The sequence below is a fragment of the Papaver somniferum genome, chromosome 7, assembly GCF_003573695.1.
Source record: "Papaver somniferum cultivar HN1 chromosome 7, ASM357369v1, whole genome shotgun sequence".
NCBI classification, from domain to species: Eukaryota; Viridiplantae; Streptophyta; class Magnoliopsida; order Ranunculales; family Papaveraceae; genus Papaver; species Papaver somniferum.
The window spans coordinates 147,395,678-147,467,766 of NC_039364.1; the positions used below are offsets into that span (position 1 = coordinate 147,395,678).

Here is a 72,089-nt window from a genome sequence, read left to right on the forward strand (position 1 = left end):
CAGGCGTACAAGTTTGCCACCAAACTTATGGCAAATTTTGGTCGCAATGCCAAATTCCATGGTTTATGCAAAAACCCCTAACTTGGCCGCGCCTAAAAAATACGCGAGCATGTTGGCCATGCCGCCATGCCACAGCTACTAGCACGTCGCTATGCCACGGCTACTGGCATGACACCATGCCACGGCTATTGGCATGTCGCTATGCCACGGCTAATGGCATGCCACCATGCCACAACTACTAGCACGCAGCTATGTCAAGGCTACTGGCATGCCACCATGCTACAGCTGCTAGCACGTCGTTATGCGGTAACTGGCATGCCACCATGCCACAACTACTAGCACGGCGCTATGCCACAGCTACTGGCACGCCACCATGACACGGCTACTAGCACGTCGTTATGCCATGGCCACTGGCATGCCACCATGCCACAAGTAGCAACCTGCTACACGTTTTCCACGAAAACATCCGAGACATCAAAACATGTCACAAACTGGGGGATACTCATTAGGGTATTGGTCTGGCGGTTTACAGCGTGCGGCGTGAAATACGCCCGTTACAAGAAAGTGTCATAAGAGTGAGGCGGTTAGTAAATACAAGAAGTAATGGTGAAAAGTTTTCTTCATTATGGAAACATCAATTCCAGGCGTTACCCGTTACCGCTTTCTTCCACTACTCAACCATTTCCACTTCTTACGAGGCCAGGGTACGTTTCGTTGCGACTTGTATAAATAGGTCTCACCTATTTCTACCAAAAAATAAGTTTTGGTCAGGAGAACAATACAGATCCAGAAATCACTTGGTATCTTTCCATTCAGCTCGCCAGTTCAACTTTCGGATACAAGTCGCAAAACACCCACACTTCCAGAATCAACTATTCTGGCCTCAACACCTTCTTCGCTTACCTCCGTAAGACCAACCCTTCTCCTTCACTTTGTGAACAGAGCAAGTCTGGAACGGCCATTTCTTGGTTTAAGACATGATTGTACAGATTGATCTCTCGAATCAAAAGTACTCCCGTGCAGTACATTTTTTTGGGTTTAGATTTGTTTCTCACCCACACTCACACAAAATTACCGAAATCAGCAGAAACGGTTTTCACCCACAAACAATTGGCGACCACAGTGGGAAATTAATCTCTCGGTTACAATATCAGTGTCCAATTCTCGATTTCATTCTTCAATCCAGATTCTAAGATGGTGAAAGCAAACGATCCACTCGGGGATCAATGGATCGGTCACCAAACGGCTCAATTACCAGTTATCACACGACAAGGGGTGACTGGGGACTTCTAAGATGGTGAAAGCAAACGATCCGATCGGGGATCAATGTCTCGGTCACCAAACGACTCAGTTACCAGTTATCACACGATAAGGAGTGACTGGGGACTTCTCGCGGTCAGGACGGCGTCGCCCATAAAACTATGGCGGACATGCCTATGGCTAGGGTTTGCACCAACACCAGAAGAGCAAACAGAAAGAAGAAACACGGAGATACGTACCTGGAATATGTTCGCCTGCTCTATTGCTGCCACTCTTCCGTTAGCACCAAGAAATGGAAACAAAGCAAATAATATGAGCGCTAACAGCTTGTGTCCTTCCAGCGCCGGTAGCTTACATCTTTTCCAGCGCTAATAGATTGCATCCTTTCCAGCGCTAACAGCTTTCATCCTTTCTAGCGCTAACAGCTTGCATCCTTCCAGCGCTAACATCTTGCATCCTTTCCAGCGCTAACAGCTTGCACCCTTCTGGCGCCATCTTTTCGCTACACATCCATCCAAAGTCCAGCGCCATCTTCTCCGCTCCACAACCAGCCAAAGCAGCGCCATCCTCACCCTTCGAACCAACGCCATGGCTCCAGCACTCCGTGATCAAAACCGCGCCATCTCTGCACGATACACCTACGATCACGAGAACCAGAGCCGTTTCCGCCACTCCATCATTTCTTCAATTATGACAGCTCCAACTGTCACCAGAGCCGCTGCTACTCCGCCATCAGGGCAAGAGACTAGAGGAGTCGGAAGAATCCGACCTCCTTTTACCACTGTTGATATGATGGAAAGACAAAAGGTTCTCGTAAGGCTCAGACAGATGTGTCTATAACTCAGAAAGAGATACCTATTTCCTCAAGACAATGACGGAGCGGCCACTATAAGAGTCACGTCAACCTAATAGGGAGATGACAAGGAATACTTTTAACATCCGGCGCAGGCACTACATCAGGACGTGCGTTTATAGATGAAGAGGCTCGCGTTGCTCTTGAACGCCCGGTAGAAGGGAATCAGCAATCCAATTTCATCACACGTAGGAACGACTTCTCCAAAATCGAGGCAAAGAAAATCAGCAACCTTCCTAGGTTCACAGAGACCCTCTTCCCATCAGTAGCTGCATAATTTCTTGGTACTCCATCCAAATCGTGCAATCCATGATAAACCATTTTTGTGAGATTCTGTATTTCTATAGGGCCCATCTTCGAGACATACTCGCAGCCCTCAACTGCACTGCAGCAGGAAAGCAGCTGTTTCCAGCCAGGGAAGCCATTCCCGAACCCCAACCTCTCCTGGGAAGCACGATTGATAGACGGAACTGGGGACTCCTAACCACTGTTTACTTGAAGGATGTCGAGTTTGACAGCATGCTGATTGACGCGGACTCCGAATTCAACATTGTAGCCGTCAAGGCTCTGAGAGGTGCAAAGGAGAATCGAACAGAAGAAGTGTATTCTTTCCCATAAGGAGAAAAACGTTACTTGCCGCCAACAACATTTGTGACCTCTTCCCATGCCACATCATATCAGTTCGTTTTTTTGGAGTCAAGGGTTAATGGCACCCTCACTAGAGTTTTCTACAGGAGCCGCTTCAACATTCTCTCGGGAAGCCGCTCCGCTTCCAGAGCCAGAAGCCGTTGCGCTTAAATGTTTCGCTCTGGAAACCGCTTCAACATTCTCTCGGGAAGCCGTTCCGCTTCCAGAGCCAGAAGCCGCTTCGCTTTAATTTTTCGCTCTGGAAACCGCTTCAACATTCTCTCGGGAAGCCGCTCCGCTTCCAGAGCCAGAAGTCGCTCCGCTTCAGCATCCTCTCCATAAATTTCTCCAGGATCCGAAGCCGAAGCTTCAGCGTTTTACTCCATAAGCTTTTAACGTCATCTCCAAGAGCCGAAGCCGCTTCAACGCCACACTCCTTCCTTCCAAAGTTCATGCCTGTAGACACCACACTCCTTCATATCAAGGATCGTGATCACAGCCAACCAAGGATCGCAATTGTGGCCGCTTTTTGATCCATCTCTCCAAACCTCGTGGTCATGGACAGTTTACTCGCTTACGCATACAGCCGATCCCTTTGCTTCCATGGACGCCCATACAATTCCACCCGACCTATTTTGGTTCCTATGCGGTGTAGTCCCTTCTGATCACATCTGCTGCCAAGAACTGTTGCTGCTAATTTGTCGATACCAGACAGAATTTCACCATAGCAACAACCACTATAAAGGTAATTTGTACTTATCCATGTTTTAGTTTCACATGGAAGAAGTAATAGAGTCACCACTACGGATGCGAGATGGTGATATCCTTATCATGGTCAACTCACCGACCATACCGGATATAAGCATGTAAACCACACCTGGGGGCTGAAGACTCCTTCGTGTTTAAAATCTTAAACGCAGTCACCACCTTACCAGTGAATGCAGCAGAAGCACATCCTCCACGAGAAAATAGGCTCGGGATAATTACACATGGGACTACCAGAACGGGACGCCTTTATTGCTCTCAACAAGCCGTAAGAATTTCTCAACATGAAGCCGTACACGTGCATCAAAGTCTCCAAAAGCACGCCACAGAGATACATTCACATATCCGGCCACACCATCGGATCTAACAGAAGTATAAATAGGCACTGCTCACTACATCCCATTCCATACAATAGTCTATGGTTCAGAAGATGGTTCAAAGGATGTCGTTTAGAACGAAGTCCTTGAGGACTTGATAGCAGCACATAGGAAATGGAACATCTTTCAACTCATCCACTTCACCCAATGGTTGCGGAATATTTTGACAATACAAGCATCCACAGTATATCATCATCGCAATCAAAAGTCTAGGTACCAAATAACCTAAAGTCAAGGATGAACCAACAACGCAACCACAATCTCAAAGATTATCCCTGGCATTATTTCATCCATCCATCCCAAGAGTGCAACGGAGTTTGGTAAATTTTGAAATCCACTGTCAGATACTCATCCTTCTGGAGTCAGAACCTTATTACACATTCTGGAGAAGATCGATGGAACTGTTGGGTGGATACATGCGAGAGCACCTACCTTGAGTTCTTCTGGCTCGCCTTGATGCTGATTTGGAGATTTCTTTGTTACCATTAATGATCGCTCTACCACCGCTAACAAATGACGAAGAGGAGCCAGATATTGCAGATGAAAGCACGGAGCTGGACGAACAACAAAAACAAAAGAGGGTCGATACCCGTTTTCATACGAACGCAGTTTTTAGAGTTTGAACAGAATAAGGATTCCTTACTTCCATGAACGGGAATAAATGACTGGGCGCACCACACTCATGCTCCATAGACGAAAAAGTAGTGTGCCAATATCTCTGTTCCATGACCGAACCAACAGCGCGACAGCACGAGAAACACTAGTCGCTCAACATGCAACTCTCCATGACTCCAGCACGTGGTTAAGTTAGCACCAATGCTCCAGCATTCCGTGATCCGCCCTGCAATCCTTCCAAGTGCCATTTCCACCGTCCCACAGACTGAAACCATTAGCGCTATCATCACCGCTTGGTAGCCGAGTTCCAGCGCCAACAGTCCGCGGCCAAGACAATGCAAGACGCGCTTACCAAGCCGCACAATGCCCGTGGCTCCCATTCCAATCCGCTCCAATCCAAGCCGCGTCCAAGCCGCGCCAAGCCAGGTCGCGCCCAATCCAAGCCAAGTCGCGTCCAAGCCGCATCCAAGCCGCGCCCTAGCCAAGCTGCGTCCAAGCCACATCCAAGCCGCGCCCAAACCAAGTCATTCCAAGCCTCCTAATGCCAGCGGCTCCGTTTCAAGCCGCGCAATGCCAACGACTCCCTTTCGCGCCAAGTCTATGCTAGAGGCTCCCTTCTAAGCTGACGCCAACAGTCTGCGTCTTAGCCAGCAGCCATCTCTACCATCCCGCGGCCTAGCTAGCAGCACAGAATTTACGCAAAGCCACTAATGCAAGAGTTATGGATTCTCTTTATCTCCCAAAAAGGTTATTCGGATTTGCCTGACCATCTTTTCATAACTTGCCGTTTCGATATTTCCTTCGTCTGTCACCATCTCATGCTTACCTCGCAACAAGGCCCATGTTCCGAGCTAAGCAGAGGACTTAATGTTGATGGTGGTTTTTAGCTTAGGGTTAAAATTGTAAAACCTTGCATCAGATGTGAATTCACTCTGCAAGGAAGCGGTTCCGCGAGTACTAAGCTCTCCGCCGACATATTTATTGAGTCGCTCAATACACTTTTATCCATAACACTCTGTAAATTTCGGCACCTCGCTAAAACGAGACTCACTAAGTACTTTCTTGTGCTATGTTACCCAGCAGAACCATTAATCGGTATAGCATGACGGATTTATGTTCACTCGCAACGGAGTAGCATGAACCTCCAAGTACCAAAGTTAAGGCCATTGCACGAAATGCTCAGACAGAAAGCACACTGCATTCTGTAGATAAAGATTTTTGTATGGAAGCATACGAAATCCAGCTAATTATTGTGATAACTCGCAAAAAAAATCATAGACCCAATTTGCAAATTAGGGTTTCGCGCCCCGTGCAATATACTGGACCCCGTTGGTCGAAACCATGCTTAAACAATCTACCCAACCGAATCCTCCACATCGCGCTAAAAGTGCAGCCGCGCCCTAGCATGCCAGCCCTCTTTCCATCGACCAATCAGGTCGCTTCAAACCCACTACCGCGCGCTAGAAGTATCGCCACGCCCTAGCATGATGGCCCTACTTCCCGACAACCAATCGGGTTGCTCCAAAACTTGCCACGGCCTCAAAAAGGTCGTCATACTAAGTTGGCTTCCCAAAACACGCCAGCTTCCCAAAAACGCCAGCATGTCGCGCATGCCATGAACGCATACCAGACTTTCTTACCAGGCGCGCATGCCAGACACGCTTACCAGACGCGCTTTCCTGATGCACTTACCAGGCGCGCTTACCAGACGTGCATGCCAGACGCGCTTACCAGATGCGCATGCCAGGCACACATGTCGCACGTGCATGCCAAAAAACATAAGCAATCCATGCCAGTCACGCCACCACGCCTCTGACCAACAATGAAAGGTAGCCACGATCAACGACTTCCCTTCCTCCTGAGATGCAAATCTCAGGCGTACAAGTTTGCCACCAAACTTATGGTAACTTTTTGTCGCAATGCCAAATTCCATGGTTTATGCTAAAACCCCTAACTTGGACGCGCCTAAAAAATGCGTGAGCATGTTGGACATGCCGCCATGCCACAGTTACTAGCACGTCGCTATGTCACTCTACTGGCATGACACCATGCCACAGCTACTAGCACGTCGCTATGTCACGGCTATTGGCATGCCACCATGCCACAACTACTAGCACGTCTCTATGTCAACGATACTGGCATGCCACCATGCCACGGCTGCTAGAACGTCTCTATGCAACGGTTACCAGCATGCCACCATGCCACAGCTACTAGCATGCCACCATGCCACAGCTACTAGCACGGCGCTATGCCACAGCTACTGGCACGCCGCCATGCCACGGCTACTAGCACATCGCCATGTCACAGCTACTAGCACGTCGCTATGCCATGTCCACTGGCATGCCACCATGCCACATGTAGCAATCTGCTACACGTTTTCCATGAAAACATTCGAGACATCAAAACATGCCGCAAACTAGGGGATACTCATCAGGGTATTGGTATGGCGGTTTACAGCGTGCGTCGTGCAATACGCCCGTTACAAGAAATTTTCATAAGAGTGAGGCGGTTAGTAAATACAAGAAGTAATGGTGAAACGTTTTCTTTATTATGTAAACATCAATTCCAGGCGTTACCCGTTACCGCTTTCTTCCATTACTCAACCGTTTCCACTTCTTACGAGGCCAGGGTACGTTTCTTTGTGACTTGTATAAATAGGTCTCGCCTATTTCTACCAAAAAAGAAGTTTTGGTCAGGAGAACAATACACATCCAGAAATCACCTGGTATCTTTCCATTCAGCTCGCCAGTTCAACTTTTGGATACAAGTCGCAAAACACCTACACTTCCAGAATCAACTATTCTGGCCTCAACACCTTCTTCGCTTCCCTCCCTAAGACCAACCCTTCTCCTTCACTTTGTGACCGAAGCAAGCCTGGAACGGCCATTTCTTGGTTTAGGCCAGGATTGTACAGATTGATCTCTCGAATCAAAAGTACTCCCGTGCAGTACATGATCGATGTCGTACGCGTCAAAAATAAATTACTTTCTCACTACTCAAAATATAAAATATAGCAAGGGAAAGAAAGGATCGTTCCCACAGATTGGACTAAGGTTGTCAAATTGTTTCGGTTTCCTATAAATACCAATTGGAGGTTTTCTGATTTTTTAAAAGTAAACTAAAATAAAAGCAAATAAAGCACACAAATTAAGATGTAAAGATATTGGTTAAGGATTCATCTTCATTCACAAACATGCTTTTTAACAATAACTAGAATTGATATTTAATCTCTCCTTTATCAAAGGCCCTAAGATACCTTGATCGCAAGTATATCCCGCAAATCTCATGTTTTCATCAACAAACACATTAAATGATGCGAGTATGAATTCTACCTTAGAGAACAACCTAACGTGTAAAGGCACTAATCAAGTTTAATTCCCTAGATGAATTAAGTTCTATGAAATCAGGCCAATCAAAGCAATCGAACGTGTAAAAGCACTAATCCGATTTAACAAAGGGTATAACTCACTTGTGACTACTAGGATGTATCACTACAAGCAATAATCACAATTATGCTACTTGTATTCAAGGTGTATCACATTTACGTATAATAAACCCTAAACTAGCAATAGATATGATTACAAGTTCTACCAATTTGCAACTTGACAAAACTAACAATCAATCATACATGGCGATATTTCTAGCGAATCATAATCGATAAAACATGAGACAAAACTAATCTATTGAACAAAACTCATACTTGGAAATCCAATTTATTCTTTAACCAATGATAAAATTCTAGCTCATGTTCTTGGAGTTCATAACAAGAATGAAAAGAAAAGTTTTCATGTCTAAAACCTAGAACAAAAGTAGAAGAAGAGATATCCCCCAGAGAATAAAACTCCCCTCCTTATGTAGAGAATTTTTCTTTTTCTCTGGTCCTTAACCGACCAACTCCTATGTAAGCCCATACAAACTCTGCCAAAATTATCCGCCTAAGCAGCCCACATGTTGTTAAGACCAATTGATATTTGGCTTGTCAGTTCTCTGGAACTGACAGCCTACTTTTTTTTCCTGCTCAACAGTCACTTTCTCCAACTGCCGGCCATCTCTCCTGCAGTTCCAGCTATGGCATTATTCCAAATCACTACCAGTTGAGCTTCCTTGTAACTCTATCTCAATGCACCTACATCTCCTCAGGCCACCAATCCATCGCAACTCCATTTGTTGTCTGCAATAGCACACAATCTCAAGCACAAAGCAAGTGCCCATTGCATCACCACCTAACTCAGCTGCATCATTTCCTTGTCTTCAACTCAACAATACCTCCATCTTCATCTCAGGTTCAATTGCAGCTGCAATTTCACCTGTCCTCACAATCATCTACAACATTTCAGTTCAACCTGCGATGCCCAATTAAGTTCTCACTGCAACACCAACTGTATTTCCTTCTTGACTCCAATCTGTAGCCAAACCCTTCAATTCTTCTCCTGCTTACATACAACCACAAACTCACAGCCATTGCATACAATCCTCGGTAGCTCCATACCTGCAATTCTGACATCCACCAGACCATCTGTAACTCCAGCTACTACTCCACCAATCCAGCAACCCATTTTAGCTCAAGAACAACAGCAACATATGATATAAATTAGCTACCCCTGCAGGTCATTACAATCCACTGAAATCCATTCCATTATAACACCAGTTGCAACTGCCACTGCAATTCCCAGTTCATCCAGGCATAACAGGCTTCAAACATTCAATCCATTTTCTGTAACTCCCAATTTCAGTTGCATTCTCCACTGCAAACCAGAGCCCACCACCTATCTCCATAGCTACCACCTGTTGTAACGACAACACTACAGTATCGATCCATTCTCACTTCAGTTCATCTCAAACACCTGCTACTTCATTCTCATTGTCACGGACGCTGCACCTCAACCATCATCTCAGTCATCCACACAAGTACCAGCTTTAGCACCATCTGTAGCTGCAATACCCATTTTAATTCTCACTGCATGCACATCCACTTCCTGCAGCTACACTTCAATTTCAAGCATAATGCAAAACCATCTTCTAAGTCTTCTTATCCTCCAACAACAGCTGACATACATTCCACCAGACCCAGACGCACTCAAATTCCTTGTAATCATCCATGGGAATACACACAGAGAACTCAACCCTTGAATATCTTCACCTGAGTCATGCTCCATCTTTCCTTGAAGCATCTTTCCTTGTAGCTCTCAGCATCAGACTCTCCTTGATCTCAGTTCTTCTCGGCACCAGTTGCACATCACAACTTCAGTTCAAAACCTCGGCAACAGCAGCACCAATTGCAACTTCTTATCTTCAGTTACAACCAAAATCAATCCAAACTCAAATCCGAGTTTAGCCCATCTGCATCCACCCTATTTCAATCTTCACAAACCGTACTTCCGATCTCAGTAAACTTGAATCACTGCACCAATTCAGTCCAACTCCAAAACCCATCTCCATCTCATCCTTGTACTGAAATTCTCATCTCTTGATTGAATCAACCAAACCCTTCTTAAAACAATTCTTAACCTAAATTACCAGCACAACCATCTTCCACCTTCTCAGATTTCTCAATGATAATCATCAATAAATCAACATATACATCTTTTTCATCTTGATTCTTCTCAGCAGCATCAACAATTCTCCTTCTATTTCAGAAACCACCTCAAACCCATCAAGAACTAATTAACAGAATCCACCATCTTCTAATTAACACCAGCAGCATCTGCTTCACTCATTTCTCAATTTCAATCTGATTTCTCTTGGTGGTAACAGCAGCAGCTGCTACTTTTATTCTCTCGTCTCTGAATTGTATACGGAATTGATTGAGAAGAGAAAACACTTCTCTTGCTTTTAGGGCTTGGTAATGATTGGAATTACTCAAGACACCCACTCTCCAAATAAGGGCTACCCATTTCTTACATAGCTTGTAGGTTCTAAAGAACTGACAGCCTATTTTGTTTTCTTGCTCAATTGTCAGTTGCGAAGAACTGACAGCTCATTCTTCGCCTGTGACTTGACCTTTTTGCTCTTTACGCTCCAAATGGACGTTTTCTCCTTCTTTTGATCCAAATGACTCCATTGCACCTAATAAACTCAAAAGCAAACATAAAATACATAATTTACAAGAAAAGTAGCAAAGAAAGCATAAATACTAGATATAAAATTAGGTGTTTTAAACACCTATCAAATTCCCCCGCACTTAGACTTTGCTAGCCCTCGAGCAAATCAAACAAAATAATTCTAAAACATACATACAACTCCGTGTCGTCGAGGATACGGTTACTCTTAGCATGAATAACAGGTCTTTGAACCCCTAGGTGTCCCTAGTGGACGAGTTATAGTCTCGTGAAGGCTTATGAGAGATATACCCACAATACCTACTCCAACTTCAAAGCGTTCCAGCTTCCCAAGCATCCAAAGAGCTATGAGGACATAGAGTTTCTGCATGCTATTAATAAAAAGTTAGAAATACCAAAGAACATATTCATTCTTAAATCTTGAGTAAGAAATAACCACACCATAATGAGAGAATGCGTGTTTGAGAACGATCAATAAGCATTTCGCCTCGACTTCTGCCTCACTTAAAAGGATTTTATGATAATTGCACTCAATAAGACGGCCTTTTTATGGGTCTCACATGTGTGTAGGTAGGAATGCAGAGAGAAACCTACACACGTTGAATGGTGGGAAGGAAACCTTCCGATTTATTTCTGGAGACTCCACAAAATCGTGGAAAACAATAATATTTTTGATGATCTCTAAGAAAGGAAATCAACCATTATTATTAAAAATAGAGGATGAGAGTACTTACCACCTTCACATATGATTGCAATGACGAAAGCACCACCTTCACAGCATCCAATAGAAACGTAGTCTTCAACTCGTCTTCTCCATATTGGTCTTCGTCTTCGGTCTTCAACTGTTGATGATAAACTCTTGAACTTCATAAAACTTCGACAATTTGTAACTCTTTCTCTTCAATTCCTTGTTGCTTGTAAACTTCTTCATAGATTTTTCTTGTTCGCCATGGATTTATTAAATGAATACAAAAACAAATACAAACCAAAATAATTCAAAGAATTTCTCTTGTCTTTCTTTTTTCATTTCATTTTTTTTTTTGTTATTGTTGTTGTAAAGAGAAATAACTACAAACTGAAAATAAAATAAACAATGAAATTGTTATACCCATGGAATAAATACTTTACCGCTTGCTTCTTCACAACTTGTATTGTCTTTGTATCATAAACTTCAATATAATTCTCATCTTTTGATTTTCTTCGCCCTTGTAAATAAGTCTTCAACTTGAATATATAATTCTACTCCTTATGTGTAAGTCTTCAACATGTAAATAAAAATCTGCCCATTGTATGTTGTTTTACTTGGATATGAAATTACGCTCTTCCTTGTATTGTTGCTTGTAAACCTCAAACGTATTCAACTTTCCTTGTAGATTTTGATGTCTCTCCCTTGTTGATTATGGTTGTGTTTCTATGGACCTGTTGTTGGCGAGAGAGAGTGTGATGCTAACTGCAAATCAAACTACAAGAAAGTGGTTTTCGTCTATATACGTCACCCTCATGATTGACAAAATCAGCACTCAAGAGATCAAAATAGTGTTTCTATTGGTGGGAGGTTGGGTAACTCACCATTCTACCCGGAATTAATATACGGTGACACACACTCAAAAGAAAGCTCTTTAGTCAACTACACAAAAAAAAATTGGTATGGTGCCTCAGTTGATATGAAAATAGGTAGTCTTCACTAATGATTAATCAGCAACTCTAATAATGCATTTCTCCCTGCACCTCATTTGCATCACCAGCATGATTAAATCCATTATTTAACACTCCAATTCGTAAGAAATCCGAGTGTAGTTCCCTAACACTTCCAAATTCAGTTATGTCGGTCAGAATCTCTATGTAAACATACCTAGAAGTATGCTAGTGACTCTAAAATCTTTAAAAGTTTGAGGTTTTTTGCAAATAAATACAACATTTTGAAAAATCTAGGCAATAATCTAAAAACTCTATATGCAAAATACTCCCCCACACATAAACTTCACATTGTCCTCAATGTGCAAAACTGAAAATTCTGAATTCTGACGTAGCAGCAGATTAAATGCAAAAACTGTACAAATTGGTAAGGAATTTGGAAAAAGTCTATTTCAAAAAAGTTGTTCATCTACGTGTTTTCTACATAGTTTCAAAAGGGCACAGTGTTTCGACAAACGGTCTGACAGTTATGGTCTCTGAACCAAACTACGTGCAGTCTGAATTTTTCTGACGAAAAGGGATTCGTCAAAATTTTCTTCTAAAATAGATTCTGGACTCTACGAAATTAAACATGGGGATGCAAATATGATATGAAAACAATAAAAACAACAAATAAAAGGGATTAACATACAAAACCTATGGGTTGCCTCCCGTTCAGCGCTTGGTTTAAAGTCGTTAGCCCGACTTGCAAGACGAATTCTCCATACACCAATTATCGGAAAAGCTGGGGATCCACCCATAGCACCTGTTTTGAAAATACTAGCTTCGCACAAATATTAGTAATATAAAACAGAAAAAAATCTATCGACCGAAAGAAGTTTCCCCCACACTTATTCTTGTCCACACTTGGAAGTGGATATAAAATATAAAATTCGGGAACTTCCACGGTTTCTTGTTCACAAACCTGCATAGTATGAGAATCAAATGTTTCCAATGGAGGATATCGAGAAACAAAATCATTCAACAATGTTTCCGAAGCACATACATTCAAACCAATACGAGATAAAGGAGAAGAAACAATATGCAAAGGGTTAGACAAACCTTGCACAATCTTCATCCACCCTATTTCAATCTTCACAAACCATACTTCCGATCTTAGTAAACTTGAATCACTGCACCAATTCAGTCCAACTCCAAAACCCATCTCCATCTCATCCTTGTACTGAAATTCTCATCTCTTGATTGAATCAACCAAACCCTTCTTAAAACAATTCTTAACCTAAATTACCAGCACAACCATCTTCCACCTTCTCAGATTTCTCAATGATAATCATCAATAAATCAACATATACATCTTTTTTATCTTGATTCTTCTCAGCAGCATCAACAATTCTCCTTCTATTTCAGAAACCACCTCAAACCCATCAAGAACTAATTAACAGAATCCACCATCTTCTAATTAACACCAGCATCATCTGCTTCACTCATTTCTCAATTTCAATCTGATTTCTCTTGGTGGTAACAACAGCAGCTGCTACTTTTATTCTCTCGTCTCTGAATTGTAGACGGAATTGATTGAGAAGAGAAAACACTTCTCTTGCTTTTAGGGCTTAGTAATGATTGAAATTACTCAAGACACCCACTCTCCAGATAAGGGCTACCCATTTCTTACATAGCTTGTCGGTTCTAAAGAACTGACAGCCTATTTTGTTTTCTTGCTCAATTGTCAGTTGCGGAGAACTGACAGCTCATTCTTCGCCTGTGACTTGACCTTTTTGTTTTTTACGCTCCAAATGGACGTTTTCTCCTTCTTTTGATCCAAATGACTCCATTGCACCTAATAAACTCAAAAGCAAACATAAAATACATAATTTACAAGAAAAGTAGCAAAGAAAAAATAAATACTAGCTATAAAATTAGGTGTTTTAAACACCTATCAGTACATTGTTTTGGGTTTAGATTCGTTTCTCACCCGTACTCACATGAAATTACTGAAATCAGCCGAAACGGTTTTCACCCACAAACAATAGGATTTCAACCTATTTCGACAAAAACAAGTGTTATCAACACAAGTAGCCAGAAACCATTTTCTGATACAAGTCATAAACAGCCACACCTTCATAATTCAACATCCTGATCTCAAACACCTTCTTCGGTTCCCTCCCTAAGATCAACCCTTCTCTTTAACCTTGTGAACGAATTGAATCTGGAACGGTCATTTCTTGGTTTAGGCCAGAGTCTTACAGATTGATCTCTCGAATCTAAAAGTACTCCCGTGCAGTACATTTGTTTAGGGTTTGAATTCGTTTCTCATCAACACACCCAAAATTTACCAAAAACAACAAAATCAGTTTTTGCCCTCAAACAGTTGTTGTATTGTCTCGATCTCGTATCCATAGACGATCACACGAAGTGTGAACCGATTAGTTGTATTGTCTCGACTCAGTCCATAGACACTCACTTTCGGATAAAGGACTTATAGGTAGGAAAAGTTTTAGATTGAGGTATATTTTGGTACCCTCATCTTTTCAATACCATCTCTTGTAAGTACGAATCGCCCCTATTTGAGATCAGGGACTGATTCTAAGTACAACCCCATGAGATAAAGACTGGTCTTGTTTACTCTAGGTCCCGACTTGACTTACTGAGACTTCTTGAATAATTCCTAGATTATCCTCGTCGGATACACTTGTTATTCTTCCTCAGGCCATGTGACAGACTCCTAGAACATCCTTTCGAGATACATTGGTCATGTCGGTCCCATAATACGGACAGCACATGCCTGCGAGATATGCTGGTCAAAGACAAGGGATCTAAGGTCTCATAAAGACATTATTAGGAACGCAAGCCTCTTTTTTCATCTCGAACACATGCCAAGTCCCAACTGACTATGAACATACTCAATATCATGAGCTAAGCCTCAACCGGCCTCATGATAACTCGAGATGAACAAGATCATCCGAAGAGTCTTGTACGAGCACAAGCCTCTTTTCAGCTTCTAAAACACATTCACGGCTATTAAATTAAGTCTGAACTATATATGTTTATCCAAGAACATGGATAAACTCCATTGAGATCCTCATGCTCAACAAAGGAACCCACATGCAAGAATTCAGACTTCACATGATATACGTGACTAGACATGAAGATGTAGACCCCAATCTCAGCTCCTCTAACACTCTGCACACGATTTTCAAAGCAATCCTTGCCTTTCACATGACTTTTATTCTAGTCATGCTCACAAAGAATATAATATTTCTTTATCTTGGCCAGCGTTGTCTATAAAGAATATCACTCCATGTTGAAACATCATCACAAAAGCTAACTAAACCACACATAAATATGGGGTTACCAATTAGGATTTTGGTCTGGCTGTCTATGACACGTGTGAGAAATACCCGACTTATTTCTCACCGAAAAATAGACTAAATACGGTGGAATAAAGGGACAAACTCAGCCTAGTTTATCCCTATTTATACCTGAAAATATGCGGAAAAGAAATAACATAGACACAGAAGTTTTGTTAACAAGGAAACCGCAAATGCAGAAAAACCCTGGGACCTAGTCCAGTTTTGAACACCACACTGTATTAAGATGCTACAAACACTAGATTACTCCAAGTTAACTTCGGACTGGAATGTAGTTGAGCCCTAACCAAGTCTCATACCGATTAAGGTACAGCCGCGTTTAGTACGCCTCTGAATCCCAGCAGGACTCTACGCACTTGATTATCTTAGATGATCTCACCCACAACTAAGAGTTTCTACGACCCAAAGTCGAAGACTTATAAACAAATCTATATCCCACAAAAAATTCTATTCTGATAGATAAATCTGTTCCCCACAGGAGTACCTATGAAGTTTTTATTTCGTCTTTTGATAAATCAAGGTGAACAGGAACCAATTGATAATCTGGTATTATATTCCCGAAGAACAGTCTAGAAATATCAATCACCTCACAATAACTTAACTATATGGTAGTAGAAGAAGTTATTGTGGAATCACAAAGAATGAGACGAAGAACTTTGTGATTACTTTTTATTCTTACCTATCGGAGATAAATCTCGAGCAAATCTTAGAGAACATAGTAATCAATACGATAGAACAAGTAAGATCAGAACAAGCAAATACAAAGAAAATAGTTGGGTCTGGCTTCACAAATCCCAAATGAAGTCTTCAAGTCGTTAACCTATAATGGTTTTAGAAAAACCTAGGTTAAAGGAGAATCGAATCTAGTCTAACTAGGACAAAGGAAAGTGTCGGGATTAAGTTTTCCAGTTGCTAGAGTTCTCCCTTATATAGTCTTTCAAATCAGGGATTGCTTCCAATCAAAGCTAAGATAGCTTAGTAACAAAGCATTCAATATTTACCACTAGATGAAAACATGATTTAAGATTCAAGCTAAGTTTGCTTGAAACCAAAGCAATATCTCTCCACCGTTAGTTAGCTTGTTACACACAAATGAAATATACCTTCATTTAGATATGGGTAACTGTACCTAAACGTATATATTGAGTTGGCTCAATAACAGTTAACAAAAGTTATCCATACGAGTACTTTTGTCTTAACCACATTCATCCGATACTTCTAGATCAAATATGATGTTCAACCAATCATGAAAGATAATCAAATTAATCTAATTGTGTTACTCATAGAGTTGTTCAATTGTATATATCTCATAAAAGTATATAAGAACCAATTGAAACAAAATCAGATTGATTTGTAATCGAAAGCAATTCATGAAAATTAAGCCACGGTTTGCAAAGATTGCATTCCTTAATTTATTAATGTATTTGTTCATGAGTATGAAAACATACTTAACTGATTTTAGAACTTAAACCGCTAAGTTTGCAAACTGGTACACAAACTATAGTTCTGGACTTTGGTCTTGTCCAGCCGTTTGCAAACGGATATGCAAACAGTCATCCCGGACCTAACTAAGGTAGAACCGTTTGCATACTAGTATGCAAACTTGGTTCCCGAACTTTTCAGCTGAAACCGTTCGCATACTGGTATGCAAACAAGGTTTCGGGACCTGAATCATACCACAACAGTTTGCATACTGGTATGCATGCTGTGTTGTATCCAGATAAAAGTTAATTGTTCTAAACTCCCATTTCAATCATTGAAACATCCTTAGAAGATGACAATGGATGTCTCACACATACCATTAGCTTATAAGTAACTTTCAAGTGATCGAATGATCAATACGAAACTTTCCGAGTCGACATCAAATGATTGTCTCACACAAATCATGTAATATGTTTCAAGGAAATTTTCACATGATCATCTTTTGACTTATTATTTAGTTTCCAACAAATAAATTGTTTCCAGCTAAACTCTTCAAGAAAAATGATGAACGTAGCTAAAGCAAAAAGCTTCCAACACGTATTTCGAGAAAAAGATAAGCGAGATAAACTCGGCTCGAAATATCAAATGTGTATTATATAAAAGTATACATAGATATACGACTTAGTCTCATTAGGAGATTGAATAAAATATACATCTGAGTGATAGATAAGTTTTAGTCTCCACATACCTTTTATTGATGAAGTTCCTCCAAGATCTCCTCAGTAGATCTTCGTCTTCAATCGATGAACGTCGTGAAGTCTAAAGATCAACTATACATTCTATCCTAATCTGAAACATAGTTATAAGTAGACTATAAATCAAGACTTATAGTTTTGATCACCTAAACTTGGCAAACAAGCTTGAGATAGCAACGCTTGCGAGTTCGACCGAGCAGTGCTCTAACAGATCTAACCAATCTAGATCGAGTACACACTTATCAAACAAGAAGTACTAAAATTGTTGAGATTAGCACGGAAGGGAGCCGCTCTACAATCGAACTCACCAGAGAAAATGAAATTCGTGACGTGACATAGCAAATAAGAAACCATCCAACTGACCTCATCCCTCTCAAGTACCCGATGATGCTTTAAACTTGAAGATGCTGATAAATACTTGCTCCAAATTCTTATAGGTCACGGGTCCCTCAACCAGATCACAAAGGACTCAGAAAGTTTACTACACTTAACTAGTTTACTCACAACTCCTTTATTCTTTATCCGTTTGATCTCGTTTTTTTCCGTTGGATTTGTATTTTCATCGTCTACAATATTAAGTTAAAAAAAAACAAATAGGAAGGCTCTAAAAGTTCGTGACGTAATAAAAAATATTGCAGAACCACCTATTATGACAGACCACCATATCCATCCAAGATACAACTCATCACTCTTCCTAGAGGTGTTAAATCCCCTGGAAGGTCACAAAAAGTATAAGACGAGACTATAGCTCCAGATAAAGCTCAACCAAGGCTAATCCTTATTTGAAGACGAAAAGTTGTTAATCGTTATGCTACCTTAGCACCTGCTTTGTCCTAAAGAAGAGGAACTAGCCCTAGCAATTGCAAGACCAAGTCTCGATAAGCCTCCAACTTATATACAACAACAAATCTCTACTTCATCTGCCGATATGACCTCAATTCAGGCATGAAGGAGAAAGATAATATTTTTGCAACCGAACCATTGAAGGGAAAATAAATCCGTAATTATACTCGTGAGGAAAACTATTTCGATAAAGACTCCACTACTTGACATACATCCACAACTAGTTAGTGTCACTGAACTAAACAGGGGAAGGATCCAAGACCTTAGCCCTTCATGACTCCGGCCATAAGCTAATCATCCAGACGATTTTCAACAGTTCACGCTTTCAAAGCCTATTCTATTGAAAAAGCCAGCTCGTCAGACGCCCCTGTGTGTTAGATTTAGACGTGATAAACGGAAGAAGAAAAAAAACTATAGATAACTTAAAGATCTTTTGATCAAGACGCCATGTTCCGAAGTCGGAATATACCTCGCAGACTTCCAAATAACTCCATCTTCAATAACTGTAATGCAAATCAGTTGTTTGTTAGTTCTGAAGCGCATTCCTTGCGTTGCTAAACCAAGAATGCATTTGATAATCTACTGTTCCTATAGCGCGTCTACTACTCTTAAGTTCGACTAATTGTCTATTAGAAGAAATATGGATCTCAACAGATAATTTACTGCAGAAGCACACATAGGTCCTTGTCAAGATATCCAGCAGAGGCATTACAACAACTGCGCCTTGACCACATGACCTAAAATCGACATGTCTCTTTACAGATGTCTCCTACCCGTAGAGTATCAATTTCCCTTTCTGAAGACTCGATCTCGAGCACTATAGGGTTCCTACTTATCTCTAATCAATAAGAACCCATAGTCGTACATCAAGCTGGGAATTCACGAAGAACCATACATCATACATTTTCTTATCCAACATAAGGCGACCCAAACATCCAATCCTATTAAGGAAAGTGTAATACTTTCCAAGACCGTAGTGGTCAGTCTATGGAAAGTATTGTCCATGTAAGTCACTAATGTGAGACTGATAAGGTAAGTGATATATTAGGAAAGGATTGTCCATGTAAGTCATGATTTTGAGACTTATAAGGAAAGTCTCAAATCCGTGTCTTAGGAAAGTTTTGAGTCTTGTATAAATATCTATAGAACTACTATGAATGGGATTAAGAAAGGAATTTACCAAAGTTTTAACATGGCATCACGAGCCAGTTGAAAAACCGAAAAAAATCGTTGAGAATGGGTGGAGATGGAGAATCAAGCAAAGACAAGAATATAGATTATGATACGCAAAAGAAGAATCCAGTATATCACCTAGGATCCAGTGATGGTCCAGGTATAATTATCACACCGGTTGTTCTAAAAGGACATAACTATGATGAATGGGCTAGAGCCATAAGAAGATCATTAATAGCTAAGAGGAAGTTTGGTTTCATTGATGGAACAATCCAAGAACCTAAAGATAGTGAATAGTTGGAAGAATGGGTGGCAATTCAGTCAATGCTTGTCTCTTGGATCAGCAACACATTGGAGCCATCATTCAGATCGAGTTTGGGAGACTATGATGATGCCAACTTGTTAAGGAACCACTTGAAGAGACGGTTTTGTGTTGTAAGTGGAACACGGACATGCCAGCTAAAGACATCTTTAAGTGATTGTAAACAAAAGCAAACAGAAAGTGCGGCTGCTTATTTTGGAAAATTGAATAAGATATGGGATAAGATGATTACATATATGAAGGTACCAACGTGTAAGTGTGGCAAGTGCGAGTGTGATATTGCAACACAGGTTAGTACTTTGAGAGAAGAAGATTTACTACATTATTTCTTAATTGGACTAGATGTTGTCTATGGTTCCTTGCGTGAACAATTGTTGGCAAGAGATCCACTACCTTCAATAGATGTAGCATATCAAACAATGATAAACTCGGAACGTCTCAGAAGAGGAGATGTAGCTGCCACACCGGAAGTTCATGACAATGTGATGGCGTTCAAGGTACAATCTGATCAACGTACTCTCAATAACACTTATGATCCTAATAAATATTGCAAGCATTGTAGCAGACAAGGACACTCGGATGAAGGTTGTTTTCAGCTTATTGGATACCCTGAATGGTGGGGAGATAAACCTAGAAGTGGAAGAGGATATGGTCGAGGTGGAAGAACCGGTGGTAGAGGTCGTGGTGGATTTGCGAATGGAATAGGAGGTAGAGGACAAGGAACGGGAAATCAGGTTAGAGCACATAATCTAAATATATCAGAGACAAAGCAGTCAAATGGTCCATATTTCTCAGACGGCTCAGATTTGATGGGAGTAACCGCAACACAACTCAGACAGGTGCTTGAGTTTTTGAATGCAAAGAAAAATACGTCCCAACTTCAAGGTAAGCAAACTAAACCGAATTGGATTATTGACACGGGAGCTACAAATCATGTCACGTGTAGAAGAGATGACATGATTGATGTGAAAGATATTGTGAAGCGTACTGTTGGACTCCCAGATGGAAAATATGCACAATCTGAGAAAATAGGGACTATTAGTCTGCAGGTCGGTTTGAGACTTAATAATGTGCTTTATGTGCCTCAAATAACTTGTAACCTAATTTCAGTCACACAACTTATTGATGAATTAATGTGTACGGTACAATGTACTAACAGTTTATGTCTTATACAGGACCGGTTGACGAGGAAGGTGATTGGAATGGGTGAACGACAAGGTGGACTGTATATTTTCTGTGGTGTGCCTCGAGTTGAAGTTATGGCAGTCAGTGGAGAATCATACGAGCTGTGGCATCGACGAATGGGACATCCATCAGAAAAAGTATTGCAAAGGTTGCCGGGTGTGAGTAGATTGAAGAAGCATAATGAAGTTTGTGACATTTCCCAAGAGCGAAACAACATAGGAGTAGCTTTGCTAGTAGTCTAAGTAAATCCAGTTGTATTTTTGAGTTGATTCATATAGATTTATGGGGTCCTTATAGGGCTACATCGTCTTGTGGAGCACAGTATTTTTTAACAATAGTAGATGATTTTTCAAGAGGTGTGTGGATTCATTTACTTCCAAATAAAACGGCAGTTGAACGAACGTTTCTTGATTTCATTGCTCTTGTGAAACGACAATTTGATAAAGATATCAAAATTGTTAGAAGTGATAATGGTACCGAGTTTAATTCATTGCGTGGATATTTTAAGACTAATGGGATAGTTTTTGAAACATCGTGTGTAGGCACTCCGCAACAAAATGGAAGAGTGGAGAGAAAGCATCAACATATATTGAATGTGGCAAGGGCTTTGAGATTTCAAGCCAACTTGCCAATACGGTTTTGGGGAGAATGCGCATTGACAGCTGCGTATTTGATTAATCGTACTCCTACACCTATTCTGGAAAATAAAACGCCGTATGAAATATTGTTTGGAAAGCAACCTCCGTATAATCAGTTGAAAGTGTTTGGATGCCTGTGTTATGTGCATGATCAAAGTAATAAAGGGGACAAATTTGCAAGTAGAGGAAGGAGGTGTGTTTTTCTTGGATATCCGTTTGGTAAAAAGGCATGGCAAGTATATGACTTGGATGAAAGAAAATTTCTTGTGTCAAGAGACGTCCAGTTTTGTGAGAATAGTTTCCCATATAAGAATGAAAAATCTGTGTTGCAGCAGCCAACAGTTTCGACTCGCAAGAGAGTGATCAGCCTGGTCATTCTATTGAGACCGAGGTGACTGGTGTATCAGCTGAGACTGATCAGTTGAATCCAGCGTTTGACTGGAGTGATGATGAAGACGTAACAGCGACAACAGGAGAAACTGTGGCAGTACCAGGCGTAACTGCGACAGCAGGAGACGTTGTAGGCATCCGGGTGTAACTGCGACAACAGGAGAAGGTGTAGCAGTTCAAGATGTGACTGTGACACAAGGAGAAGGTGTAGCAGTTCAAGATATGACTGCAACGGAAGAAGAACGTGTAGCAGTTCAAGAGAGATCTGCTGATTATGAGTCCGGGCAATGATGTTGCAGTAGAAGGTGATATGGGTAAAGGAAAGCGTACGAAAATTCCATCGAGTAGGCTTAAGGGATTTGTGACGCACACCACTCGAGAAAATAGTCCATCTCATCTTCATCATCACAATCATCCTCCTCAGGTACGCCGTATCCTTTGACATATTATGTTAGTTGTGATAAATTTTCTACACCGTATAAGAAATTTCTTGCAGCTATAACTGCGAGTTCTGCACCTCGCAATTTTAAAGAAGCAATGAAACATCCAGGATGGCGGAAAGCCATGGAAGAAGAAATACGAGCACTAGAAGAACAAGATACCTGGGTTTTGCAAGAATTGCCGGAGGGCAAGAGAGCACTAGGAAGTAAATGGATATATACAGAAGTATGATGAAAATGGGAATTTGGTTCGTTTAAAAGCAAGATTGGTGATCTTTGGAAATCATCAGGTGGAAGGCTTAGATTACAAAGAGACCTTTGCACCTGTAGCAAAAATGACAACAGTGCGCACTTTTCTAGCTGTTGCAGCTGTTAAAAATTGGGAAGTACATCAGATGGATGTGCACAATGCATTTCTACATGGAGATTTGGAGGAAGAGGTGTATATGAAAATACCACCTGGATTTGCGAGAGGTAATCCTAATATGGTATGTAGAATGAAGAAATCGTTGTATGGTTTGAAACAGGCTCCACGTTGTTGGTTTGCAAAACTATCAACAGCTTTGAAGAATTATGGTTTTCGGCAATCTTATTCAGACTATTCTCTCTTCACTATGATCAAAGGAAAGATGCAACTTAATGTTTTGGTGTATGTGGATGATTTGATTGTTGCAGGAGATAATATAGTGGAGCTAAATAAATTTAAAACATATTTGGGACAGTGTTTCAAGATGAAAGATTTGGGAAAATTAAAATATTTTCTGGGCTTGGAGATAGCTCGCAGTAAGCAAGGCATTTATGTTTGTCAACGGAAATATGCATTGGACATTATTATGGAGACGGGGTTATTAGGAGCAAAACCAGCAGAGTTTCCAATGGAAACTAATCATCGTCTAGCTTTGGCAACAGGGTCGTTGCTGAGTGATGCAGAAAGGTATCGACGACTGATTGGAAGATTGATTTATCTGGCTGTGACTAGACCAGATCTAGCTTATTCTGTGCATATTTTGTCACAGTTTATGCAGCATCCAAGATAAGAACATTGGGAAGCTGCACTTCGGGTAGTTAGATATTTGAAAAAGAATCCTGGGCAAGGAATTTTGTTGCGCTCTGATAGTAGTCTAAGTTTAAAAGGCTGGTGTGATTCATATTGGGCAAGCTGTCCTTTGACTAGACGATCGTTGACAGGGTGGTTTGTGCTTCTTGGAGATTCACCAGTATCTTGGAAGACCAAAAAGCAGTACACAGTTTCTCGGAGTTCAGCTGAAGCAGAATACAGATCTATGGCTGCAGCTACTTGTGAATTGAAGTGGTTGAAGCAATTACTAGGTGATTTGGGAGTTTGTCATACACAGGGAATGAGTCTTCTTTGTGATAGTCAGTCGGCATTGTATATTGCTCAGAATCCCGTTTTTCACGAAAGAACTAAACATATAGAAGTTGATTGTCATCTCATCAGGGATGCGATAGTAAAGAAAATTATTTCTCCCTCTTATACTCCTACGGGGTTGCAGTTGGCGGATATCTTCACCAAATCATTAGGCCGAGTTCAGTTTCAAGGTCTTTTGTCCAAGATGGGCATTTGTGACCTGCATGCTCCGTCTTGAGGGGGGGTATTAAGGAAAGTGTAATACTTTCCAAGACCGTAGTGGTCAGTCTATGGAAAGTATTGTCCATGTAAGTCACTAATGTGAGACTGATAAGGTAAGTGATATATTAGGAAAGGATTGTCCATGTAAGTCATGATTTTGATACTTATAAGGAAAGTCTCAAATCCGTGTCTTAGGAAAGTTTTGAGTCTTGTATAAATATCTATAGAACTACTATGAATGGGATTAAGAAAGGAATTTACCAAAGTTTTAACAAATCCTCATATAGAAAACTTGGAACCATCAACACTGAGTCTCTAGAGAATGTAATGAATCAAGAATCTTTTAAGATAAACAGTTATTACTTGATATAACCAAGTGCATTCAACACGATTATATGCTACACGCTTCACTCTTCGCACACAAATCACAACGTACATAAGGGTATCGCTTGGGGACTAGGGGACCAATGATTTTAAGAGGCTCTCATCTGTGACCCTAGATATTAAAGTTGTATCTCTCTCCAATATCGTGGAATTCGTTACGCCAACATCTTCTCTGAGTTTAGCAACCACAACTACATATGGATCCGAACTAAAGACATGAAAATACAAATCATAATTGTTTCGTTGCTATAACATATTTTATGTTTTTGTATTAAAGATGCATCCACCAAGGATCGTAGCAAGTGGAAAAAATATTCAAAGTCTCCCTATAATCCAGAAAACGAAATGAGACAAACTGAGGTTTGTGTTGGGTCAAAACGAGTATGTAACTTCTCCTCTACTCATACATGCCTCACACTTCTGCATGTTAACTTGACGAAAAGGGACTAATGGATAGAGAATTATACAATGCACCCTTAATGAAAAATCTTCATCCATGTCTCTGTTATGTCGTGTTAAAAGGGCTCAACAACCCAAGACGCAGTTTAAGATATTTGGTCGATACACTGAAATATGTTGTTGCTAAAATTATGTGGATTTTTACTGAGTTCGGATCTGCACACGCTTATCACCGACCAAATATGTACCAAGTCTGCATTTTTCTCTAATAAAATGGGGGTCTTATATCTCCGAGAGTTGGGTCAACCGCTACAATCGAAGGTCGGACGAAGTTTATACGGCCTCTGAAGTGATGTCGCACAAGACAGGGTTTCATATTACAAACTTAACCATAGGTTTTCACCTACCCACGTATGTTGCAGAACAAGCTGGGGTTTACCCATTCCTCGAGCTCCAACTCTCTTCCTTGAAGCTCTATAATATATAAATCGTTGCTTACTGGGGACTATGTCGCATGTTAGTTATTGGCTCGATTTAGGAAACACCTTACCTTATGAAAGACCAAACTGATTTCCTAAATAAGTTTGCAAGTTATTTTAGGAATCTGCTTTCTGTTAGGAATTAGTTCTCTATTTAGGACTTCTATTTCTAGGTATCTTCTAGACTATTCCCAGGCCTATAAATAAGAGTGATAACCCTTTGGTTATTGCATTCAAGTCTGAATTGTTAGAGGTGTATGAAGAAATAGTTTGTCTATTCTTTAAGTATTCAATAAGAATTTTATTTGCTGCAGTGAAGTAGGCACATTTCCGAACCACTATAATTCTTTGTGTTCTTGTTTAAATTCCTCGTAGTTTTTTGTTTTCTGTGTGCAGATCTTGGGGTGTTTAGGAAGTAGCTAATCTTAAGCACAACAAACTGGTATTAGAGCCAGTTCTAGGGTTTCGTCTAGAATTAGCTTGTTTGAAGTCAGAAACAGAGTTTGAAGGTGAAGATGTCGAAATTAACCGATGTCGAATGCAAAGTTTGAAGTATATAAATTTGACGGTAAGAACAATTTTACCATGTGACAATGTGAAGTTCGTGATGCTTTGAGTCAGCAAGACCTAGAGAAATGCTCTATTATAAGTAAAACCTGTTGCACCAGAGATGACGGACGATGAATGGACAAAGATGAATCGTCAGGCTTGTAGCACAATCCGTTTGTGCCTTACGAAGGAGATAAAGTACGACGTGATGAATGAGGATGTAGCTTTCAAGTTGTGGAAGAGTCTGGAAGAAAAGTATGTAGTGAAAAGTGTTACAAACCGAATCATGATGCAGAGAAGACTTTTCAGATTCAACAAAAAAACAGGAACCTTTATGGTCGAACACCTCGCTGAGTACAACAGATTAATTGCTGATGCACTTAATATCGATGTGAAAATCGATGATAAAACCAAGACTTGTTGTTTTTTAGCATCTCTACCTTCATTGATAGTTTGCCGAATAAGATAGAGTACAAAACACTCAAGTTTGATGATATAACTGCTGCTCTTATAAGTCATGATATTAGGCAAAGGGATAAAGATTTGAACAGGGAAACGACTATTGAAGCCTTGACAGTCAGAGGGGAAGTTTGACAAGAAGAATTCAGGTAAATCAAGGTCCAAAGGAAAGGCCAAATCAAAAATCCCAGCATATGATGAACATTCCTTTTGTCATCATAGTGGACAATGGAATAAGGATTGTCCTAAAGCAAAGAACAAGGACAAGAAGAATAACTTAGACGCAAACATTGCTGAAATCAAGTCTGGTGCTATTGGAGATGATGAACGTGACAAGTTCTCTATTATTGTTCATGATTCTGCATTAGTTGCAGATACAACTGAGTGGATTATAGATTGCGCGGCTTCCTACCATATGTGCCATAGGAAGGACTAGTTCGTTAAGTTTGATGGACCAAGGGCACTTATGGGTAACAATAATACATGTAAAGTTGAAGGGATTGGGAAGATTCGTTTGAAGATGAATTATGGCGTCGTTCAAGAACTTGAAGATGTTCATTATGTACCGGAATTAAAGAAAAATTTAATCTCAGTAGGCGAACTTGACTCCCGAGGATTCGAGATGACATTGAAAGGTGGAGTTTTGAAGGTATATCCCAATGGGCTAGTTGTTATGAAATATTTGAAACATGGAAACTTGTATTTTCTGCAAGGAAACACAAGTGTGGGGGGAGGAATTGCAGCAGCATCGGATAGTGTTGAGTCGGAAACTACCAAACTATGGCATATGCGTTTAGGGCATAACGGAGAAAAGTCTTTGCAAAAGCTGACTTCACAAGGCTTGTTGAATGGCACAAAATCATGCGGAAAGTTGGGATTTTGTGAACATTGTGTGAAATGGAAGAGAACTAGAACGAAGTTTATGACTGGTAAAAGCACCACCAAGGGAATTCTAGACTATGTTCACACAGATGTATGGGGACCTTCAAGGACTGCATCCTTGAGAGGCAGAAGATATTTTGTCTCCTTTATAGATGACTTCACCATAAGAGCATGGGTGTACACCATGAATAGAAAGGATGAAGTTTTGGGTATTTTTGAAGTGGAAGAAGAAGATCGAGATGAATACCGACAGGAAAGTGAAGGCCTTAAGATCAGACAATGGTGGTGTGTACAAGTCTGGTCCGTTCCTGCGAATCTGTGAAGATGAAGGCATTGAGCGTCATTTCACAGTAAGGGAGACTCCACAATAGAACGGGGTGGTGGAGCGCATGAATCGTAGATTACTGGAGAAAGTACGATGTATGTTGTCTAATGCTAGATTAGGCAAACAGTTTTGGATTGCAGCTGTGGAATATGCGTGTCACCTAGTGAGTCGGTTGCCAACAACGGCACTAGAAAGTAAAACTCTGATGGAAGTATGGTATGGTAAACTAGTTTCATATTACAATATGTTACATGTATTTGGTTGTCCCGCTTATTACCATGTGAGGGAAGGAAAACTTGATCCTAGATCCAAGAAAGCCATTTTCGTTGGTTTCCAATCAGGGGTAAAAGGATACAAGTTATGGTGCCCCGAATCGAAGAAGGTAGTGATAAGTAAGGACGTTACCTTTCATGAAACTGCAATGTGGAAGAATGAATCATCTGAAATAGAAGTAGAAATTCGCTAAATGGCGGTGTTTGAACCAAATGAGAAACCAGCCAAGTATGTCCACATAAACGAGAATTCAGAAGATGAAGGTTCTGACAGAGATTTAGAATTGGGAACAACTGATGGTTCAGCCCAAGAACCAGAACAATAGGTACAAGTAGAAGCAACACAATCTGATGTACCAGAAGAAGCTACATATTATGATAGTATTGCTCATAGAAAAAAACGAAGAAATACTCGCCAACCAGAACGGTTTACGGATATAGTTGCATATGCATTACCGATTGTAGAAGAAGAAATTCCTTCCACTTATAAACAAGTTGTCAAGACATTTGAAAAGGTGGAGTGGGAGAAATCCATGAGTGAAGAGATGAATTCTCTTGACAAGAATGCAACTTGGGAGTTGTTGGAGCTACCTAAAGGAGAAAAAACAATTGGATGCAAGTGGGTATACACAAAGAAGGAAGGATCTCCAATTACAAGCAACGTAAGATACAAAGAAAGGTTGGTAGTTAAGGGCTACGCGCAAATGGAAGGGATTGACTATAACGAAGTGTTTTCTCCAACGGTAAAGCATACTTCCATTAGAATTTTACTTTCTTTAGATCTCGAGCTTGTACAACTCGATGTGAAAACTTCTTTCTTACACGGTGACTTGGAGGAAACAATTTATATGAAGCAACCTGAGGGGTTTGAAGTAGCAGGTAAAAAAGATTGGGTATGTAACTTGAAGAGATCGTTGTATGGCTTGAAGCAGTCTCCAAGGCAGTGATACAAACGATTCGACAAGTTTATAAAGACACAAAATTACACAAGCAACAACTATGACTGTTGTGTGTACTTCGAACATCTCCAAGATGAATCCTTTATCTACTTACTTTTATACGTAGATGACATGCTTATTTCGTATAAGAGCGAGGTGGAGATTCAACGATTGAAAAATCAGTTGAGTAGTAAATTTGAGATGAAATATCTCGGTGAAGCAAGGAAAATTTTGGGCATGGAAATCGAGAGAGATAGAAAATATGGCACTATTAGTCTTTCTCAAAAGTCTTATTTGAAAAAGATATTGAAGCGGTTTGGTTTAGATGACAAGTCTAAACCGGTAACACAACCTCTAGCTCGACACTTTAAATTGAATGTTGAACAGTCACCAAAAACAGTGGAGGAGCAGAGGTTAATGGCTGAAATACCATATGCAAGTGTTTTTGGAATCCTTATGTATGCTATGATATGCACTAGGCCTGATATTTCACAAGTTGTTAGTATGGTTAGTAGATATATGCATAATCCAGGGAAGGAACACTAGCAGGCTGTGAATATTGTGATTAAAGGTACCTTAAATGAGAGAACTGGTTGCAAAGTAGTCGGATATTGTGATTCCGATTACGCTGGTGATTTGGACAAGTTTCGGTCCACTACTAGGTATGTGTTTATCACTACAAGTGGACCGATAAGTTGGAGGTCAACCTTACAACCTACGATAGCGTTATCGACAACTGAAGCTGAATATATGGCCGCTACAGAAGGTATAAGGGAAGTTGTTTGGATGAAAGGTTTGTTTGAGGAGTTGGGGATTCAGCAAGAGCAAGTAAGAGTTTATTTTGACAGTCAAAGTGCGATACACCTAGCTAAGAACCAAGTTTATCACGCTCGAACAAAGCACATTAATGTACGATATCACAAGGTACGGGAACTTGTTGAAGAAGGTGAAATTCTGCTGGAAAAGATTGGAACCTCCAACAATCCAGCAGATATGCTCACCAAGGTGGTGTCAGGTGAAATTTTTTGACATTGTCTAAACTTGATCAGCGTTGTGCATATTTGAAGATACCTTAGGGTGTAGTGGTGTTGTCAAGCACATGTGAAGCCCAAAAAGGGAGTGAAGCATCTTTATGGTGATTGAAGAAGTGAAGCATCTTCGGATGAGTGAAAACAACAAAAGTTGGAAGGAAATGGAATGTCAGATTTCATGCCAAGGTGGAGAAATCAGAGAATAGTGAAGTTGTCCTTGAAATATTGCCAAGGTGGAGAAGTGTTAGTTATTGGCTCGATTTAGGAAACACCTTACCTTAGGAAAGACCAAACTGATTTCCTAAATCAGTTTGCAAGTTATTTTAGGAATATGATTTCTATTAAGAAATAGTTCTCTATTCAGAACTTATATATATAAGTATCTTCTAGACTATTCCTATGCCTATAAATAGGAGTGATAACTCTTTGGTTATTGTATCCAAGTCTGAATTGTTAGAGGTGTGTGAAGAAATAGTTTGTCTATTCTCTAAGTATTCAATAAGAAGTTTATTTGCTGCAGTGGAGTAGGCACATTGCCGAACCACTATAATTCTTTGTGTTCTTGTTTAAATTCCGCGTAGTTTTTTGTTTTCTGTGGAAAGATCTTGGGGTGTTTAGGAAGTAGTTAATCTTAAGCACAACATCACAATCATCCATAGCCTAGCTCATGTATATTGGGAGGGATAGTCGTCTCTACATCAATATATGTCTTTATTTCCATATGGCTTTGTAAACAAGATAAGGACTTAGACGAAGTATGCTAAAGAAAAAGTGAGGAAACAAGGTGTATATATAGGGTTTGTGATTAGGGTTTGCTTATGTTGATGTATTTCAGGCCGCATGATAAAAATACAAGGTTACCCCATTCTATTCTCACCCTTAAGAAACCAAACTCACCCTTTACGGAGTTCATGTAGATTCATTCAAGCTTATCTCTCAGAAAATCAACAAGATGGCGAAAAACGTAAAATTGAGACTTGGGATGGGTGTACACCCTAAGAAGGCTAAGTCGTGGTCTTTGTTGAAACAAAGAGGGTTAATGAGGTCTAAGAGTCTCAACGTATCAAGAGTTCAAACGAAACAACGACTCCTTTCAAAAAAAAAAGACAGCCGCACGTTCCAGCGCGAAGACCTGACAACTGGCAACAATATGTAAGGAATTCGAGGGTACTCACTGAAGCAAATATGTTCCATATATCTCTACTACAATATATCAAAAGGGTGCCTCAAACGTTCAAACGGTCTAGAATACGACCCCAACCCCAAAATTAGTGCAATCTGAAAAACTCGTGAAATTTTATACCGAATTTATGAATTCAAAAGTATACACGGGTTAGACTGACTTAACGAACTCGAAATTGAGTCATTCTTTTTGCATTAGAAATCTTATCCTCTTATCTTTCAAAGTTAGGGTTGCGGACTCCAAACGGAGTCCTATGAAGAATCTACGGCCATTCTCCCTAAGTATCTTAGTTCTGAAGTTTTCTGATCTTAACAAGTAAAATTCACGCCAAACACGACCACTTCTACTTATTAAAGCGACCGAAGAAGTATAGATTGGCAAAACTTACCAAAAAATATTGCAATATGGAGTTGTTGAACTGTGGTGAATGTTAGATTTATGACTGTGAATCTGAATATCTTTAAGATATCCTTCTGGACAGATGAAGCCATCTATTTACAGTTATAGTGAATACACATTGATTTCTCGTAATTTGTGGAAGTTGAGGGAGAAGTGATGATCATGGAGGTTGTGGTGAAGTCGTGTCCTCTCTGTCAGGAAGGCTGTATGACCACTACTCCCTCATCCTCTCAACTGCTCTTAACCATTCAGCTACTTATTACCTTCTCGTCATGGATGAGTTGCCACAAAGCATGTTGTTGTAAACTGCCATACTAATGCTCCTATGAGATAATCTTTTCTTTTTTCCTTTTTCATTACTTCAAATAATTATGTCTTGGGAATAATCTTTTTTGTCGCTGGACCTGAAAACTTGGACATGAGCCTAAATTCCCCTTAAAATTCCTATCAGTGCGCCGTCACCCTCCCCATCGGCATCCATGAACCTTAATTGGACTTGGACTGAAGATTTGGGTTTAGGTACTTGCCGGAACAAACTATGCAGTGTAATAAACTTATTCATGATGGTTGCTAAACAGCTAGAGGAGAGAAAAATATTGGTGGAAGTGGGTACGGTAGTGACAATTTTCAACCGTTAAAATCAGAAAAAGCTAAATCAGACGTAAACATTGACAGAGAAACAAGATTTGGGTAAAATCGAGAGAGAGAGAGAGAGACAGCTGATGGGAGGGGAGATAGGATTGGCAATTTTGTGTAAGCAAAGTGTGAAACCGAATTGGCAAAAACAAACCCATGTTCTCTCTATACCCAGATCATACAAATTATCACTAAAACAAGAGCAAGAGTTAACCATCTTCCCAGACACTAACATAAGGCTGGAAAGAGATCTTGATGACAGAAAAATGAGAAAAAGATATGAAAGAGGCCCTTTTGACACTGACAGGGGATCTAAATCCAGCTCAACCACACACATCCATCTACTACTATTACCGGCTCCTCTCAACGGCTATAGTCGGAGAGTACCAAAACGAACCCTAAAAAATGTTTTTCTATTTGCAGTTTGGGCCCACTGCATGTGTATGTACATGACTTCCAAAAGGTCAATAATATATTAATATATGCTCAATGATTCTAAAACTATCATGCTTGCTTAGACAAAAGGATTAAATTTGTTTAACCCTCGAAGACAAAGAAAAACTTGATATGATCTACTCTCCTTTTTCTTTTGGATTTTTGTTTCAATAATATACTGCTATAGTTGTAATAGTAACCAAAAACCAAGTCGCCTAGTGGTAGACAAAATTATCAAAAGGAAAGAAGACATTATTATCATTAAAACCGTCATTAGCGGAGGAGATGAAGAGGGAGCTGCGCCAATTCCAGCTCCAAAGATCATCCCGAAGAATCCACTTGCTCCATTGTTCCCACCGCCGCCGCCACCACCACCACCGCCATAATATCCGCCCCCACCATCACTAGGTCCATTATCCCCATTCTCTCTATTTACACACACAAGACAAATTTACAGATTAATAATAAATTAAAGTATCCAGTTCAAGAAAAACATAATGAAAGTGTCCAGAGTTTTCAAAAGTAGAACTACACACTCTATCCATACGCATAGCTATGATTGTCTATTGTCAAAAGTAAAATGATCATCAGAGACTTTTATAATTAGCATCTTAAAATAACTAAAGATCTTAAACTCCTATGAGGTAATCTATCATTTCAAACAAAACAGTAAAAAGTCCTATATAGCTCTGACTATTCAGACCTGTATATATCCAGTGGTTGTAGGACAATGATGGTGGATTTAAGAGCTGTCCCCACCATTCTATTTGCTGGAACGCAGCTTGCAAGAGAATAAAGCAACTCACATTCCCATGCCCAAAAAAAAAAACTTCTCTTTTCCCATAACACCCCCACCACCATCCAAACAAAAACTACAGCCTCAACCGCGTATGGGGTCTGCCAACAAAATATCTATATTTTAATGGGATGAAATTATAAATCTAGGGAGTTTTGTTGGAACTTGGAAGTGTAATCGAGGACTGAGGTTCCAGATTACAGTTTTGAACGACATAAACATTATAGGGTGTGAGCCCCATTGGAAACTATAAAGACCAGGTCAAATCCTAGTGGGGACAGATTCTCAAGACAAAGCAGGCACCGTTTTGTTTTCTCACATTAAAATAACAGAAGAAAATATCTAGCATAAATAAACTACTGATAATGTTTTCTCTATAATCGTCCATCCAAACATATTCTTTATGTATATCACCAACCGTTAGATTGCATATCCGGCGCTGCACGTTGTAGTCTTTGTATTCTAGAATATGAGTTCATTGCCACTACGCATGCAGTGTTTTTAGAATCTAAGAAGCAGATGAGGTAGTGGTTGAAACAGAAACGAAGATGATCAGAGAAGAATACCTGTTGCCACCAAGTACGCCTGCATTCATGGTTAATTGTTCAATGAGAGCAGATGATTTAGGTTCAACGCTAGATGCTTTTGCATAACTGCGGCCAGCTCCACCTCCTGATGGTATAAAGAATGCCCCATTCACCATTATATCTCCTTCCGATCTCCAATCCCAGTCTGCCCATTCCCCTGTATCCACCCTCTTAGTCACCTACATTAACAATTTATCAACATGGAAATTTAGCACCACTTCATGGCCAGGGAAACAATAACAACTTGAATGATATGGAATGACATAATATAATAATATAGTACCTCTTTGGCATTAGGATTAGCAGGAGCTATGTAACGATTCCCCTGACTATTGATTGTCGGTTTGGCGCTACCGCCAATGGCATACATTTCCCATTGCGTAAAATCATTATTAACAACATGAATGTAACCACGTCTACATCGAGGCATTCGTTGAACTAAATCTTCACCGAAATGATTAAAAGCTATAGTTACTTGCATTCCTGAATCAGGCGTATAATCATCTTGATGACCTAGTAACATAACTTCATTATGATGTGAGAAATAGTTGTTCGAAATTGTAATCCCAGTTGAGCCCATTATAGCATCAATTAAACCATCTTTGCAGTGAGACAATGAACAATGATCAATCCAAATTTTCCTAGCTCCAAATATAGATATACCATCCCCATCAGATTTAGTTCTTCGGCCGTAATGATCCGGACTGGAACGTACATTACCAGGGGATGAAGGATAACAATGGTGAATATGAATGTTATGAATGATAATGTTACTGACATACTGCAATGTAATACAACCAGCACCAACAATGTGTACATTTGCACCGCGACCATCCAGTGTTTTAAAACTGTTAATTATAAGCTCATCTTTAAGTTTAATTTGCATAGGACCTGAGAAGATAATCCAAAGTGGTTCTGTCTGGATAACTCCATATCTTAATGTACCTGGTTTAGGGTTAATAAGATCACTATCTGATGAATCTGTAACTATATAGATCTGACCTCCTTTTCCACCTAATGAGTCTTTACCAAACCCTAGACCACAATCTGCTAATCTCTGTCTATTTGCTTGCCAGTTTGTATCACATCTCCAACAATCATCAATTGGGTTACCTGTCAAACATGACGAAGACGAGGATGATGATGATGATGATGATGATGATGACTGACCCTTGTCATAAACCCCCAACATTTGCCTCCTATGAACTGACACATTAACTTTCCTGCAAAACATAGTGAAAACCCAGATTAGAAAATGTGAAATTCGGGCGAAAAAAATGAAAACCCAAGATGATAATTCTTTTACCTTTGAAGTTCTTGAACAACTGATTCAGGGTAAGGATGTTGATGTGGAAGTGAAAGATTGAAGCGGGTAGAACCTAGAGTGTGGGTAAATAGAGTAAGGAGAAGTGAAGTACAGAGAATGTAGTTGCTAGTGATGAACAACATGGTGAAGGGGTTTTGAGTTAATGTGAGTTGTGAAGTTGTGATTTGTAGTAGTACTGGAAGTAGTAGTGTTCAACTTCACTCTATAAAACCCTGAGCTTAGCAGTGTTCTTGGATGGGTGTAATTAATAAGAAAATTAACATGCTGTTGCATTTAACAAAGAAATAATAATAATGTGTTACTTTTTGGTTGGGGCTTTTGGTTATTCCAAGGAGAAGAAAGATAAAAGACTGGATGTTTGATAATTATGGAGACAAACACAGAGATGAGAGTGGAGATTTGGAGAAGACGAAGAAGAAGAAGAGTTTTCTTTTTCTCTCTTTCTTTTTCTCTCTCTCTTCTCTGTTACTGAAACTAGCTAATTTAGCTGTAAATACGTCCTTAAATTTTGCTAGACAAAAGTAACAAGGTGAGTACAAAAGGTCAAAAGTAAAGAAAACAAGTGGGGGAATCCTAGAGCCTAATTTATGGCTCCTCCCAATCAATTCCTAATCCCTTTTCACGTAGGCTTGGGATCAATGGAAGAGCCTAGCCACGGTAATAATTCTCTGTTTTCGTTGTGGGGAGACGACGGTTAGCCGTTCCACATAAAACGGGCGACCATTACCGTTTCTGGTGAAATGGTATATTTGTTTCATTAGCTTATACCATGGAAGTGCCCGAATTCCCACGACTGCTAACAGGATACCCTAAGGTAAATGTTGTTTTGTCTAATTTGTATTTTGGTACACTCTCAAACAAACCGGTCCCCCTATTAACAATCTTGTGAATTCCCGCAATTGTCTAGAATTGATAGAGATGATCATATATCCGGTAAAAAAGCACCAAAAATGAAGACGAGGACTAGTTGACGAAAGATGAATGATTACTAAGAAATTGTTGCTCAGAGAGATTGATCGGCATGTCATGTACTATAGAATTGTGAATTTTCCTAAATGTTTTCATTTAAATTTAAGAATTCAGATGTGTGATTAACAGGTGCTCTTATACCTATAAGGTGTAATACCAATAAAATTTTTCATTTCCGAGGTTCGGATGTTGACGAGAATTCCAATATGGAAAGATGAGCCCATAAATTTTAATCGGAGGTTATCGAAAAGTATTTGTCAAAGTTTTGATGTTTTGTACTACAGTGGTGTAATTGTCAACTTACAACGTCTAGCCGCGATTCCCAAGATAAATCCCAAGATCCCCAAGATAAAGTAGCTCAAGTAACTTACGATAGTCATTCCTAGGTTGTAGTTATCTCTCACCTTGCATCTTATATAAACAGTAGGAAAGGAATGGACAACTATGACAACTGGGAGAAATCGACGATAATTTTTCTTCTTCAGGTTATTGGTCAAGTACTGTTAGGAAACACTTCATATAACGTTTCAAAATTCCTGGTAGATTCTAATGGTTTGGACAACTTTTGCAGATATGATTAGGGATCTCTTTGCTACAGGAGGTTATTATACTACTTGGACATGGTTAGTAGTGGGTTAGACATCAATATGAAAGTGATGTGGATGATATTAGAGTATTGGTTCTCTATTTGTTGTCGTATTTCTCAATAATTATTGAAGAAGTGAACATCTAAAAAGGAGGATTTTCACCCGAAAATAAATATTTTTAAATCAGGGTATAAACAGGGTACGCCCAAATAGATGCTGGAAAACATTCTGCAAACAAAACTAAGTGACAAATTGATTTGAGGGTGTCACTTGGATCTTTAGTTTGGCAATCATGGTTGCTTGATGCACTATGATGATGATGATGATGTTATTATAGAAAGACAGGTTAGCAAAAAAAAAGAGTATATTTTCCAGGACAATCGAGAAGTAAGAAGACCAACAGTTCATGAACTTAGCTTTGTTTGTAAGCTACCAAGGTTGTTCATCAATATAAATAAAGAACTCCTTGCACATTAAAAACTTAATCTCGACACTTCTATGTCCTAGTTGTAGGCTAGAGTCGTCCTTTTAAAACCTAGGTTTCCTCGGGGAAACATAATTAGGTTACGGATTTGAAAGACTTCACTAAGGGATTCGTGAAGCCCGATCAGATAATCTTTTATATGGTAGTTCTTGTTATCCGGATCTTGTTCTTATTAATCTTCTAAGTTCCCGAAACTTTAGATCAGGAACTTGATTTATAAAAATCACAAAGTGAAATGACGAGGGTACCAAGTACACCACAAGGCACACCTTGTGTAATCTAATACAAACAAGCACTATCAAGGAGATTACTTTAAACAAGATGTACACTTGGTATGTAGCTTAAGTTCGAATCTAAACCAATCTACTATGATCAAACCAAGTGTTGATTAATGTACAAGTGTGTTTACTTTAAATATAAAGACAAAACAATATAATACGAGAATAAAACTAAATCACATAACACAAAATATTTTGTTAACAGGGGAAACTGCAAGGCATAAAAATCCAGGGAACTAGTTCATTTTTGAATACACTCATAGTTAATCCGTTATACAAAGACTACTACAACTTCATATAGTTGAGACCAAGTAAACTAAATCCAACTTACCCAGTTCCTTCAGTATTTCTGCACCTACAACTAATCTGGTATGAGCACTTAGTTCTCAAGATAAAATCCACTATCTTAAGTCGTTTCACATGCTGTGAGGACTTTATCAACTCAACTCTTTTTTATCATAATTCGAAATAGTAAATGACTAATCGGTTTCAGTTACCGCTCTATCAATCTCCCAGATCAACAAATTAATCAGAGATAAAGTTGAATACAAAGATTCTTTCGTTTAATGAATATAAACTCCTTTGTTCGGTTAGATTAACTAGGATCAAGATTACCTAAATAATCAAATTTAGTTACAAACTATCAAAGTAAATTTCAGAGAGAAACACAAAGATGTATTGTTGATCTATGCAACAAGCTTAAGAAGTCTATACGAGGTAAATTATCTTATCGGATCCTAGTCAATCAAGTGTGCATGAAGTTATCACAAAGATCGGAATACCAAAAAGAAATGTTTTCATCTTCAATTTCCAGTCTTTAAAGCATATTCACATACAACTTGATTTCACTAATGATTGATCACATACAGAGCAGAGTATGTTAACAATACATGATAGAAAAAGTCCTATCCTCGGATCTAGAAGCAATAGAGCAGATCTGAAATCGTCCCTTGAACTAGTTCGAGTGGCCTTATGTCAGAGGAGAAAGATCACTTTATAAACAAACTAGATCTGTCAAGGTTCAACTTCACTATTAGTCAATCAAGTCAATAATCGAAAACTAAAATAACAATAAGATTCTATTTTCCCACCAATGGTACCACTAGGGATTTATTAATCCCACAGCGCACATTAGAGATTTTTACCTAATTAGGATACTATCCTCTCGAATGAGTATTACAAGAATAGTTCAGTATGTCCAAGACATAAGTTTGTAAGAACTACAAGCTTTACTAATTTTAATGACCAAGGTAGTTTGGACAACAAGGAATTACCAGATCCGAAAATAAAGATATGTAATATGTTTATTTTCGGTTTCTTAATATTCCAACTGTAATCCAACTCATATACCAAAATCTCTCTTGGATGACAACTAATAGTAGCTAGCATATAATATTACTAATGTAACAACCAAAGATATGCCTATCCACTGGGATATTTACTAAGTTGTAAATATCAAAAAGATATTTAGAATATTTCGGTTTGGGATAACACCTTGATTATCAAAGAAAATACTTTAACATTAAGTGATAAGAGTTTACCACATGTTTAAATACTATGTTGACATCTTATGAACCTTTTATATTAACCAAACCACATTTTTGATAGTTATTCAAACCCTAAGATAACGACCAAATCAAAAATGTCTTATTTTGGTTAACCTAAGGATCGATCCTGGTAAAGATTCTTGGGACTGGTCCTAGTATAGATCCTTGGTAGGGGATCCATCATACTAGAGATCCTTAGGATCGGTCCTAGTAGAGATACTTGTTTAATATCAATCCTAGAATATATCCTTTAATTACTTTCAACTTGTTTATGGGTAAAAACTTGATTATGCTAAAAATGGTAAAAGGGGGTAGGTTGATGAGAAATGAGTCTAAACCCCAAACAAATATGCACAGAAGTACTTTAGATTCGAGAGATCAATTTGAACAATTTTGGCCTAACCATGAAATAGTTGTTCCGGTCTTGCTTCGGTCACAAACCAAGGAGAAGAGTTGGTCTTATGGATGGAAGCAGAAAAGTGTTGAGATCATAGTGGTAGACTATGTGAGATGTGATGGCGTATGACTGTATATCATAAGATATAACTTGCTTGTAGACGATAAGCAGTATGTTCTCTCTGTTTCTGGATACTTGTGATGATCCTCCTTGTTGAAGAGATTGAAAATATATTTTAATTGAGTAATAACTGTACACCTTGATCTCATAGGAAGTGGAAGTCATGAAGGAGTAAGAAGGTAGTGATCGTGGTAAAGTGGTGAAACCGTGTCCCTATTCAAAAGACGAGGGTACCCAAATATACCTCAATCTAAAACTTTTCCTACCTATAAGTCCTTTCTCCGAAAGTGATTGTCTATGGACTGATCAAGAAAATGCAACTAATCGGTTCACACTTCGTGTGATCGTCTAAGGATACGAGATCGAGACAATACAACAACGAAGTATGCTTACATGATAAAAAGGTTCGGACTTAACCAAACACAGCGGGATCACTTATCAAGTAAATAGGAATTAACGTTTTGTGTAATTTACTTTAATTATAATAAAACAATTATAATGCGAAAAATAAAAGTAAATAACACAGTAAGATTTTGTTAATGAGGAAACCGCAAATGCAGAAAAACCCCGGGACCTTGTCCAGAATTGAGTAATCTGAGGATTAAGCCGTTATACAAAATAACCTAACTTCGTATAGTTGAGACCAAGCAGCTAAACCTATAGATCACCTAGTTCCGTCTGTATTCCCACGCCTCCAACTTATGAATAAGTCACGTACTTGGAACAATTATTTTGGTTCGTATTCCAAACAGTAAAGGAACAACAAATCTGTTTGGTATCAACTCTCTTCAACCAAGTGATATGAGTCGGACAAAGGATCTTCTGTTTATCTTAACATAAACTCCTTCGTCAGGTCCTTAGATCTATCTTATGTTCAATTACCGAAGTAATTGTTAAGATTTTGCAAACAACACTCTTAATCCAAAGAATTGTGTTGATGCCGATCTACTCAACTGATCAATCCAATTCTATCACAAAGATAAAACCGATTATAGTTGGATCCTCTTTTTACCGAAACAAGTATTGTGCACACCAAAGATTATGAACCCCAAATCAGAAATCTTCAAACTCTTCTTTGTGTTCAAATCTTCTTAGATATTCAATAAATACCTTCACACAATTACTTGAATCTCTTGTGATCAATCACGCACAGAACGGAGTTTGTTAACAATGGATTATCACAAGATCGTCTTTATAACTAACAACAGTCTAAAGATCCTTGTCGAAACTCTGAACTAGTTTGAGTGAATCTTATATCAGAAGAGAAGATCATCCAGCATAAACAAACTAGGTGCAATCAAAGTTCAACCACCTTTAGTCAATCAAATCAATGAAAAGAAAAGATAAACCGCAATTATCTAGTTTCCCACCAATGGTACTAATAGAGCTTCCCAATCCCAAAGAAGATTTTAAAACGAGCGGCCATAAGAGATTTCGCCTAATTAGGTTACTCTCCTCTCCGAATAGGCGGCTTCACCAGTAGCAGCACAACAAGAGGTAGTTTGCTGTTACGAAGGATTAGTTTGCTAGAAATGCAAACTTCAATATTTATAGACAAGGAAGTTTGGACACCAAGGAATTTCCAAAATCGAAAATATTCTCAAGATATTCATTAAAGCAAAAATTCGGTTTCCATAATTCCTGAAAATGCTCTATCCAAAAATGATGATCCATACCTCTTGTAAAATCTCTAATTAGTATATGCACATTACTAATTCTTATTTTTCCTAAAAATGAAATTAATAACCTTAATTAAAAGATTCTTAACTTATTTATGTTTTGACCCTGGGATTCTCTTCCCTTAACTATTAAGGAATAACTTTGAACAATTAAAGATTAACTTTCACCACACATGTTCAAAGTATGTCGACATCCTTACTTTGTAAGTCCTCTTTCATACTTACAACCTTGAAACCGATTTTCTACACTTCCAAACAAGTTTAGAATTGGTTCATCTGAATTTCAAGAACTATGCAATTCACTAGGAACACTCAATCACAAATGATGGGTTTAACGGTTCTACCAAAACAAGTTTCGGTTCTACCTCCATGTGAGTATTGTGCATAGTCACACTAGCTTGCAAAATTCGGTTGACTAGGTACTAGGATCGGTTCCCCACATATATATGGTATCTAACTTGCACTTGCTGCACATGTCCATAGAATCGGTTCCCCTTTGCCTAAAAACGTGTTGCACATGTCCATAGGATCGGTTCCCCTTTCTTCTATAAACTTATTGCACCTCATACGAGGATTGATTCCCCTTTGTGATGTACTCCACCTCTTACTAGGATCGGTTCCCCTTTTCCCAAATTTGGTCAGACATAAAATCACAAACTCGATCATATCATCTCAGGTGATTACTTAAGATCAGTTTCACTAATAAAAGTCATACCAATACATAAGTTAGGCCTTTGTGAATAGTTTTACCAAGAACACAAACAAGTCATGAACGGTTATACTAATCACACATATTGGTTGTTCACAAGATATGCAATGAATAAAAATACCAATAACACCTGGAGATTTCCTTTTCGATTCACAAACCAAGTTCATGAATTTACTTCCTTAGAACATATGTAAAACATTGTTCCCTATGATGAAATCCTCACCTCATGCCCATACATAATCACAATAGCATTTAAAAGATTTTGTCGATGTATTATCTACAAATTTTAATGGTTAAGCAATAAACCTCGTATTGTATTCCTTAATACTATGTCTATCTAGAGTTCAATCATGCTACGCAGTTTTGTTTTCAATATGCACGACTTGAAAGATACATTAGGGAATGAAACAGTTCAAGTCAAATATCACTAACCTCAAATGGAGGGATGATGTTGTCATTGTATATCCTTGCTTCTTCACATCTTCAAGTCTTCGCAATACTTGTAATGTCTCATATCCTAATACTTTCAAGCTAATCTATACGAAGTTGACCCTAGTACATAATCAAGCGACTCTTAACATGAGTTTTGATTCACTAAATATGACAACCAAACTTGACATACCAACGCTTGGTGGGTTCAACCGAGCTATGCTCTAACAATCTCCCCCTTGGTCAATTTTAGTGACAAAACTCTTACATCATATGGATAAACAAATTACAATAATGTATCACACATACGCTTGATTCCCGAATTCAACAGCACAGTAATCTGCATACATTCAATCCTTAAAAATGTCGTTGTTGACATTATAATAACAAAGCTAATACTCCTCCTAAAGGAAGATAGGTATATTTTCAATCCGCACATCTTTGTTATACCAATTAATATGATATGTTACTCCCCCTTAGTCTGTGCTTTCACTCTTTCGTTTAGATAAACGTTTAAGCACCAATGTTCTTTTCCTTAGTGATACCAATCAATATAAAATCAATGCCAGTATCACTTGTTTACTCCATATATTTCTCCCCATTTTTGTCACAAAATGACAAAGAAACGAAAAAAATAAAGGAAAAACCGAAAAAAAATCTTACAAATCTCAAAATAGACTTGTAACCTATAGAGTTAAGCACGAGGGTTCCACACATCATTTTCTGATAACCAATATCAAAAACCGAAACTACAAGTAGTTTTATTTTGATATGTTACCAAGGAAACAATTTTCCCATTTTAGTTTAGCAAACCAAAAATCAACTAAGCACCTTAGTTCCTTTCCTAAACCGATTGTACAAAAACAATCGCTTATTCGATAAGACCAAAATAAAGATAACTCTATTTTACTCATCAGGTTATAATTATCCATAAACTTAGACCTTTCAATTTTAAACAAGACAAGTACTAGGTTAGTTAACTAGCATTTCTTATTAAGGCATTCGATTAGAATTGAATAACCGAAACCTCACTTCGATAAGTCTAACTAAGATCAGAATTAACTTAGTTTCTCTTATCCGGAATCGAATTGGACTAAACAACTCATCCCGTAAACCTTTTCTTCGTTAAGCCATAAATAATTCATACAAACCGAATAAATCAACTTGCATAATTATTCACCTCAATCGGAAGCAATTGAAACAACATAGACATTAAAGCACCGCAATTGGGCCGAAATTTTGCAAGCCTAAACAATTGATACCACACAATAAAGCAAAATAATAGTTTTTCTTAACCGGAACCAATTGAACCACACATACATCCATACACACATAATGGAATAAACATCAATTGTACCGAAATTTTGTTAAGCAAAAGCAATAAATATATATATGAAATAAACACAAGCTTTTCTTAAACAGGAAAACGATTAACTAACAAACTCGTTACCTCGAATTTCGCATCCACTTCTCCAATATGTTTGCATCTTCGTCTAGGGAGAATTGATATCGAAATATCATCATGTTGTCATCCTTATGCAAAAACAAAAGAATAACAACAACCAACCTTTACCAGAGAAAGGTTGAAAATCGGTTTAACAATTGCAAGCAAAAGTTGAAAAGCGCTGATACACATATCACTACAGCAAAACGTCCGATTTGGGACGGACATAAGCGTTTCAATAAATTTCACCAACGCTCATATCCGTTGGAATGTGGCGTAGCAAATTTGTGTGCAACGCGAAAATCCGTTGGGAAAATTAATTCGTGCAACGCATAAAAACGTTGGCGACAAGTTTACCAACATTATCTGAGCAACGGATTCTTTAATTTGTGCAACGACTACAATAAATTAGGAAATGTATTACTCTAATTTGAGCAACACTTATATACGTTGCAAACCCATTTACATGTGAAAAAAATCCGATGATAGTTCGGACAATAATTCCAGTAGATTTCTGCACCTTCATATACCATTGTAAATCAACTAAAAGACCCAATCTGATCAGATAATCACTAATCCTTACAACAACATAAACTAAGTTTGAAAAAAATACAATGAAATTCCATTCTGGAACATGAGAAATATTGTTATGAAGCTATTGTTTCCGGTTGTTACTCCAAATATGCTCACAGTACTACGCTTAGTCCTGGCTTTAAGGATTAGAGCAACAAGAAAATAGTGGGACTGTGTATGTTGGCACACTTCAGGACTTTTCCAAGTTTCGACTAGCCTCTAAGAGGTACCTCGATTCTTTTGCTGCAGCTAGGCACCATGACATGATGTAATCGACCAATCCATCCATAAATTACCAGCCTCATAGCATCTTTTCTGCAGAAAGAAAAATCAAAATGTTAATTACAAATCATAAGAAAACAAATATGAACCTATTACAAAGAAAATGAGTATAGAATCGATAATGTTCATTCCACCAACAAACACTTAGCAGTACGGTCACAGGGCCATCAAATCAAACCATACAAGCACATATATCATGTCACACAAAATATCACTGTATTGCCATAGAGTGATGCCACTTCAGATGCAGATTTACGGCGTGTGGTACTCTGGAAAATAGAACAAATTTTGTTGTGAGGAAAATTACCTTATCTTGGGTAGAAGCACCTGAAGTTACACCTATAGTGACAAGACCCTCCTTTGGCCGATTTTCTTTGTCAACCAACTTACCATGCTGCTGCAACATCAAGAGACAACATATTAACTTGAAGATCTAATTCAAAAAATTTAACTCATATCATATTCATCAAGAGTAATTTAACTGATTACCAAAAGACGAAAATCAAAGAGAACAAGGAAGTATATATGTTGTTGGCATAGTAAATGCTTATATGTTGTACATGAGCGTTTTATTCAAATTTTAGAGAGTAGTTCATACATATATTGTGGAAGGAACCAGTGAGTAAAAGTAGTAAAGAACTGACAAACCCATAATTGTTCAAGTACAATGATTTAACAGAACTGAACTAACAAAAAAATCACATACACACAAGTAGAGCATAAAAAATATCACCTGTTTAAGTAGCAGATCCCACCACGAGGACAACTCTCAGCATACCGTAACCCAACATTTCCACCAAAATACGCAAGGTATTGAGCACTTCTGGAATACTCGTCAGCAAGTGATTGACCTTCAGCGGAGGCCACTACTGAAAAAGAAAAAGAAAAAAAAAAAATCTCGTAACTATCATGGTATTGATGAAAACGGGGGGTGGGTGGGTGGGTGCAAGCTAATAAAGTGTGTAGGATTTTTTCTACTAAACATATTTGTTGTACTCATAAAGCTCCAAGTTCTTCAATGCACAGCAAAAGATCAGAGAATTAGTGGAGACTAGCATTGAGCACTTTGGAAAAAATTTGGTCCTCTTCGGTTAAGGCGTTGCGCGGTTCAAATTTTCATCATCATACTTTCTGATGCTCATTCAGTTCAGAAGACATTCAAACCACAAAATAAATGGAAAACCACATTTTCAAAGTTGTATATGTTTAACACACTGCAATCGCAGTCACCCCATCTTCCAAACTCTATTTTATTTTGATAAAGATACAATGGAAATATATCTGAAGTAAGTGCAGTTGGATTGTACTGCAAAGAAACGTAACTGGCCTAAAAAGTTAAAGCCAAATAATTAGTAAAGTATGTAAAAAACCAAAATGGTAATAAACTGCCCAAGGCGCTAAAAATGCGAGCCATACCTTCTTTCTTTTTTCCTGGTCACCTTGAGTGCCTTAGGCACGCCTCACACTACATAGCTCTCAATTACCCTTCGCATTATTTAAAAATATATGGATGCCAACTTTTCTTGTGACATGATCAACAACAAACAAGAGACGTGGAGTTTAATTTTGAAATCAGCAAATCAAACTAGCACCTGTGTCAGGTGTGACAGACTTCACACTCAATTAGGTGCTTAAAAACAATCAGTATATTAAATTACACATAATTCAAAATCCTAATTTGATGTTGGCATCCTACTAACTTTTCATAATACATACTGATAGGACTACAATGACCAATATACTCTCCTCAACTTACAGGTCCAAAGCAGTCTTATCAATTTGCAAGGGATGCCGAGTCTCCAGGAGTTAGTGTGTAGGATTTTTTCTACTAAAACATATTTGTTGTACTCATATACTCGACTTATCTAGTCTGCAGCCAAACAAAGTTGGGAGGATGAACATACAAAGTTGTTCTGCGTCACGGAAGTGTAGAAAAATTTACTTGGTATAAAAGGATATTTCATGAAGCAAACCAAAGAATATAATGTCCATTGCCATCCACGTGCAGGGGGATGCTTCCAGCTTAGCTCATCAGCTTCATATATGTCATAATGGGTTAAACCGGATTATCATTTATAATCGAGCATGCTCAATGATGTAGCATTATGTCATAGAGCTACCTGTTTCCATCTACAAAACATCCACAAAAACTTAGTGGTCTAGACCAAGAAAACCATTGAATCATAAAATTTGATATCACATTTTAAAAATCATTTCAAAGAGCAAAAAAATAATTAGGATTGCACCCAGAAATGGTTTTTTTTCTCACCAAAAGACATTGTAAATATCTGTGAACTAGCTATGGAGTCCATCACAATTTCTTGTTCTGCAACATCATCTACACTTGCTGTAGCTTCCTGACCCTAGCATCCAGCTCCTGAAATTGCTTCTGCTTTTACAAGGCCATTGAACCACAAAACTCCATTCCTGCAATATCAAACCACCAACCATCTGCAATTCATCTCATTCCTCAATATCAGCTCAACCCATTCATTCAACTGCAACACCATATTTGTTGTTTTTCCTTGTTTACACATCACCAAGACAGTCCATTCTGTTGATAACAACAAGATTCAAGCACAACACATTTCGAGGCCTCTCTGCTGCTCAACCATCTCCATCTCATACATCCACTGCATCAGCACAAGCTCTAAGCATCGGCAAAAATATAACCCACTGTTTCTCTGCATTTTATCCACATACAGCTTCAAAAACAAACCATCTCATCAATACTAGCAGTTCCATCTCCATCTCAGATTCCTCAACAAACAATCACCAACATAACCACCAGAAACTGCCATTTCAGCACATATCTTCTCCATCCATTAGCAGTAACCAAATCCATCCCCTGAACCTGCAACTTCAACTTCAGACTAAAACTGCAAAACCCATTTCATCTTCTGTTGCTCCAAACACCAGCAGTTCTATGCATTATCTCTACCATTCCTCACCTGAAAACCATTGCAAACACTCCTAAACTCCACCATTTGAAGCAACTACCACCAATCAAATTCGATCCCCCTCTTCTTTCTCTATTCTCAGCTCGCATCTACCAGAACACCACATACAAACAGTATCTTTAGAACACCATCACCATAAAATTTAAATTAAAAGAAAACCCATACTAAATCTCTTAAGTAAATAAAGCCATAATTCTTGACTTACCTTCTTCGTATTTTTCGTGATGTAAAATAAGATTCACATAATTAAAATTTCAGATCAGAGAGTTTTCATTGAGGTTGGTATTCAACTGTGCAAAATAAACTTGACTCACAAAATCAATTACAATGAAATAAGGGTTTCACCGGTAAACGCATTTTATTTAAGCAAAAATCACATATCTAGGGTTTAAAGCGAAATTTGGGTAAGTGAAATTAGGTTTGATTTCTGACGGGTTTTGATTTATAGCAAATTGAGTTTGTTTAAAACGAAATTTCGGTAAGTGAAATTAGGTTTGATTTCTGATGGGTTTTGATTTATAGCAAATTGAGTTTGATTTATGTCTACAAAGGACAGTTTTGATTTTAACAGATCTAGGTTTAGCTGAGGATAATATTGGTTCACAAGTTTTCGTTGAGGGAGAGGGACATAGGATTTTGATTTCCAAGATCTCTGTTCAGAAGAAAATGAGGAGGAGAACAAGATAAGTTTTGGTTTGGGTGATGGAGAGGGATAGAGAAAAGAACGAAAATAGAAGAAAAATAAGAAAAATAAGATATAATCACTTTAAGTAGACATTTAAGCCCCCAACAATTCTAACAAAGGCAAGCGTGTCCTGTTTCCATTTTTTTATTTCTTTTCTTTTGGAATATCCGGATATGGTGCAACGTATTCTAGATTATGAGCAACGGATTATGATCCCAACGTTAATATACGTTGCAAACCCAAAAATGAAATGTTCCAAAATCCCTGATGTGGTGTAGTGTATGCTTTTATGCTAAACCAAAATTGATTCAATATATTGTGACCTTGTCACATATTGTTCCTACCAGAACCCCTCATGATTCTTTAATAAAGCCTACCAATATGGGCTAGAACTTAATCCTGCTAAATCAAAAAGTCACTCAAACCACAAGGGTTCACAACATTATGAGATCGAATATCAAGGTTAGAAAACCGAAATCAAACATTCCATAAACATACATAGCAATAAGATAAAAGCATTCAAGAACATGCTATGTAAACCGAAAACTATCACAAGAAAAATTATAAATCAAATAATTTTATTCATAATAGACTAATACAATCATTGAAAGAAATCAAAAATTGATGTCTATTTTTTTGGATTAAGTATAACAACATATAACTTAATATCTAGAAGACCTCTCATTATTTACCGAAGATTCTTCGATGTTTTGATTCTTGGGTCTTATCTTCTCTTTCAGATGATTGAGTTTTTTTTCCAGAAGATTCAATTCTACAACAGACTTCAATAGGTTTGATTCGATCAGCTTCTCATTCACTACTGCAGTTTCCAAAAGCTCACGAGCGACTTCAAAATCTCCCATTAACATAAGCATAAGCTCAAAAGAAATATGATTTATTTTATGTTCGTTTGAGAAATAGCACTTGAACTCAACTGGAAAGGTCTCAAGTTTTCGAAGTTGAGATTCAATGTCAGTAGTATTTTCACCCATCTTTGACCGCAGACAAAACATAGCGTATCGGTCCTATAGATGGTTTATATAAGAATTCAAACTTGATTTCCAAGAATGAAATACCTAATTGCGGTATCTTATTTGTGAAAAAAAATACACTTTCGGAAACAACATAAGAGTTTTTCCAAATGACCTAGGAGTTCTGAAAATATTTTTCACAACTTTTCTCAGGGACTTCCCAAAGATTCGAAAGTATTTTTCTAAAAATAAAATAAATATTCCAAGTATAAAAATACTTTAGATATTCAAGAGTATAATATTATACTTTTTTCATATTATTGTGCTCATTTTAAGAATTTCCCTTTTTATTTTAATTGATCACATCTAGGGAAATTCTGAAGGCCAACATCAGTTGTTGGTGTGAGCTAGTGATAGCTCAGAATTTATGGAACATGATCCATCATGATATTTTTGAATATCTATCATTTTGGGATTCTTCCAAGAATAAACTTCTTTCACAGTGTCACAGTTGGAGTGATCAGATTTAACAGAATGATCAAAATCATAATCGTGACTTGAAGTTTTTTGACTTGTGAAATAACCAGAACTCTTATGTTGACTCAGGAATTTCTTGGAATATGACATCATCATTTGATGAGATTGTTTCCTGAATTCAATCTTAGACAGTTGAGCAACAACAAAACAGCATGATATGAAATCTTTCCCTTTTGTGTGCAAGAGTTGATATTTACTTCTGTCTGAGAGATGATCATTGTCACCATGGATGGCAATTGGTCTTGACCGGATACTAGTCATAAGATTATCCCTAGAAACACATCCATCATGATTCTTGTGAAGACAATTAGAATCACAATGTTGTATATTAGAGAGATTCTGGAGGTTAGAATCACATATCCTTATTTTAACTAATATAACTCTTTTGTCTTGAGCAAGTTCAAGTCCTTTACATTCAATAACTTCATGAATCAAGAATTCTCTGACGATCTTTTCGGCAGATGGATAATAGATATTATCCTTTAGATTATATTTTTCAGCAAGCTTTATGAAAAAATTAACCTCATCACTGTCATCTGAATCTGACTTGTTTGCCACAACAATTTGTTTTCTCATTAACACATCATGGTTAATATTTTCTGAGTGTGTTCCACTAGTGAACTAACAGTGCATAGCTGTTTATCAGGTTTTGAAAACAAACATCCTTTAAGAAGTATATCATCTTCTTGCTCAACGTTAACTGAATCAGACATTAAATTCAATTCTTATAGGTTGTATCGCACCAAACACAGATTGTTAGATCTTTTCGTGTTTGCCTGCTATGATACCAATAGAAAAGACGAGGGCACCCAAATATACCTCAATCTAAAATTTTTCCTACTTATAAGTCATTTCTCCGAAAGTGATTGTCTATGGACTGAGTCGAGAAAATGCAACTAATCGGTTCACACTTCTTGTGATCATCTATGGATACGAGATCGAGACAATACAACAACGAAATATGTTTACTTGATAAAAAGGTTCGGACTTAACCAAACACAATGGGATCACTTATTAAGTAAATAGGAATTAACATTTTGTGTAATTTACTTTAATTATAATAATACAATTATAACGCGGAAAATAAAAAGTAAATGACACAGTAAGATTTTGTTAACGAAGAAACCGCAAATGCAGAAAAACCCCGAGTTCTTGTCCAAAGTTGAATACTCTCAGGATTAAGCCGCTATACAAAATAACCTAACTTCGTATAGTTGATACCAAGCAACTAAACCTATAGTTCACCTAGTTCTGTCAGTATTCCCATGCCTCAAACTTATGAATAAGTCACGTACTTGGAACAATTCCTTTGGTTCGTATTCCAAACAGTAAAGGAACAACAAATCTGTTTGGTATCAACTCTCTTCAACCAAGTGATATGAGTCGGACAAAGGCTCTTCTGTTTATCTTAACATAAACTCCTTCGTCAGGTCCTTAGATCTATCTTATGTTCAATTACCGAAGTAATCGTTAAGATTTTGCAAACAACACTCTTAATCCAAAGAATTGTATTCATGCTTGTTTAGGGGTAAAAATTGTTTCTGCTAGTTTTGGTAAATTTGGGTGTGTTGATGAGAAACGAATCTAAACCTAAAACAAATACACTGCATGGGAGTACTTTAGATTCGAGAGATCAATCTGCACAATCCTGGCCTAAACCAAGAAATGGTCGTTCCATTCTTGCTTCGGTCACTAAGTGAAGGAGAAGGGTTGGTCTTAGGGAGGGAAGTGAAGAAGGTATTGAGACCAGAATGGTTAATTCTGAAGGTGTGGCTATTTTATGACTTGTACCAGAATTTGGAACTGGCTTGCGGAATGTAAGCTATCAGTTCTTTGGTATTTTCTGGATACTGTGTTGTTGTTAACCAAAAACTTGTTGCCTGGTTGAAATAGGTAAAGCCTATTTATACGAGTCATATTGAATGCACCCTGATCTCGTAAAAAGTGGGAATGATTGAGTGATGGATAAGTGTGGTAATGTGTAAATGTCAGAGACCACGTTCTTACTATGAAGGAAATGGGTTAGCTTACAATTCTTGCCGCCACTAAATGCCCTGCTTTCTGACACTTTATTATAATGGGCGTATTGTACGCCGCACGCTGTAAACTTCCAGACCAATACCCTGATGAGCATCCCCCAGTTTGTGACATGTTTGATGTCTCAAGTGTTTTCATGGAAAATGTATATCATATTGATATGTGTGGCAAGTCAAAGTCAGGAGACTTGCCGCAGGATAATATTATGTTATGCTATTAGGCTTATCTTAGTTGGTCGCCTAAGACTTGCCACATGCCTGTCAATTCTGTGGAAAATTTGGACGGCTGAGATCGTAACTCATGAGAATGGGTGGCCATTGATTATGGCCACATTCTGTTGGCGCCTGATGATAGCACAGTAGAGCCATTGGCACATGCCAATGGCGTAGTGGCATATTTAGCGCATGCCAGTGGCACAATTGCATGATTGGCATATTTAGCGCATGCCGGTGTCACGATGGCGCAAGTACTGCCTGGCGTGGCCATGGCCGCTCCCAGGCTGCTAGATTTTGGCACATTACTGTTAGACCCAAATATATCTTGGCAATACTAGTTCTAGTTGCCACATCAATCCCAATGCTCTGGGCAACATTACTTGGATTGGTTGGAGCAGCAACTTTACCTAAATTAGGGTTTGGCATGCCGTAACCCTAATTAGTGCTTGTGGCATGTGGTCGCGGCACAGTGACGTTTTTTTGCAAACGGTGCCATATCCATGCCAAAGGAACTATAGCAAATCCATAGTGTGGAAAAGGCCACAGGAGCAATGGTTTCTATGAGTGGCTATGGTATGGCGTCATTCTTAGGGTTTCCTGGGTCCCACATGGCTCGTGGCATGTTGTGGGACCCGAAGTGGCGTAATTTGGGCCACAACTGGAAATTAGGGTTTCGACTGACGACACTAAAGCAAGGTCGTGTTTCTGATTAGGATACCCTAATTGAAGTCTGTTATGGCGTTGGCCACGAACAGAAGGTGGGTTAGCGCATAGGCGCGCTATTCATGGCACGTTGGCACGTTCGGCATGATGTTGCGGCAAAGTGGCACGTTTGGCATGTTTGGCATGCACGTTTACTGCATTGAAGCGACATGGCATGTTTGGCATGCCATTAGCATGCGGAGAGGGATGGCACGTTTGGCATGTACGTTTTCCATGTAATTGGCATGTTGGCGCGGTTTTGGAAAGCCAATTTGGCATTGTGACCATCTGGCACAATTTTTCCTCTTTTAATACTGTGGCAGGTTTAGAGCGACCTGATTGGTCGATAAAAAGAAGGGCAGACCAAGCATGGGCGTGGCCACACTTCCAGCACGCGTGGTAAATTTAAAGCGACCTGATTGGTCGATGGGAAATAGGGCCAGCAAGTATGGGCCCAGCCACAACTCATGTATGTGTGGCGGGTTTAAGGTGACCTGATTGGTCAACGAGAAACAGGTGCCGGTCGTGCAACATGGGGTGTGGCCACTTGCAAGTGGCTCCTGCTGGCCTATGGCATGGCAATACCTCCCTTTGTTGCTTCTCCTATTCTGAGGCTCCTTTTTTTCCTTGTTTTCTGATTTTGGATAGGATTTTGCACCTACTAATCTATGGCGGATTAGTTTCCTAGTTCGCCTAAGCTTAATTTCGACCGGCGGGGTCTAATATACCGCGCAGGGCGCAAAACCCTAAATTTTGCAAATTAGCCACGGTAATATCTGAATTTTGTGAATTGTCAGAAAATTGATTGAATTCCATGTGCTGGCACAGAGTTCTTTAAGTTTATTTCCAGAGAGCAGTATGCTTTCCGATTGAGTACTTTTATGCAAGGACCTTAACCTTGATACTTGGAAATTTGTGCTACTCTGCTGCGAGTGAACACAAATTGTCATGCCATATCAATATTAAGGATTCGGCCGGGGAACATAGCACAGGAAAAATACTCGGCAGGCTCCGGCATTAGTGAGTAATGCAGCTAGGAGCTTATATACTCAATAGGCTCTATACTAGTGAACAATTCATCTAGGAGATTGAGTTTGAATATAATATAAAGAGAGACATATGCACTCATCAGATTTTGATATATTCTCCAATTTCCCTGCGGAATATAGACATATCAATGTATACTACATCTGATGCCGGGTCAGGTAGATAGACTTTTACAATTTTCGCCCTATACTAAAAACCACCATCAATATTAAGTCCCCTGCTTAGCACGTAACATCGGCATTGTTGCGGGGTAAGCAGGAGATGGTGACAGACAAGGATAACAAATCGAAAGGGCAGGACATGAAGAGGTTACCAGGAAAAAATCAGACTGAACTTTGGCAAGAGGCATGAACAGTCTGTGATCTTTGTGTCAACGCGCCTCTGACTTGGCCACGGAGTACTGGTGTTATAGAGTGTTGGCACCACGGAGCGTTGCAGGTTGAGTGGCTAGCTTGTCTACGGAGTATTGCAAGTTGAGCGGCTGGTGTTTCTCGTGCTGGCGCACTGTTGGTTCGGTCATAGAGGTTGGTGCCATGGAGCGTTGGCGCTGCGGGCCCAGCTGCCTTCTTCCGTGCATGGTCCAAAAGGAAAAATATTCCTCTACTCGAATTTCAAAGGCGCTCTGCATATAAAAAGGCGTGCTAACTTCCTCCTGTTTCATTATTCGCTCGTCTACTTCTTGCGTTCGTTTGCAACAGATCGATCATAGGCGTGCCAATCGTCTTCGTATTTTTAGACTCGAGTGTAATATCCATGAGTAGTTGATCAAACTTGGACATTTAGCTCGGTATGAATGACCTTTTTGTTAGCGGCGGTAAAGCGAGCGTCAAATGCAACAAAGCAATCTCCAATAGTTATAATCAGCAGCAAAGCGATCCAGGAGAACTCAAGGTAGGTTCTCTTTTCTATTTTGTGCATGTAGCCACCCAACAGTACCATCGATCCTCTCCAGAATGTGTAATAAGGTTCTGACTCCAGAAGAATGAGCATCTAACCTCTCCAGTAGATTTCAAAATTTATCAAACTCCATTGCACTCCTGGGATGGATGGATGAAATATATGCTCGTCAATGATCATGTCAGGGATAATCTTGGAGAGTGTAGCTGTGATGTTGATCCGTCCTTGACTTTAAGTTATTTGGTGTCTAGACTGCTGAGACGGTGTCTGGAAGGCTTATTCTTTCCTTTCTGATTGCGGTGATGATATGTTGTGGATGCTTGTATGGTCGAAATCTTCCAAAACCGCTGGGTGAATTAGACGAGCTGAGAGGCGTTGCGCTGCCGACGTGCTGCTATCAAGTATCCAAGGACTTCATTCCAAGCGACATCCTTCGGACCATCTTCTGAGTCTTGGACTATTGTATCGAATAGGATGCGATAGAGCAGTCTCAGTTACACTTCCATCTGGTCATAGATCTGATGGGGTGGCCGGATATGTGAATACCTCTGCGGCGTGCTTTTGGAGTCTTTGACGCACGTGTACGGTTTCATGTTTGAGGAATTCTTCTATTGCATTTGCTGATAAGGTGGTTGACGAATTGATGAAGGCGGCAATCTTTTGGATTCCTCATTTGTTGATCAGTGGGCGGGAGTCACACTTGATAGCTCTGCATTGTATCCAACTTCTGGCAGCCCATGCACTCTTTGCATAGGAAACTGGAAATCTAGAAACACCGAATTTGGATTTGTCGGCGATATTGCGGCTTCATGCATGCCTTGGGTAGGCGGTGCTGAGTTCTGAGTAGGTGATGTGGCAGACATGGTGTAGTTGGTATGTGTAGATTGCTGAGGCGCGATTTTCCTCTTTGATTCTTCACTAACAACAACCCTTATGAATGGCTGAGCCAAATACTGCTTGTTGGTCAGGCGCCTTCCAGACAAGGAGGTGGTGATATCCTTGCGCTACATCTTTGAAGAGTGGTGACCTTGTCACGGTATGACTTCTTGTGTGACCGTCTCTTCTGAGTTGAAGAGGTCCTTGACAATGAAGGGATCTTGTGTTGAGACTCAGTCCCCAAGGGTGGTTTACGTGGTTCTATCTTGTATGGTCGGTGGGTTAACCATGATAAAGGTATCACCATCTTGCCTCCATACTGGTGACTCTATTACTTCCTTTATGAGAAGCTAAAATATGCAGAAGTTCGGATTACCTCTGTCCGTAGTGGTTGTTACTATGGTGAAGCTCTGGTTGGTATCAACAAACGAGCAGCAACAACAGCAGATGTGATTAGAAGAGACTACATTGTCGTGGGGAAAAAATAGGTTCGCTTGGCTGGCTGCGATCACGATCCTTGACAAGGAGGAGTGTGGCGCCTACGGCACGATCCTTGGCGGGAAGGAGTGGCGGCTACAACACAATCCTTGGCAGGGAGGAGTGGTGGTTACGGGCACGAACCTTGGCAGGAAGGGGTCGTTGAAGCGGCTTCGACTTCTGGAGAGAACATTGAAGTGGAGCGGCTCCTGAAGCGAAACATTGAAGCGGCTTTTGGAGAGAACGTTGAAGCGGCTCCTGGAGCGAAACGTTGAAGCGGGACGGCTCCTGGAGCGAAACGTTGAAGCGGAGCGGCTCCTGGAGCGAAACGTTGAAGCGACTTCTGGAGAGAACGTTGAAGCGGCTCCTGGAGTGAAACGTTGAAGCGGAGCATCTCCTGGAGCGAAACTTTGAAGCAGCTCCTGGAGCAAACTCTAGTGAGGGCTCCATTAACCCTTGACTTCGAAAGACGAGTTGACACGATATGGCAGATGGGAAAACGGTGCACAAATAGTGCTGGTCGACAAGTCGTGTTTTCTCCTCCTGGTAAAGAATACGCTACTTCTGTTTGATTTTCCCTTGTAACTCTCAGAGTCTTGATGGTTACAATGTTGAAGTCGGAGGCCGCGTCAATCATTGCGCTTTCAAACTCGACACCTTTTAGGTGAGTAGTGATTAAGAGTCCCCAGTTACATTTACTAGCCGTACCTTCCAAGAGAGACTGGGATTTCGGGGTAGATTCTCCAATTTAATACAATCTCCTGCCCGACGCAACACGGTTGAGGGCTGAAAATACATGCTCCATCATAGATTATACGGTTTTGTGAATAGAGTCCCCAGAAAGCATTAATGCACAACTTCACCAATTGATGTTCAGTCACATTTGGATCATGACAATCTAACGCCCGAATTCTGAATCACTTGACATAATCAGTCGGATGTTCATTGCTTCGCTTCCTTTGAGTTGTGGCCATGTTCGTCTGAGTTTTGGCAAGAACTTCCCGTCTCTCCATTAAATCGACAATGGTAATGGGAGGTTGGTTTCCTCTAGCTCCTTCATTCTCTCGTCCTGAAGAATAAGTGGTAGCATCCATGGTGATGATTGGAGGCGTCATGATCAAAGGAATATTAGGAGTAATGGCGGCTCCGGCTCTGGATCTGGTAATAGCAGGTGTCACGCCAGAGGGGATGCTTCCGGTGTTGGTGCTAGATGGTGTAACACCATGGGATGTGTTGACTGCACTTGCGGACAGTACATTGGTGTTGGTAATTCCCTTTTTCTCTCATTGGATACGTCCACATACTCTGTCCTGCAGCGTCGTTGGCGGGGGCACATACCTCAGATAAGCATTCATCATTTTTTGTGCCATCTCTGAAACTGGTGGCGTTATTCGAGCGAATGTTTGCTGGATCTTGCTACAGCTGGTTTTCCATACTCTTTAAAAGAAAAAACATCTCATTTTGCGGCTTGACATATCAGCTTGATTTGCGACAACATCTTCTAATATATTTGCCATACCTTCCATGGTGATTGGATTTCGAGCATCAGCGTCTTTGGAAGTGTTTGGGATTGGTGATTGAAGTGAATTCTGGTTAATGACTGAATTTAGACCTAGGATCCATCATCTTGAGTTTAGGAGGATTGGAATGAAAATTGAGAAATTGGCTTCGCAACCAAGAGATTAATCTCCCACTACGGTCGCCAGTTGTTTATGGGTAAAAACTGTGTTTGCTGGTTTTGGTAAATTTGGGTGTGTGGATGAGAAACGAATCTAAACCTAAAACAAATGCACTGCACGGTAGTACTTTAGATTCGAGAGATCAATCTGTACAATCCTGGCCTAAACCAAGAAATGGTCGTTCCATTCTTGCTTCGGTCACTAAGTGAAGGAGAAGGGTTGGTCTTAGGGAGGGAAGTGAAGAAGGTATTGAGACCAGAATGGTTAATTCTGAAGGTGTGGATATTTTATGACTTGTATCAGAATTTGGAACTGGTTTGCGGAATGTAAGCTATCAGTTCTTTGGTATTTTTCTGGATACTGTGTTGTTGTTAAGCAAAAACTTGTTGCCTGGTTGAAATAGGTAAAGCCTATTTATACGAGTCATATTGAACGCACCCTGATCTCGTATAAAGTGGGAATGATTGAGTGATGGATAAGTGTGGTAATGTGTAAATGCCAGAGACCACGTTCTTACTATGAAGGAAACGGGTTAGCTTACACCCACTACTTCTTGCCGCCACTAACTGCCCTGCTTTCTGACACTTTCTTATAATGGGCGTGTTGTACGCCGCGCGCTGTAAACCGCCAGACCAATACCTTGATGAGCATCCCCCAGTTTGTGACATGTTTGATGTCTCGAGTGTTTTCATGGAAAACGCGTATCAGATTGCTATGTGTGGCAAGTGATGTGATTTTTGATAGTCGTTGTTGTAAATAAAGATTTGAACTCTAAGACTTGTGAAGATTAAATTTAAAGGTTTAATGAAAGCGAGAGTTACTGGGACTAGGAGTTCACCGAATTTATAACATAAGGCTCAATTATTCATTCTCAACAATTATCGCTCAATAAATAAAACAACATGGACTCTTATTTTTTCCAAGGTAGATTCTCAAAATATTAGTTATAAATTGTAAGCATGGGACATCAAACATCTAGGCAAGCATGACCTATCAAACAAAATGATAACTAATTAATCAAAATCATAATTCTATTTTAATTAGTGCAAAAGTCAAATAGAGAATAAAATAAATTCACCCATATACGAAATTCGTCTTCCTCCGTCGACCAAGTGTAGGGGTTTAGCTCCACATGGTGAAAACACTCTCAAAATAATATTTCATTGCTCAAATGGTGTTTACAAAGAAGAGAAAATCAATTAAAACAGGGAATCGCAACGTTTATAAGCGTTTCAAACCCACTGACACAAAGAATAACGGTAAACTGTCGCACTGGACAGTCTTATATCTTAAGCATAAATGACAGAGTTTAACGACTGTCTTTGTCTGTCTGTTCTTCGTGTTTTTCACTATTTTTATGCTGGTGCCGCAGCAATTTTCTCCACTATATAGCCTCCCCAAACGCTCGATACCCCCTCTATGACATCCCAATAGTCTTTATATACTCAACGGGGATCCAAAACTCGCAGCAATCACTTCCAAAATCTTCTCATTAACTCTCGGGAATTGTTTTATTTATTTCTTTCCTATACGCATCTGCAGCTATTAAGTCTCTTTTTTTCTATCCTTCACGAGTTATTCTCTTAATCAGAACACTCCAACATGTTTTAGTTTAGTCCTAGTAGAAGTCAAACGTGCAACAGACACACGCCATTTACCAAAAATATCACAGAGAATAGCTGAAAATATCTCCATTTCCCTGTTTCACGTGACCTTCTTTCTTTTATCTCACTACGTGTCCTGAATCTTCAAATCTTCCCGCATCAATGCAGAATAGAGTCCCAGGATAATATCTCCTCTGAATCTTCCAGAAATAACACCAACAGAATCTTCGTAAATCTTCAAAATTCTGTTTTCTTTAGCCGACGAGATCTTCCCTTCTCTTTCAAAAAAAAAAGACTTACCATCCATGTTTAGTTGTAACAGGGTGGTACCAATACAAAAAATGCAACAAATCCGACCGAGTCTCGTTGAAATTCAATGCAGAAAATCCGACCAAATATCCCATGAAAAGCATACTCCCTGTCTTGCTTCGAGTGGATTATCCAGACAATTTTAGTTGATTCCAAAGCCCACACCATTCCTGTATTGCTCTCATAAACCCATACCATCAAATCCAGCCATTGAATCTCACTCAGTCTCCTCTAAAATCAAAACTCTAATTTCGGCAGTTCAAAAACCAGTTTTTCCCGCCAATTTTTGTTATTCAAATAAAGAAGATGAGATGCCCCTTATCCGGATGCGAGGTGACCTTAGCAGGTGGGTGCTGAATAGTAATTAGGTGCCCCTTAGTAAATAGGTACCCCTTAGTAAATAGGTACCCCTTATCCAAAGCTGAGAGTCCGAATAACATTTGTCCTCCGGCGGTGCCTTTAGCAGTTTTTCGAGCCGATTCTTCCAAAAGCGTTTATTGCCCATAAACACCTACAAACAAGTTTATTAGTGATAAAATGAGTCCCAACTAATGTATTTATGGGTGAAAATGTGTCACACTTGCGTGTTCATCAAATTCCATCACACTTACATTTTGCTAGTCTTCGAGCAAAACAGAAAATTGACCCGCTACACAGCTGGTCATTTAATAACAGAGAAAGAGAGACCCGCTACACAGCTGGTCTTTTTTTTTTAATATTTTTCATTCATTTTCTTGGACCCGCTACACAGCTGGTCATAATATACCTACAAACCAACAATAGACCCGCTCAACAGCTGATCATGATTTGCAAGGAATTTCCTGAAAAAATAAAGTAAAAAGTTAATCGCTCCCCCACACTTAAACATTACATTGTCCTCAATGTAATTGAGTCATCCAACGCAAAATTTAAGATGGGAAATTCATAAGATGCAAAAAGTAAATTAAAATATAAAAAATAAAATAAAAATACACCTACTGAAATATATAAAAAGGATCCCCATAAACTAACAACCTGAAAATTTGGGGATCAACCCAAAATACAACATTTAAAAATGACAGCTTCACACTTATCTTATCACGATGCGGAGACACTGAAACTATAAAAAACAGAGACTTACCTCCAAACCAAGTTTTTACAACACAAGGAAGTGTGTAAAGAACATAATATGGGGATATTATTGGGACTGGGAAATTTTCAATTGGCTCATGCACGGTATCAGAAATAGGCAAATCCTCTGGGTGTTTAGATGCAAAGTATTCCAACAACACTTTAGAAGCACGCAATTCTAACCCTAAATTAGGCAACTTTTGGAAGTCTAGGGGTCTAGAAACAACCTCTAAGTTGGGTGAATTATCTTGTGGGATGGATTCATCTATGGAATTAGGCAAATCATCCACACAATCATCCAAATGATCATCTATATGTTCTGTTTGGAACAGAGAGTCACTACAAGATTCATCATCATCAGCATATAATCTTTGACATTCAAGAACTCTCAATCTTTGTTCCAAACTAGGCGGTGTGTGTTTGTAATACTTCTCATATATTGTTAAAGGTGATTCTTCACTTACCACATGTGGAGTAGAAACTCCATACTGTTGCCTACGCTTATATTCAGCAAGCGTCATCTCAGATGAGGATTCCTGATAATTTGACTTTCTACGCTTATATTCCGCCAGCGTCATCTTAGGTGACGTCTCCTCAGAAGAAGTCATCGTCCTCAAAAAGTCCCTGAAAACAAATACAAAAAGAAACGCATACAAAGGAAAAAAAAATCTAGAATAAATTGAAAATACTGTACAAAATAAAAAGTAAACCTAAAAATTAATCTAAAAACAAATCCGCGTCGGCGGCGCCAAAATGATGAGACTTTTGATTGTCGTTGTTGTAAATAAAGATTCGAACCCTAAGACTTGTGAAGATTAAATTTAAAGGTTTAATGAAAGCGAGAGTTACTGGGACTAGGAGTTCACCGAATTCATAACATAAGGCTCAATTATTCATTCTCAACAATTATCGCTCAATAAATAAAACAACATGGACTCTTATTTTTTCCAAGGTAGATTCTCAAAATATAAGTTATAAATTGTAAGCATGGGACATCAAACATCTAGGCAAGCATGACCCATCAAATAAAATGATAACTAATTAATCAAAATTATAATTCTATTTTAATTAGTGAAAAATTCAAATAGAGAATAAAATAAATTCACCCATATACGAAATTCGTCTTCCTCCGTCGACCAAGTGTAGGGGTTTAGCTCCACATGGTGAAAACACTCTCAAAATAATATTTCATTGCTCAAATGGTGTCTACAAAGAAGAGAAAAAGAGAAAATCAATTAAAACAGAGAATCGCAACATTTATAAGTGTTTCAAACCCACTGACACAAAGAATAACGGTAAACTGTCGCACTTGACAGTCTTATATCTTAAGCATAAACGACAGAGTTTAACGACTGTCTTTGTCTGTCTGTTTTTCGTGTTCTTCACTATTTTTCTGTTGTTGCTGCTACAGATTTCTCTGCAGCAATTTTCTCCACTCTATAGCCTCCCCAAACACTCGATACCCCCTCTATGACATCCCAACAGTCTTTATATACTCAACAGGGATCCAAAACTCGCAGCAATCACTTCCAAAATCTTCTCATTAACTCTCGGGAATTATTTCATTTATTTCTTTACTATACGCATCTGCATCTATTAAGTCTCTTTGTTTCTATCCTTCACAAGTTATTATCTTAATCAGAACACTCCAACATGTGTTATTTTAGTCCCAGTAGAAGTCAAACGTGCAACAAACACACGCCATTTACCAAAAATATCACAGAGAATGGCTGAAAATATCTACATTTCCCTGTTTCACATGACCTTCTTTCTTTTATCTCATTACGTGTCCTAAATCTTCAAATCTTCCCGTATCAATGCAGAATAGAGTCCCAGGATAATATCTCCTCCGAATCTTCCAAAAATAACACCAACAGAATCTTCGTAAATCTTCAAAATTCCGTTTCTTTAGCCGACGAGATCTTCCCTTCTCTTTCAAAAACAAAAGACTTACCATCCATGTTTAGTTGTAACACGGTGGTTTGAATACAAAAAATGCAACAAATCCGACCGAGTCTCGTTGAAATTCAATGCAGAAAATCCGACCAAATATCCCATGAAAAGCATACTCCCTGTCTTGCTTCGAGTGGATTATCCAGACAATTTTAGTTGATTCCAGAGCCCACACCATTTCCTGTATTACTCTCATAAACCCATAGCATCAAATCCAGCCATTGAATCTCACTCAGTCTCCTCTAAAATCAAAACTCTAATTTCGGCATTTCAAAAACCAGTTTTTCCCGCCAATTTCAAATAAAGAAGATGAGATGCCCCTTATCCGGATGCGAGGTTCCCTTAGCATGTGGTGCTGAATAGTAATTAAGTTCCCCTTAGTAAATAGGTACCCCTTATCCAAAGCTGAGAGTCCAAATAACATGTGTCCTCCGGGGGTGCCTTTAGCAGTTTTTCGAGCCGATTCTTCCAAAAACGTTTATTGCCCAAAAACACCTACAAACAAGTTTATTAGTGATAAAATGAGTCCCAACTAATGTATTTATGGGTGAAAATGCGTCACACTTGCGTGTTCATCAGCAAGTCAAAGTCAGAAGACTTTCCGTAGGAGAATAGCATGTGATGCTATTAGGCTTGTCTTAGTTGGTCGCCTAAGACTTTCCACAGGCCTGTCAATTCTGTGGCTAATTTGGACGGCTGAGATTGTAACTCATGAGAAAGGGTGGCCATTGATTATGGCCACATTCTGTTGGCGCCTGATGATAGCACAGTCTGCCAATGGCGTAGTGGCATATTTAGCGCATGCTAGTGGCACAATGGCATGGTTGGCATAGTTAGCGCATGCCGGTGACACGGTGGCGCAAGTAGCGCCTGGCATGGCCATGGCCGCTAGATTTTGGAACATTGGTTTTAGACCCAAATATGGCTTGGCAATATTAGTTCCAGTTGCCACATCAATCCCAATACTCTGGGCAGCATTACTTGGCTTGGTTGGCGCATCAACTTTACCTAAATTAGGTTTTGGCATGCCGAAAACCTAATTAGTGCATGTGGCATGTGGCCGCGGCACAGTGACGTTTTTGTGCAAACGGTGCCATAGCCATGCCAAAGGAACTATAACAAAGCCATAATGTGGAAACGTCCACAGGAGAAAGGGTTGCTATGAGTGGCTAAGGTATGGCACCATTCTTAGGGTTTCCTAGGTCCCACATGGCTTGTGGCGTGTTGTGTGGCCCGAAGTGGCGTAATTTGAGCCATGACCGGAAATTAGGGTTTCGACTAACGCCACTAAAGCAAGGTCGTGTTTCTGATTAGGATACCCTAATTGAAGTCTGTTATGGCGTTGGCCACGAACAGAAGGTGGGTTAGCGCATAGGCGCGCTATTCATGGCTCGTTCGGCATGATGCTGCGGCAAAGTGGCACGTTTAGTGCATTGACACGGCATGGCATGTTTGGCATGCCATTAGCATGCAGAGCGGGATGGCACGTTTGGCATGTACGTTTGGCATGCTATTGGCATGTTGGCGCAGTTTTGGAAAGCCAATTTGGCATTGTGACCATCTAGCGCAATTTTGCCTCTTTTAATATTGTGGCAGGTTTAGAGCGACCTGATTGGTCGATAAAAAGAGGGGATGGCCAAGCATGGGCGTGGACACACTTCCAGTGCGCGTAGCGAATTTAAAGCGACCTGATTGGTCGATGGGAAATAGGGCCGGCAAGTATAGGTCCAGCCATAACTCATGTGCGTGTGGAGGGTTTAAGGAGACCTGATTGGTCAACGGGAAACAGGGGCCGGTCGGGCAACATGGGGTGAGGCCACTTGCAAGTGGCGCCGGCTGGCCTATTGCATGGCAACACCTCCCTTTTTTGCTGCTCCTATTCCGTGACTCCTTTTATTCCTTGTTTTCTGATTTTGGGTAGGATTTTGCACCTACTAATCTATGATTGATTAATTGCCTAGTTCGCCTAAGCTTAATTTCGACCGGCGGGGTTTAATATACTGCACAGGGCGCAAAACCCTAATTTTTGCAAATTAGTCAGGGTAATATCTGAATTTTGTGAATTATCACAAAATTGATTGAATTCCATGTGCTGACACAGAGTTCTTTAAGTTTATTTCCAGAGAGCAGTATGCTTTCCGATTGAGTACTTTTATGCAAGGACCTTAACCTTGATACTTGGAAATTCGTGATACTCTGCTGCGAGTGAACACAAATTCTCATGTCATATCAATATTAAGGGTTCGGCCGGGGACATATAGCACAGGAAAAATACTCGGCAGGCTCCGGCATTAGTGAGTAATGTATCTAGGATCTTATATACTCATTAGGCTCTATACTAGTGAACAATTCATCTAGGAGCTTGAGTTTCAATATAATATGAAGAGAGACATAGGCACTCATCAGATTTTGATATATTCTCCAAATTCCCTTCGGAATATATACATATCAATCTCTACTACATCTGATGCCGGGTCCGGTAGATATAGTTTTACAGTTTTCGCCCTATACTAAAAACTACCATCAACAATGCCGATCTACTCAACTAATCAATCCAATTTTATCACAAAGATAAAACCGATTATAGTTGGATCCTCTTTTTACCGAAACAAGTATTGTGCACACCAAAGATTATGAACCCCAAATCAGAAATTTTCAAAATCTTCTTTGTCTTCAAATCTTCTAAGATCTTCAATAAATACCTGCACACAATCACTTGAATCTCTTGTGATCAATCACGTACAGAACGGAGTCTGTTAACAATGGATTATCACAAGATCATCTTTAGAACTAACAATAGTCTAAAGATCCATGTCGAAACTCTGAACTAGTTTGAGTGAATCTTATATCAGAAGAGAAGATCCTCAAGCATAAACAAACTAGGTGCAATCAAAGTTCAACCACCGTTAGTCAATCAAATCAATGAAAACAAAAGATAAACCGCAATTATCTAGTTTCCCACCAACGGTACTAATAGAGCTTATCAATCCCAAAGAAGAATTTAAAACGAGCGGCCGTAAGAGATTTTGCCTAATTAGGTTACTCTCCTCTCTGAATAGGCGGCTTCACCAGTAGCAGCACAACAAGAGGTAGTTTGATGTTACGAAGGATTAGTTTGATAGAAATGCAAACTTCAATATTTATAGACAAGGAAGTTTGGACACCAAGGAATTTCCAAAATCGAAAATATTCTCAAGATATTCATTAAAGCAAAAATTCGGTTTCCATAATTCCTGAAAATGCTCTATCCAAAAATGATGATCCATACCTCTTGTAAAATCTCTAATTAGTATATGCACATTACTAATTCTTATTTTTCCTAAAAATGAAATTAATAACCTTAATTAAAAGATTCTTAACTTATTTATGTTTCGATCCTGGGATTTTCTTTCCTTAGCTATTAAGGAATAACTTTGAACAATTAAAGATTAACTTGCACATCACGTGTTCAAAGTATGTCGACATCCTTACTTTGTAAGTCCTTCATACTTACAACCTTGAAACCGATTTTCCACAATTCCAAACAAGTTTAGAACTGGTTCATCTGAATTTCAAGAACTATGCAATTGATTAAGAACACTCAATCACAAATAATGGGTTTAACGGTTCCACCAAAACAAGTATCGGTTCCCCACATATATATGGTATCTAACTTGTACTTGCTGCACATGTCCATAGGATCGGTTCCCCTTTCTGCTATAAACTTACTGCACCTCATACAAGGATCTTTGTGATGTACTGCACCTCTTACTAGGATCGGTTCCCCTTTTCCCAAATTTGGTCAGACATAATCACAAACTCGATCATATCATCTTAGATGATTACTTAAGATCGGTTTCACTAATAAAATTCATACCAATACATAAGTCAGGCCTTTGTGAATAGTTTTACCAAGAACACAAACAAGTCATGAACGGTTATACTAATCACACATATTGGTTGTTTACAAGATATGCAATGAATAACAATACCAATAACACCTGACGATTTCCTTTTCGATTCACAAACCAAGTTCATGAATTTACTTCCTTAGAACACATGTAAAACATTATTCCCTAGGATGAAATCCTCACCTCATACCCATACATAATCACAATAGCATTTGAACGATTATGTCGATGTCTTATCGACAAAGTTTAATGGTTAAGCAATAAACCTCGTATTGTATTCCTTAATACTATGTCAATCTAGAGTTCAATCATGCTTCGCAGTTTTGTTTTCGATATGCACGACTTGAAAGATACGTTAGGGAATGAAACAGTTCAAGTCAAATATCACTAAACTCAAGTGGAAGGATGATGTTGTCGTTGTAGCTCCTTAATTTTTCACATCTTCAAGTCTTCGCGATACTTGTAATGTCTCATATCCTAATTCTTTCAAGCTAACCTATATGAAGTGGACTCTAGTACATAATCAAGCGACTCTTAACATGAGTTTTGATTCATTAAAATATGACAACCAAACTTGACATACCAACGCTTGGTGGGTTCAACTGAGCTATCCTCTAACAATCTCCCCCTTTGTCAAAATTAGTGACAAAACTCTTACATCATATGGATAAACAAATTACAAGAATTCATTACACATACGCTTGATTCCCGAATTCAACAACATAATAATATGCATACATTCAATCCTTAAAAATGTCGTTGTTGACATTATAATAACAAAGCTAATACTCCCCCTAAAGGAAGATAGGTATATTTTCAATCCACACGTTTGTGTGATACCAATTAATATGATATGTTACTCCCTCTTAGTATGTGCTTTCACTCTTTCGTTTAGATAAACGTTTAATCACCAATGTTCTTTTCCTTAGTGATACCAATCAATATAAAATCAATGCCGGTATCACTTTTTTACTCCATATATTTCTCCTCATTTTTGTCACAAAATGACAAAGAAACGAAAAAAATAAAGGACAAACCGAAAAGAATCTTACACATCTCAAAATAGAATTGCAACCTATAGAGTTAAGCACGAGGGTTCCACACACCATTTTCTGATAACCAATATCAAAAATCGAAACTACAAGTAGTTTTATTTTGATATGTTACCAAGGAAACAATTGTCCGAAACAATTTTCCCATTTTAGTTTAGCAAACCGAAAATCAACTAAGCACCTTAGTTCCTTTGCTAAACCGATTGTATAAAAACAATCGCTTATTCGATAAGACCAAAATAAAAATAACTCTATTTTTCTCATCAGGTGACCCGTATGACTAGGTTGACTTGTAACTCACTACACCTGATTGATGAGTATGATAAGTTGTAAGTGTATATTATGTCAACGTGTGTTGACATGCTTGGATGAACATGTGATGCCTAATGTGGTTGTTTAGTAAGTCAAGCACTGCTTTTTGTGATATCAATGAGAGATGATGGGTGATAGGATCCGGAGATACCTATATGTATATAACCGCAATCGCACGGTGTCTACAATGTAGACAGAGGCAAGTAAGGTTCGTTCCCACAGGGAGCGGTGGAAAATACCGTAACCAATATTCTTAATCGACTAACCAGAAATGATATTTTTGACATTTATGGAATTAAGGATTTAAAAAGAACGAAAACAAAAGAAAATTAATAAAATGCAATGAGAAGGAGTCGGTAACCAGGGTCTATGGATTCCACTACTATTTATAATTATGCACCGAAAAGAACTCTAATTATAAATATGTGTTTATATCTTTGTTAAATTGCAACACCTATGATTGTTATAATTTCCGATCATAAACTCGCATCTCCTAAGTATATCCCATCAAATTTCTAAGCATGACGTATCAAATTATAATGACGAGAGAATTATCAAAAACATAGTTTATAGATTCACAATTATTATTTGCTTCGTCTAAGCATAACCCATCAAAAGAATTAACCTAAGCATGAATTATCAAATACTAATAAATACAATTGCAAACCATATGAATATGAATTTAGGCTAATGTATCATACAAAGCCGGTGTGCAACAACTCGTATTCTAATAAAATCAATAAACAAAATTATAGACTTCAAGATTCATTTTTATAGCCTAATACCAAGATAATTCCAATTTATTTCATAATGGTCTATACTCAAAGTAGATTTCTCCATGAACCTTAGTTATAAAATTTAGCACACCATAGAAATGGATTTCTCAAAATCCATAAAAATAAATTAAATGGGTAAGGGATAATAAACTGATATCACCATCGTCACCTGATAATAATCGTTTTCTTTCCCCCTTGTTATTTGCTTCTTCAATGGCAGCCAAAAGAAAAACACCACATGCAAAACTCCCCCAGACCGAACCTCCACCGTAGCCACCAGAAACCCCCTCCTTCCGCAGTAGCCGACCAATCTTATTTTCATCCAGACGTTGTTTAATTTCCAGAACACATGATGTCGACACTACCATGAAGTCCCACCAACAAAGGAAAGTAATAAGTTGTCTTTTCCTCTTTTGTCAGATTTCATTCCTCAATAACTACTAATTTCCACTTTCTACATCATTCCATGCAAACCAAAAATGGTATTTAGTTTGAGACGTTGCATGCACCTCATACACGTTCAAAGAGAGATTTTCTTTCTTCATTTGTGAAACATTCTTCAGTGGGAGCCATTATTAAAATCTGTCATCAATCCTCCTTTTAATGAGAAAATATATGTATGGGCTAGAAAACAAACCAATCAAGTCCCACTAAAGCACTGTTTAAAATGTAAACTTTCCCTCCATATCTTCATGGTTACTTCCAATTTGTAATTCCATCAGCTCATAAATTATACAACGCTAACAGGCCCGATGTACTAGTCTGATCCACTGACTCCAAAGTTCATAATTTGATGCGAAAACACCCACATTTAGCTGTTTATTCTTGGATGATCGCATTCGCTTGTATTTTCTGTAAATAGCTCAAAATAATGTTATTAGCCAAAATATCGAGTCCTAGATAATATAAACATGGGTATAAAATGTAGCATTTACGTGCTTATCAATGGGTGGTCAAGAAAGAGTGGAGAAAAAGATACATGAGTATGGAAGTAATCACGCATATGTAGTAAGAAATATGGTCTAATAATCGCATTAACACACCTCTTGAATGAAAAAGTGGATGGAAATTTATGTTAATGTATGAAGAAATTCGTGAAATTTCGTAGTCAGAAAATTCATATATGAGGCCCTTCACTAAAACTGTTGTAGAATCTTCATACGAACTCATATTTTGATGGTTGACCCCACCATTCTAATTATAAGATATTTCTTATTTTTTTACGAGAAAATTTAGGTTTTGAGCTTGTTTAGGAGGTGAAAACAGCCCGACAGTGAAAACCCATGAAGCATTCAAGAGGAATTCTGTCAGTTTTCAGCCATGACCTAGCTCGCTCTTTAACTTGTTTCTTTTAGCTCGTTCATCCGATTGATATGATTTTTTAGTATGTTATATTAGACATCCATATGAAATTTTTGTCATATAACTCATACTTAAATTCTATACTAATTGTTCCCAACTGTTCGGTCAACCTTGGGTGACATTTTGGATGTCGTCCGACCAAGTTGAAAAGATATGATTGTTCAGAAGGGAAAGAGGGATGGAAAACCAAGTTTGAAGAGATATGATTGGTCGGTGTGAAAGAGGGATGGTCCAAGTTTTTAGATCAGCTTCGAATGTTCTGATTGGCTGAAACAAAAAAGGGTGACATGTCAACTCTATGAGACCTGATTGGTCGATCATGGAAGGTGAGAGGCCATAAAACTATCATGGAAGATGAGATGACGGTTAAGTTGGGTGGTTTGGACCGATCCTTAACTGATTTATGCAGTCACGGTTAACCGTTATTCTAATTTTATTTGTTTCTCGACCATGATTAGAGTTTTATTGCAACCAATCATGGGAGGTCTTCACTCCATGTTTAGTTAAGCTAGTTTTTAACCAATAGGAGTCAAGATAACATGCTTCACATTAAGTTGAGCAAAAATAGACAAATTCACCTCTTCAAATGAAATTGTAAAATAACTATTTTACCCTTTGTCAAAAATTCACCATCAATATTAAGTCTCTTGCTTAGCACGGAACAGTAACATTGTTGCACTAGATGGTGATTTTATAAACATGAGAAAGACAAGTAATTTAACTTAGTCGTGAGATTTTCACCAGAGGATCTGTAGTTGACTTGGATTGATACTCTTATTGAAAAGATGAGGGTACCCAAATACACCACAATCTTTTAAATATCAACCTATAATACGACTTGGCTTGATCTTATATACAGCTTTGCATGTTATGTTTTCAATATAATACGAATTGAAAGATATGTTAGGAATGGAAACAAGGTCAATTATTACTAACCTCAAGTGGAAGGATAATGTCCTCATTGTAGTCGTTACTTCTTCACATTCTTCAGGTCTTCGGAGTAATACTTGTACGTCTCAACATTCCAAGACTTTCTAGTCTAACCTAAACGAAGTTGACTCTAGTATTTAATCAAGTGACTCTAAATGAGTTTTGATACTAAAATATGACAACCAAACTAAACATACCAACGCTTGGTGGGTTCAACCAAGTTATGCTCTAACATTTAGATATCGAGTGATCGTCCAAGGAGTAATGATAGAAAAACCATAGTATGAAAATCACGAATTGGTGAAATCATGATAACTATTATGGAAATAGTGCGTCAGAACACTAAAGTGAGTGTTGAGGCAATGGTGTCGTGAATAATAAGATGATGTGTTGAGGCAGTGATGCTTTTGCCATCGAACACGGAGATGAGTTTTAGGAAATAACGTCGTGAACACTATGATGAGTGTTAATGAAGTGATGTCGTCATAAAACTAAGATGATGTATTAGGAAGTGATGTTATGATAACAAAGTGATGAGTGTTGAGGCAGTGATGCCGTCACAACACTAAGATGATGTGTCGATGCAGTGATGCCGTGAAAATATCATGATGAGTGTTGATGCAATAATGTTGTAACAACACTAAGATGATGCATGTGTTGAGGTAGTGACACCGTGACAACAAAGTGATGAATATTGAGGAAGTGATGTCGTCTCAACACCAGGATGATGTGTTGAGGCGGTGATGTCGTGACAACACAATGATGAGTGTTAAGATGAGGGTTGAGCAATATGTTGTTAATGCTAGGATAA

General features: G+C 38.9%; 1 protein-coding gene and 2 long non-coding RNA genes across 3 annotated transcripts; all 3 read right to left on the reverse strand.

Annotated features, from left to right (window-relative positions):
• Positions 1-32,708: 32,708 nt before the first annotated feature.
• On the reverse strand, positions 32,709-35,876 carry LOC113298687 (probable pectate lyase 12). Its single transcript, XM_026547497.1, has 4 exons — positions 35,379-35,876; positions 34,356-35,295; positions 34,052-34,251; positions 32,709-33,117 (listed from the first exon to the last, which is right to left on the reverse strand). Exons 1-4 carry the CDS (start codon positions 35,519-35,521, stop codon positions 32,871-32,873), a joined length of 1,530 nt encoding a protein of 509 aa, XP_026403282.1. The 5' UTR covers positions 35,522-35,876; the 3' UTR covers positions 32,709-32,870.
• Positions 35,877-44,547: 8,671 nt separating this feature from the next.
• On the reverse strand, positions 44,548-45,761 carry LOC113298688. Its single transcript, XR_003334341.1, has 3 exons — positions 45,631-45,761; positions 45,205-45,294; positions 44,548-44,930 (listed from the first exon to the last, which is right to left on the reverse strand). It is a non-coding gene; the product is annotated as an uncharacterized LOC113298688 (long non-coding RNA).
• Positions 45,762-45,798: 37 nt separating this feature from the next.
• Positions 45,799-48,564, reverse strand: LOC113298690. The gene is made up of 3 exons (XR_003334342.1): positions 48,063-48,564; positions 47,167-47,946; positions 45,799-47,027 (listed from the first exon to the last, which is right to left on the reverse strand). It is a non-coding gene; the product is annotated as an uncharacterized LOC113298690 (long non-coding RNA).
• Between the last annotated feature and the right edge of the window lie 23,525 nt (positions 48,565-72,089).

Excerpts from the sequence above, each read along its gene's own strand:
- LOC113298687 (XM_026547497.1), bottom strand. The coding sequence starts at position 35,521 with ATGTTGTTCATCACTAGCAACTACATTCTCTGTACTTCACTTCTCCTT. Across the intron at positions 35,296-35,378 it reads GTTGTTCAAGAACTTCAAAG|GAAAGTTAATGTGTCAGTTC; the intron begins GTAAAAGAATTA and ends TATGTTTTGCAG. Across the intron at positions 34,252-34,355 it reads CTAATCCTAATGCCAAAGAG|GTGACTAAGAGGGTGGATAC; the intron begins GTACTATATTAT and ends TTGTTAATGTAG.